We start from the raw sequence: 69,433 nt of genomic DNA, 5'->3' as shown, positions 1-69,433 counted from the left end.
GGAAAGAATGAAGTAAGGGCTGAAAATTTAAGGGGAATTGCACAAGGGAATTATTTAAATCCTCAATTAAATAGAATATGATTTAAATTTGGTAATTTCTTTAAGGGAAAAAGGCTCCCATAAAATAGGTAACAAATAATTATATTCCCACAAGGAAAAATACTAGTGTAGGGCGTGTGACATGAAGGATACAACATAAGGAAATGTTCACATCCCCAATTAATTTTGCATAGGTATTAGTATGGTATTTAATTTAATAAAAAGGGATCCCACAAAATAGGAAACAAATAAATTATCCTCCAAAATTTAGTGAAGGGGCCGAAAATTATTAGGCTTAAATAGCCAAGGAAATATTTCAACTCTCTATTTATTTTGGGTGAAGAAATAATAGGTGGCATGATTTAATTGGATTTAATTCAAAAGAAAGGAGTCAACAAAGCACCAATTAAATCAAAGAAAATAATTCATCATCCTATTTTAAATAGGAGATTTTCGAAACTCCCAAGGATAATAGGCTAGAGTTCGAATTTCATATAGTACCATTTAGGGATCATTTGGTTTGGATTTAATTTGGATAAATGTCCCAAAACAGTTAATTAAATCCAAGAAATGAAATACTATTTCAATAATTAGGAAGGGCCGAAAATTCTCATGAATTGACTCGAAAAATATAAATGCATGATCCTACTAATTATTTTCCCCACATTGGAAAATATAAAAATCAAGCACTTCATTCCACATCACTCACGATAATTATTTCACGCAATTCACTTGATCTCACAGAAACAAAAGTTTCATAAAAGAGTCACAAAAAATTTGGGATGTTACAATATTCTCGTACGAAGATGGAAATGGACCCATGAAATCCATCCCCCAGACGTCAAAGATTTCGCAGATGATTACTGGGACCTACGGCATCTCATCTCTCTTTGAAATTCCTCTAGTTTGCTGGCATCTCTCACAGTTTTGACATAATTCAAAAGAGTCCCTGTGTAATGTAGGCCAATAAAATCCACTGTCTAGGACTTTCCTCGCAGTCTTCCTTGGTCCAAAATGACCTCCACACGCCAACGCGTGGCAATGATTAAGCACGTCCCTCTGCTTCCATTCGGGGATACATCTCCTGATTACTTGGTCAGCTCTCATATTCCTCAAGTAAGGATCGTCCCAAAAATAATACTTAGCCTCACTCTTAAGCTTCATCTTCTGGAACCGGGAAATTTCTTGTGAACTAGGCACCTCTCCAGTGACCAAGTAATTTGCCAGGTCTGCGAACCATGGTTCCGCGTTCAGCTGACACTTCCCTTTCTCAGCATCTTCTGGACCTATTATCGCCATTATCATTTCCCAACTGATAGGTCTAGGAGATTCTCCTATGTAGTACAGATGTTCCTCTGGGAACCCGTCTGGTATAGCTTCCTCAGTCTCTTCCTGGAAAATCCGACTCAGATGGTCAGCCACTTTATTCTCTGTCCCCTTTTTGTCTCTCATTTCCCAATCAAATTCTTGCAAGAGTAACACCCAACGGATTACACTTGGCTTCGATTCTTTTTTCTCCAGCAAGTACTTGATAGCCACGAGGTCAGTAAAAACTATCACTCTCGACCCCAGTAAGTAGGGTCGGAATTTCTCGAATGAATACATGACTTCTAACATTTCTTTTTCCGTGGTTTCATAGTTTTTCTGGGCCTGGTTGAGTGTCTTCGATGCATAGAAGATCACGTAACTTTTTCCATCAATCCTTTGACCTAGTACCGCCTTGCATCACACATTATTTCAAACGGCAGACTCCAGTCGGGTGCCCTGATGATAGGGGCAGATACTAATTTATCTTTCAATAATTGAACAGCTTTCTTACACTCTTCGTTGAAGACGAAATCAACATCATTATGCAACAGGTGGGTGAGCGGCTGAGCAATCTTCGCGAAGTCCTTTATGAATCTTCTATAAAAACCTGCATGCCCGAGGAATCCCCTGACTTCTTTCTGATTCGTAGGGTAAGGCAATTTTGAAATCACATCGACCTTTGCTTGGTCCACCTGTATGCCCTTCTCCGAGACTACATGCCCCAAGACGATTCCCTCGGGTACCATGAAGTGATACTTTTCAAAGTTAAGGACCAAATTCTTTTCCTGGCATCTCCTTAATACTACGTCCAGGCTAGCTAAATAGGAATCAAAAGAGTTCTCATATACGGTGAAGTCATCCATGAAAATCTCGATACAATCCTCTAGTAGATCTGAGAAGATACTCATCATGCAGCGTTGAAAAGTGCCTGGCGCATTGCACAGCCCAAACGTCATCCTTCTATAAGCATACATGCCAAAGGGGCACGTAAACGTAGTCTTCTCTTGGTCTTCGGGATCTACATAGATCTGGAAGTATCCACTGTATCCTTCAAGGAAGCAAAAATATTTCTTTCCAGCCAGCCTCTCTAGCATCTGATCAATAAAAGGTAGGGGGAAATGATCCTTCCTGGTTGCTTCATTCAGCTTCCTGTAATCGATGCACATCCTCCACCCAGTAACAAGTTGAGTGGGCACTAATTCATTCTTGTCATTCTTGACTACCTGAATTCCGGACTTTTTAGGCACCATGTGAACCGGACTGACCCATTCGCTGTCTGGTATGGAGTAAATGATACCTAGGGACAGCAGCTTCAAAACTTCCTTTAGAACATCCTCCCTCATGTTTGGATTCAGCTTGCGTTGTGGGTCCTTGTAGGCCTTCGCACCTTCTTCCAACCTGATGTGGTGCATGCAAAGATCCGGACTGATTCCTACTAGGTCTGACAGAGTCCATCCTATTGCCTTCTTGTTCCTTCTAATTACCTCCAGTAGATCTCTTTCCTGTTCCTCGGTCAAGTTGTTGTTGACGATGACTGGGAAAATCTCATTTTCTTCCAGATAGGCATACTTGAGGCCTGGAGGGAGCGTTTTCAGTTCCTTCTTGGGGGTACTTGTTTCCTGGGGCAAGGGATTTTTTTTCTGTCTCATCTGTTATCATTCTCTTAGCAGACCCAGAAGAATTTTCCACGCTAGCCACATGGGCTGATCCCCTTGACCTAGCTGACTCTGGATTTTTACAAAACTCCGATATAACTTCGGCTAACTCCTCATCCGTTAATTCCCTTGTGTGCATTGCCTTACACCAGCCAGCTACCTCTCTGTCAATAGAGTGACTTAACTTTGAATTTTCAATCTGCTCCTGCATCAACTAGGTCTCAAGATATTCCGGGACCAGGGGGTTAATAACATCGATAGCATGCAAATTCTCTACATCCAAAGGTTTCTTCATTGCTTCATCTATGCTAAATGTATATTTCTCCTCATTATAGTCCAAGCATATTGTTCCATCAAAGACATTGGTAATGGTTTTAGCGGTACGCAGAAAAGGTCTTCCTAAGAGCACGCCGCTAGACTCAACAGATTCATTATCACTTATTTTAATAACATGAAAATCGGTCGGATACAGAAAATCATGCACTTTGACTATAACATTTTCTAAAACTCCCTCCGGACAAATGCATGACCTATCCGCCAATTGGATCACCACTTTTGTATCCACCATTCCTACTCCTACCAACTTTTTGTATATGGAAAGCGGTAAAACATTTATCGATGCCCCTAAATCACACATAGCATGCTCAATTCTAACATCACCAATGGAAATGGGTAAGGTGAACATACCTGGGTCAGTGCATTTCGAAGGCATCCTTTGTTTCTGAATCACTGCTGACACGTTCTCTCCAATCAGTATCTTCCCACTCGGTCTTGACTTCCCAGCGATGAACTCCTTTATGAATTTGCTGAAGACCGGCAATTTCAAAGCATGTAAGAGCGGTAGGTTTATCTCCAACTTTCCAAAGATATCCATGAAGTCCACCGGTTCATCCTTCTTCTTCTTAACCTCTCCTCGGTGTGGAAATGGTTTCAATTGTTTCCCTGCATTTGTAGATCCTCCAACTGGAAGCTCGCCGGTTTCCTCTTTTGTTAATTCATTCTCTGCTTCTGGCTCTGGGTCTAGGAAAAATGGTTCAGCTTCACTAGGTAGCAGTTTCTATAGATCATCTTCCCGAAGGTCATCTCATCTTACTGCACTGCCCCCCTTCGAGTTTCCAAGTTTGGGAACTGAGTTCTTCCCTTCTTTGTCATCCGCGGGCAGTGTCTCTTCATTCTTCCTCATCACTGGACCTTCATAGCCACGCCCAAATATTAAAGTGATTTGACTGATGTTAGCTCTGTCTGGTGGCCTTACTGAGGTAGGAATCTTTCCTTCATTCCCTCGCATCTCGCTCAAGGAAGTTGCGATCTGGGACAATTGCTATAGCAGCATATCCATTGCTGCCTTCTGCTCCAACTGAGCATCCTAAAGCTTATGCACCACGTCATTGTTGGATTGCATGTTATTCTGTATATGCTGTTGAGAACTGACTAGATCATGCACCATATCATCAAGATTCATTGGTGGTTTAGAATTGGGTTGGCCGGGATTTGGTCCTGAACCCTGGTTGGGTCCACTCCCTTGGTTCTGGCAAAAGTTTCCCTGACCCCCTGAACTGTTGTTGCACTGATTTCCCGGCCCTTGATTCCCCTGGTAAGTAGGTTGGGAATTCTGATAATTTCTTGGGTAATTCCTTTGGTGTGGCAGTACATAAGAGCTCCCCTGGTGATTTTGATTCTTGTTTCCCCAATTAGAGTGATCGCCCTGACTCCGGTTGTTCCAGTTGTTCTGCCCCCTCCTGATTTCTGTTGTGGAGGTGGTTGGGTCGGGTCATTGTCAGACCATCTAAAATTAGGATGGTTTCTCCATGGTGCATCTCTCTGTCTCCCTTGATTCCAACTCCCATCTGGATTCCAACTCCCCATCGAATTAACTTGGGCCTGGTAATCTCCTTCTTGAGGGCCATAGTATTGCTGGGGTGGAACTTCTTCTTGACCTGGAGGCTTCTCCTTCTCTTGTGAGGCTGGTGGATTAGTCTTCTCGATTGCCTTCAGTAGTGCTCTCTCCAGCCTATCTATTCTCACCTCGACTCTTTCGTCATCTTGCTCCCTGAGTGCATTTGCTGACCCTCTCCTCATAATATTCATCGGGCTGTCGTACGCCTTTTTGGCCTCTATCAACTTTCCCAAGATCTCTCTCGCTTCACTTCCTTTTTTCTTCGTAAAGTTTCCCCCGCTCGAGGAATTCATCAGATCCTTGGATTCAGGGCTTGCTCATTCATAAAACAGATAATAAATTTTTGCCTCGATCATTCTATGATTCGGGCAAGCGTTTAACAATCCCTTAAACCGCGACCAATATTGACTCAGAGATTCATCATACTCCTGCTTACACTCCACGATTTCCTTCTTAAGAGCGTTTGTCTTGTTTGAAGGGAAAAAGTAATCCATAAACTCCAACTTGAAATCTCTCCATGTACGGATGGAATCCTGAGGCAGCCTCAGCAGCCATGTGTTAGCCTCTCCCTTGAGAGAAAATGGAATTGCGCGTAGGCGATAATCTTCCTCCGTGGTGTCGTTGGGCCTTTTCTGAATACTGCACAGCTTGCTAAACTCATTTAGAAACTTGTAAGGACACTCGTTCCTACGCCCGGAGAACGTCGGTAGAATGCCTACGCCATTTGAAGCTTGGTCAGAAACTATGTGTGCTTCTGTGCTAGGTCAAGCTTCGCAAACCCAGAGAATCCGCTAGATCACAAGGTCTAGGAACTCAGAGGATCCTGGAAGTCTCGGTCGTCGGACACACAAATTCCGCGTTCAAAACCCTCAACCCGCTATACTATGAATTAGTACAGGGAAGCAGGGATCGATCCCACGAGGACAGATGCGTAAGTTGACATTTAAGAGACTCTGGAAAAGATGATTTGGCTGCTGCCACGCAATTTTGGGTTGAGGAAAGCTATTACTAGACTTAGGAATAAAATCTAACACTAGACCTAGGAAATAGAAAACAGCATGTAAACATAGAACATCATCTTAACTTCCATACCTCAAACAAACTTCCTTGACCTCGTAAACGGCTACCTAAATTAGCTAGACAAAAAGTAAACATGCAGTGGGGACCATTTCCAGAAACAGTAAAGTACAAACGAAAAGCTGCAACTAACTAACTCTGCATTTAACGAACCACAACCTGCATCTCGTTACCTGAGTCAAACACGAACACGGAGAAAACAGAGTAATAATCCAGATTCAAACAAAACATATAAATTCGGACGTCGGAAACTGACGATTAATTGGAAACCAACAGATCTACTTCTACTAGACAAAGCAAACAGAACACAGAAATGAAACATCAAATTTTATCCGATCAACCAACTCAGCTTCAGATCTACACGTCGAACGCTTAATCCACTCCGGATCCAAGCAATCCGAACCAAACTGCAACAAAAAACAACTCCATTAACTCCGCTGCAACAGATCCACGCCGATCAACGACAATCCAGTCACGATTCAACGCCGATTGAACAGATCAAGTGCGAAAAGCATCCATTCAAGTAAATAACTATAAACTCATAAACAAGCATCATCCATACTTGAAATCGACACCATCATAACGGAAAATAGAAATTGCATAGAAAGATTCAACAATACTTTAACAGTCAACAAAAGTCGAGCTTCGAACAGCAAAACTCGGTGAAATTCACAGCAGCAAACGAAATGGAAGCAGTAAATTGTTTCTGAGTCCTACGTGAGGACGGTGGTACGCAACATCAAACTAAAAATAGAACCCGAACCCCTCTCGAATCCGAAAACCAAGTGTGTAGAAGTGTGTGCGAGTGAACCGATAGCCCAAAAGTAAAAAAACTCCTTGTGAATTGCCTGCTCTCTCTTATATAGGTGCGGAGGTGATCTTCTAGAAGCCTTCACTTGAAATTTCTGTTCTGTCCTTCGGCTTAAATGTGCTCTATTTTTCGTGGAGAACCAAAAATGACAAATGTGCTCTATTTTTCGTGGACGGAGAGAGTAATAATGTATAATAAAATGTGAGTAGAATGAGTTAGTAGAATGTGATCCCTACTTACCATTTATAGTAAAAGTGAAAGTAAACAATTAATAAGAGACGAACGAAAATGGCAAAAGTGGACAATTAATAGATGACAGAGTAAGTATGATGGAATAAAATAAGAAAACATAATGATATTCCTACTTTTTTTAAATGGTTAAGTTTAGTTTAAATTTTAGTTATAAACTCTTATACTATAGATAAGAGGAAATTACAATTGATGTCAAGAGTGCACGAACTCAGCACCTCATACAATAATGTCTAAGCTCATTGCCGCTAGGACAAAGGCTCTGGACATAATGATATTCCTACTTTTATTCTAATTATTTGTTTAAAACTCTATATTTTTTTAGAAATCACCATTCCATGTTATTGATTTAGCTGATCAATTGAATCAAAGAATGCAGCTCAGAGATTCAAGAAACATATGTTTGCCTCGAACTAGCTTTTATAAATATTACAATAACCCAACAAGAAATGAAACAATAAAAGTAGTGGAAAGGGAAGAAGCTGAGGTGTTATGATTTAGATTGATGCTTGGAACCTATGGACCTTCTACAAAACCCCAAGACAACTTTCACCAAAGCAAGAATCTAATGGCTCCAAAAAACTAGCAACACAAGAACTAGAATTACATACCTTAACATTAATCTAAGCCCACCAATAGATTAAAATGCAACCACAAATAGAGGTGCCCACGGTTCTGGAACCGGTGGTTACGGTTCGGAACCGCCGGTTCCGGTTTTAGAAATTGTCGAACCGGAACCGAACCGCGAGGGTGTTTCGCGGTTACGGTTTCGGTTCCAAAACTGCCGGTTTCGGTTTCGAACCAGAGGTTTACCGGTGGTTTTTTTATGGTTTTTCACGATTCCAAACTGCTGATTTGTTGCGGTTCCAGCTTGGTTTCACGGTTTCGGTTCAAAAATATTTGAACATGAACCGAACCACGGTTCAAAAATCGACGGTTTCGGTTTGGGTAAATTCTCATTGTTTCAGTTCAGAACTGTAACCGCCAGTTACGGTTTTGGTTTTAACTGCAGATTCGGTCAACCTTGGGCAAGTCTAACCACAAGGGATTAAAATCTCCAGTGTTTAAGATGAATGCTCACAATGGAGCCTTTGGAGTGTTTACAAATGATCAATTGTGCCTTTGGAGTGTTTACAAATGATCAAAAGCTGTGCCAAAAACCCTAGACATGGTATCTATACTAGAGGATAAAAGTGTTAAATAAAAGAGCCAAAAAGAGTTAAAAAATGCAAGTCCACCAATAGATTAAAATGCAACCACAAATAGAGGTGCCCACGGTTCCGGAACCGGTGGTTACGATTCGGCACCGCCGGTTTCGGTTTTAGAAATTTTCGAACCAGAACCGAACCGCGAGGGTGTTTCGCGGTTACGGTTCCGGTTCCAAAACTGTCGGTTTCGGTTTCGAACCAGAGGTTTACCGGTAGTTTTTTTATGGTTTTTCACGGTTCCGAACTGCTGATTTGTTGCGGTTCCGGCTTGGTTTCACGGTTTTCCGGTAATTTTTCGCGGTTTCGGTTCAAAAATATTTGAACCTGAACCGAACCACGGTTCAAAAATTGACGGTTTCGGTTCGGGTAAATTCTCATTGTTTTAGTTCAGAACTGTAACCGCCAGTTACGGTTTTGGTTTTAATTGCCGATTCGGTCAACCTTGGGCAAGTCTAACCACAAGGGATTAAAATCTTCAGTGTTTAAGATGAATGCTCACAATGGAGCCTTTGGAGTGTTTACAAATGATCAATTGTGCCTTTGGAGTGTTTACAAATGATCAAAAGCTGTGCCAAAAACCCTAGACATGGTATCTATACTAGGGGATAAAAGTGTTAAATAAAAGAGCCAAAAAGAGTTAAAAAATACAAGTCCACCAATAGATTAAAATGCAACCACAAATAGAGGTGCCCACGGTTCCGGAACCGGTGGTTACGGTTCGGAACCGCCGGTTCCGGTTTTAGAAATTGTCGAACCGGAATCAAACCGCGAGGGTGTTTCGCGGTTCTGGTTCCAAAACTGTCAGTTTCGGTTTCGAACCAGAGGTTTACCGGTAGTTTTTTATGGTTTTTCACGGTTCTGAACCGCTGATTTGTTGCGGTTCCGGCTTGGTTTCACGGTTTTCCGGTAATTTTTCGCGGTTTCGGTTCGAAAATATTTGAACCTGAACCGAACCACGGTTTAAAAATCGACGGTTTCGGTTCTGGTAAATTCTCACTATTTCAGTTCAGAACTGTAACCGCCAGCTACGGTTTTGGTTTTAACTGTCGATTCGGTCAACCTTGGGCAAGTCTAACCACAAGGGATTAAAATCTTCAGTGTTTAAGATGAATGCTCACAATGGAGCCTTTGGAGTGTTTACAAATGATCAATTGTGCCTTTGGAGTGTTTACAAATGATCAAAAGCTGTGCCAAAAACCCTAGACATGGTATCTATACTAGAGGATAAAAGTGCTAAATAAAAGAGCCAAAAAGAGTTAAAAAATGCAAGTCGCACAAAATGTCCGGTCGGGCGTTTCCCCTCCCGTAGAAACACACGGTCGGGCAAACTCTCTGGAATTCATGACCAAAAACAGCCAAAACGCTCAGTCGGGAGTTTTCCCTTGCAAATCGCCCAGTCATGCGATTTCTCTAGAATCCTCCAATTACATTATCTTAGTCTTTGAAAGGGCTTCGCGTTTGTGTCTTAAAAGCCACAATCGGAGTTTGGATGAGAGATTATGGCCATTATACGAAAGTCGTGCATTGAAGAGTGGATGACTCCAAAAGAAACGTCCGAAGGGGCGTTGCTTCGCTCAGGTCAAGCATCGCTTTTGTTCCCTCCTCCCACGAGGCCTTGAGCACCGTTTTTAGCTTCCGGCCATCCCCCACTTGAGGACTCTCTTCGGAGAAACTTATTCCACGGATGAATGTGCTTAAGGTTTCTTGCATCCTCTTTGTCATTGCCCTCGTCATTGGTCGATGGATGGACAAAGAATCCACAGCAAAATGAGGTGGCAGAGAGAATGAATAGAACTTTGCTAGAAAGAGTCAAGTGCATGCTATTCTCTTCTAGATTACCTAAGAAATTATGGGTTGAGGCCATGTCCACTGTTGCAGTGCTCATCAACAAGAGCTATGGAAGTTTGAGAGATTATTCTGGTTTGAAGATTTTTTGGTGTGCTGTATATGCACATGTGAAGCAGAATAAACTAGAACCAAGATGGTAGTGTTCAATGAAGATTGTTGTGAGCAGAGATGTAGTGTTCAATGAAGAAGAGATGTCATTCAAGAAGAAACAAGTTTCTGATGAAGACAATGATGCTGGTTTGCATAATTTTGAAGTAGGGGAAAGCTCCACTAGATCAAATAGTGATGAAGATATTGAGATCATGGAGAATATGGAACAAGGTGGAGCTGAGCATCAATCATCTCAGAGCATTGAAAGACAACAACCAACAACAATAAATGAAAGACCAAGAAGAAATGTCAGATTTCCTAAAAAGTTTTCTGACTATAACCTGAGTTTCTTTGCCTTATGTGTAGCTGAAGTACTGTTATATGTAGAACCATCAACATATGAGGAAGCCCAGATGTGTAAAGAGAGTCCGAAATGGATCAAAGCAATGAGAGAAGAGATAGATTCTCTATTTAAAAATGGCACTTGGATTTTGGTGAAAGATCTAGGGACTCAGAAACTGATCAGCTGCAAGTGAATTTTCAAGAAGAAGGTGGAGGTGAGAGAAGTTGAAAGCATACGTTTCAATGCCAGATTGGTGGCTACAGGCTTCACATAAGTGGAAGGAATTGGCTACACAAGTTTTCCCCCCTATGCTCACCTCCATCAGAATTTTGTTAGCTCTAACTGCTCATTTTGATTGGGAGCTGCAAAAACTGCATTCCTACATGGAGATTTGGAGGTGACAATTTACATGGTGCAGCCTAAGGGTTTTGAGAAGCCACGGGAAGAGCAGACTTGTTGAAGATAAGCCTATATGGACTCAAGCAAAGTAGTAGACAGTGGAATATAAAATTCCATGAGCATATGAAGACTAAGAATTTTGAGAGATCTAATTTTGACAGCTGCGTATACATAAAGAAGAAAGGAGAAGTGATAGTTGCTTATCTGCTGCTCTATGTAGATGACATATTGCTAGCAGGATCAAGCAAAAATGAGATACAACTGGTAAAAGAAGATCTAAAGTTGAAGTTTGAAATGAAAGATTTGGGAGAGACCAAAGGGATTCCAGGCTTGGACTCAGAAATAGAAAGAAGAGAAGAAGTTGAAGCTAGCACAAGCTGATTATGTCAATAAGGTAGTAGAAAAATACCAGATGAAAGATGCAAAGCCTGTGTCTATTCCATTAGCAAGCCATTTTAGACTCAGTAAAGAACAGATGCCAAAGCCAGCAGAAGATAGAAAGGAGATGAGATTGATACCATATGCCAACATAGTAGACAGTGTGATGCACTTAATGATATGTACAAGGCCGGATGTTGCACATCCTATCAGTGTAGCCGGTAGATATATGGCTGACCCGAGCAAAGATCATTGGAATGCCCTAAATGTGTCATGAAATATCTAAAAGGTTCTGAGAAAGTTGGTCTATATTTTAGAGGTGGAGCTTGGTCAGAAAGTGATTAGATTCTTGAGGGCCAATTTTGGATAACAGAAAGTCTGAGAGTGGATATATCTTCACACTATTTGGCACAACGGTCAACTGGATGTTGCCCTATCCATAACCGAGGTTGAATATATTGCCTTGACAGAGCCAGCAAAGGAAGGGAAGTGGCCGCAGGGAATTCTCTAAGATTTTGGCATTCATTTGGATGGAGTGAAGATCAACTGTGACAGTAACTCAGCTATATGTTTGGCCAAACATCAGATGTTTCATGAAAGAAATAAGCATATTGATGTTAGGAGACACTTAATTCAAGATGAGATTCAAAATAAAAGGATAAATGTTGTGAAGGTTCCAATTGAGGAGAATGCTTCAGATATGCTAACAAAAGCTCTTCCGGTTTCCAAGTTTAGACATTGCTTGGAGTTGGTGGAGATTGTGGAGTGCTGAGTCAGCAACAACTTTGAGAAGGGAGTTAGATATTGATCATGTTTTGCAAGGTCAAGGTGGAGATTTGTGAAGTTAATCCCGTGCAAACCATATTTGAGTATTAAGCTACGAATTGGGAGCTGTTGGAGCACAAGGTGAAGAGCAAGAAGTGAGCTCGGTCAGTGAGTTGAAACTAGACGTTGGTAGATAGCGGTTGTAACTGATTTTCTGTTGGAGAATTAGTTAGATTCAACTTGTAGTTTCTCATATCTCGGTAATTCATTATTTGTAGAGGTAGAGAACACACAATACACATACACAAACTGAGAGTTGAGCCCTTGCTTGTGATTAGTTAAGGGTGGTTCATTTTGTATGGTGAGGAACATCTTCTTGAGAGCTAGATCAATAAACTCCGATATCTTCTTCGTGGACGTTGGCAAATTCTGCCGAACCACGTAATTGTTCGTGTGCATTTTACATTCCTTGTCATGTGCGTGTGAAAGAGCAGTGGTTGGATTAGGTTCGTTGGTGTAATCAACTGATCAGGAAGATACTCCTAACCTAGTCTTGTCGTTGGCTCGACGACCTAAAACCCTGGTATCAATAATTTCCTCAACCCACTTTTACTGGCTAGTATAGTGGATGTAAGGGTCGAATCCCACAAAGATGAATGGATGCAAGTTGTAATTGTGGTGATTATCTGGGAAGGTTTGGTTTGCTACTTACCTAACGAGTAACCTTAAACGACCTATACTCTACTGACCAGTGAACGAATTAATCTTTGCATGGGACTGAGTACGTAAAATGTCTGGGATAAAGTGGTTCTGGTACATGTGAAAGGTAGAGGTTACTATAAATGGCTAAACATAATAACAGAAAATATTTGGAGGGTTCAGGACTGCACTGTCAGGTCTGTAGGGTATGCAGAAAAGTAAAGGACAAAAAGTAAAAAGGAACTAAAAATAAAAGTGGTCCACAAAAGCAGAAAATGACGTTATCTTCATCACCAAGCTACTCAGAAATGCAACAAATTCACGAACTCCATTAACAACTTCACAGAAATTATGCTACTGATTCGAAATCGAAATTAAAACTTAAATTAAAATATTAAAATCGTTAATCCTAATTTACGCTAACTACGAAACATACAAGGTGACAGAATTGACTCGACTAAGACATTTTGCATTTTTCTCCAGATTTTATCACTTGACACTTAAGAAATTTCACAAATAAACTAGATCTAACTTAATCACAAGAAATCATGCATCGAACGTACAAAATTTACTCTATACTACTAGATCTAACAAATCCAAGCAAGAACGAAAACATTGCGGCTGAGAGATAAACGAAAAGCAAATCAAACTTCATAAAGATCAAATCCAGACGAAACACTTCAGAATCCAAAAGATAACTGGAAATAGCAAGGGTTCAAAACGAAACAACAACTAAAATTTAACTAAGAAAGCGATTAAATATTGTTTTACCCCTCGGGCGATGAAACGGTATTTCGGCTACAGAGATGATGAACTGGAACGGCGGTGAACTCTCTTCGGCAGTCGCCGGAGTCTTCAAGTGATTATGACTTGTGGCGAGGAACGAGAAGTGTATGAGCTAGTCTCCACTGCTGCTGGAACTAGAATTATCCGAGAGAAAATGAGTTGTTGAACGAGTGCTACTTCTCTCTCCAAGTGACCTTCTATTTATAGGGTGGCTTGCCCTAAAAATTAGGGTTGTCTCTCCCTGTACGTTGTCGCTTTTGCCCCCATTAAATGGTAGGTCGTTTCCTAGCAATCCTTCCTTCTCCATCTCGAGCCTTTTGGCATGCATCCTGGTCAGTATTGCACCCTTCTGGCGTCCTTTCTCACTTAAATCTCCCGGTCCTTTCCCTACTGGCTTGTATCATTTTTCCTGCACACTTAAGCAACTTTCTTACAAATAATGCATGTTAAGCTCACATACTGACCAGTAACCAAGGCCTAGAATACGACTTATCAGCGTGCAATCGGTGATTCAAACCCAACATTTTGCCCAACTTAAAATTGCATAAATATGATATTCTTGTTGTGTCACATCTTAGTACACTCCTTTTACCACATGACACGAGATGTAGCTCTTCCGGTGGCATTTTCATTTCCTCACACTTGGTCGGCTGCATATTTTACTTTTGAACTGCCCAATACGCCTTTGCTCCAACTCAACTGGACAATGACATGTCTACCTGAAAATTAACTAGTACGAGAACATTCCTAGGGGTGGGAAATTATACCGAAATACCGTAATACCGGACTTACCGTACCGGAAAAATACCGAAAATACCGATTTTTCGGTATACCGCAGTTTCCGGTACGGTATAATACTGTACCGCAGTGTTTCGGTACGGTAACGGTATCAATTTTTCTATACCGCGGTATACCGAAACTTCGGTATATACCGAATCCACGGTATACCGGTATACCGTGGTATACCGAATATTCGGTATATACCGAAGATTCGGTATACCGATAGATTATTATATATATATATATATATTAATATTAAATATGTTGTAATATATATATTACATTTATATATATATATATATATATATATATTATATTAAAAAAATTTAATACATCAATTAATACAATAAAATTAAACATTCAAATGATAATTTATTCAAACAAATTCAAAATTAACCTGAATTATTTTTTTATCAACTCATCCTATTAAATATAATAAACACAATAGCACATAACACCGAAAGAAGATTGGAAATACGATATCGGGAATATGTTTCAACAGAGCACATTTGAAAGAATTTGTATTAACTCACACCATTTAGTATATGATTCTTTGTGTAATGTCATATTCCAAATATACAAAGTAATTAAAAATTTTGTTTTATTCTTCGTCCCACTTCATAAAATGTCAATTAAAAATATGTGCAGCTGAAAATGAATCAAATAGTTTAATTAGTGTTTAATTCATTGTATGTTATCTTATTTTATATACTACTTAAATTGAAGGATGAATAAATAGGATACTGATCAGTCATTCTTAATTGTTAAAGAGAAATATTTGTCCAATTTAAATTACTAACTAGTGTCACGCCCGTGCGATGCACGGGTCATTTTAATTTCTTCATATTTATTTCATTTTGCGAAATAAAAGTTGTAAAATGATAAACAAAAGAATATTCGACATACTCTTACTTTGGATTATACTTTTTCAATCACATTAACCCCGCATAGACACAAGAGTGTGTTTAAATGCTACTTTTTCTTAAAAATGTCAATACGATCACATTAAAATTTCAACACATATTTGTGTTGACATTTTAATAAATTGTCTTGACATTTAAATATCAGACTTAAAATTAAAAAGCATTTTAAATCTGTGAAAATATGAATTAACCGTTGAGTTATAACTGTTGGAGCAAGTTTACGTTGCAATAACTTAATATTGCATTGGTGAGACACTTTCTAGTTGAGATTCATTTCATTGCAATATAGCGACCCTATACACTAAAAACCCAAACCTTGAAACCTAAATCCTAAACCCTTAACTTTAAAATATACTCATCATAACCAACAAATGAGCCAAATTTTGATATATGTTGAATTTTAGTATTTTCACATTAAAAAAAAATATTATTTGCTAGTATTTTAAAAATTTATTCAAATCAAAGGAAGACCGTGCCTTGTTAATATTTTTGAGAATTTGTATGCATGTTTATAATGATAGATTGAAATTAAAGTCTAGGGGGAAAAATTGAATCTTTATTTCATTACACTTGTAAATCTATTTGGAGATTTTATTTATAAGACCAATTATTACTACTATTGGTCTAAATAGCCAAAAATAATCAATAAGTACCTTCATTTTATCATTAACCACGATTATGGGATAAAATTCTGAATATATGTAATCAAAATAATCCATAAATATATATTAAAAGATACTTAAAGATCAACATCATCGGCAACAACAAATATAATATGATACTTGATAATATGCTAACCAAAATATAAAATTGAATAGAGTGATGGACGAATTACCGATAGCAAAAAATAATGAACAATCGAGAAACCAATTATTAAATGAACAAATCAAGAAACCAATTATTTTTCGGTATACCGTTACCGTTACCATACCGTTATGGTAACGGTATCAAAAAATATCATACCGAATTTCCGGTATACCGAAAATTCGGTACGGTATTGGTATTGAATTTTGCCATACCGTACTTTCCGGTACGGTATGCGGTATGGCACGGTCGGTACGGTATACCGTACCGACCCACCCCTAAACATTCCTATGGGTGTCTTCTATGTAGTCATATTATCCATAGTATGTCTTATAGCTTTGAGCTCCACTCTCTTCATGACGTGTTCACCATCTTCTCCAGAATTTGCTTGATTTCTTATTGAAGATCTCCGCTTGCCCATTTGAATGCAGATGGTAAGACGTGGATAGACGGTGATGGACTTCATACATCTTCATCAAACTTTTCATCGTCATGTTATGTAAATGCGGTCCTATATGTTGACAATTTCCCTAGGTACACTGTAATGTGAGACTTGAGAAACGCTGTTACCATTGATGCATCGTTGGTTCTTGCTGTTCTGGCTTCTACCCTCTAGTAAACGTAGTCTATTGCTACGAGGATTTAGAATTTTCTTTCGAAATTTGGGAATGGGGGCATGAAGTCCATTCCCCAAATGTTGAATGCTGGATGTCCGAGGCATGCCATGTTTACTCGATATTATGCATGTGAATTGACTGACACCTTTCGTAGCTTTTGCTATGTAAGCACAAACAAAATTTTGATATGTATATTTAACCAAAATTAACCTTCAAAAAAGGCATCGTAAATTGTCGTGAATATTTTTAAAAGGGGCTGAATTACTGTAAATCTCTAATCATCCAAAAATCAATCTTTATTTAATTTGATCAAATTAACGCCCAGTTAAGCAATGCAAACACCCAAGAGGTTTGTTGGCTCTGCTGGGAACTGAGAAAAAGTTAATGAAGGGTTTATTCCAAATGGGAGAAAGTAGATGGATGGGGAAGACGATGGCCATCTCCACAATATCTCTTCTACTCATCTCCTTTGCAGCTTCTCAATCTCAGGTAATCTTTTTCTCTTTCAAGATCCAAACACCATATCATCATCCTCCCAGAAGGGGTGAAAATAGAGAGGAATCTTCGACTTTCTATGTGTTTCGAAATCATTCACAAAATTAAGGAATTCAATATTTCTTCATACACATACTTTTTCTTGATTCATGCGTGTATCTTCTTATTTCTTATAGAATTCATTTTCTTTGACTTCATAATCAGGGCCGGTTGGTTTCTTGGATTTTTATGCTTGCTGTGATTTCACTTTGTAGAAAATGCTGAACAGAGAAGCCAATTATCTCGACCATCATGTTGATTCACTTTACCAGGGAGTCATGTAATGTTTACCAAAGCTTATAGTTAGATAGGAATACAGATTTTGAGGTGTGGAATTTAAGCTGCTACCCAAAAATTAAATTTTGTGCTATTATATATAGTAAAAGGTCTGCACACTGTAAGCTTCCTTCTACTTTTTCGTTCATCTTCATTGTCATCTTTGTGTGCTTATCATTCTTGCTTTATCAAGTGTGTTAGTTGACGTAATCGGGTAATAAGTTCATGTCTTGACAAGTTATTTCACATTTCAGCAGCTTAATTAGAATGTATGATTCATTGAGCAACTTCATATTATATCAATTGAGTTCGCGGTCAAGTCATGTTAAGTTGCAAATGATAGAACCATGAAGGTGTTCACAATAGTTTCTCTTTCCGTATAAAGAGTACTTAATTTCACACTTGAGAATTTAACACATTGCAGTTTTACTTTTTGCCACAGGATGTCAACAGTGGTACTTCAAGGTAAATTACCAGTCATTTCTGTTAGATTTGTGGATATTATCTATTAGGTAAATCGTATAGCTGCAAAATTTCATGACTAATTACAACCTAGAACTGTGTAAATAGGTAGAATATGGATCTGTTTGAAGAATGAAGAGTGGTTGTTAAGTATGGAACAATTATTGTTGCCTCGTAAAATGCTCGTATATAATAGAGGTTGATTGTCTTAGAAAATTCCTGATTCACTGGCAGTTACAAACTTTAGCTCTCCCAGGTTTTTAGTTCACATGCCTCCTCAAATTCCTTCAGCTAACGGTCTGATTTCATCTCCATATACTTTTTTTGTTTTGCTTTGAAAAGTACAAACTACAAAGAATGCCCCAAAGTCACGAACAATAACTACATCTAGATCTCCAATCTCTAGGAGAGTTAGCCAATAAACATCTTTAAGGATCATACCCTGTCTACCATTAGTCTTTGTTTTGAAGAACTATAGTAGCCGTGTGGTGTTGGGTTATGATTGAAAAACTTTTTTTTGGTAATGTGGCTATCTAATATTTCTATACTTTCATCAACATACACTTGGCCATTAAGGTCCACTTGCAGTCAGTGGTGTTCTATCCTCAAGAATTTTAACATCTCACCTCCTCAAAGAAAGTGTTACCTGGTGGGGTTGGCTCAGAGCCTCAAGAACGCCAGTCATCGTTGTAATTGCTCTGAATGCAGAGATGATTTTTTTGTTAAAAAAGTTATAATTGTGATGTTTGCTATGAGTCTTGACACCCTGTCAATGCAAGCTAGAATCGTTAAAGAGGTTGTGTAATGGTGTTATCTAATCACTTATAAGTTTCTTTTCGAACCATTTTTGTATCATACTATCTATACTTCTAGTGCTGTGTTTTTTGCCTCCGATTTCCTGGTATAAATGATGGATGAGGTTGGGTTTTGATTTCAGTAATGTGAAGGTTATAGTTGTATTGATTATCTTTGAATATGATGGAGGCCTTGAGGTTTCGTTGGAGGCTGGAAAATGTCCTAGGAGTGGTCTTAGTTTCATGATAGAGGTTGTCAGTGCTCAATGGAAAAATGGCAAGTGATAATAAATATTGACAATTGTATCAAGAGACTTGATGTTTGCGGTCAATGTTGAAGGGTGTTTGGATCCTAACTTGCAGTAAGATTTCACTTCCTTCGCTAGAAACTTAAACAATAACATAATTTTCATAATAATACTCAGACCCGACAATCAAGCAAATTGTGTAGAACTGTAGATTAGAATAGGACAATGGGAAGGTATGCGCAAGACCATTGAAAAGTTCAACTCTAAAAGGAATCCAGTGGTTGAGCCTTGGGATATGATGGATATAGATTACAGTCTGAATGAATTAAGAGACGAAATAGATCAATTAGGAGTAGCATTCCCTCCAAATTACTCATTTTCCGTAGTTACCATGCAAGTAAAAAAATATTATGATTGCTTGAATGTGGTTGTCATATTGGTCGTAATCTCAACTATGTTGTTTTAATGCTTAGAAATCTTAAAGAAGGACGCCAAGAAGTTCATTGCTCAAGAGAGAGGAGTCGAGCAGCCTGGAAGATCATAGAGGAGGTATTAAGAAGTGCAAAGCATATTGGCTCGTCCCACAAAAAAAAAAGTCATCTTCCATTTTTGGTAAGTGACTTTATTCTTCACTAATAATACTATAATCAATTTGTATTTCTACATTGGGCTTACGTTACCAATTTGGCATTAAAACTCAGTGTTTCATTTTTTGGGGGGTAAAATTGTTCTATTTTTATGAGATGGATAGAGTTTTCAAATTATATTCAATTTGGAATTGGGGAACTATTCTAAAAAAAATACACCACTAAAAGTTGATCGAAAATCTTGGAAAATTTCAGCTCTTGTTTCCTTGTGTTGGTATGTGTTATAGCACCAACTTTCAACACTTGCTTGATTTTATTGTTTAGTTGTTGCTTGATTGATTTGTATGCATTTGCTTGGATTAGGAGATGAAGTTAAACAATCTTTGTTAGTAATTCCTAATCTATATTTTAAATATGTTCTTGTAAAACAATCCTAGTTAGCCCGCTTGAGCTTAACGCCTTTTTGTTCTCGATAAGCTTAATTATGATGTACAAGGGGAAAGGATGTTGTTTTATGTTCAAAAGAACTTAAAAGGACTGTGATTTGAAGGGTTAAACACTTAAAATACAAGACATAATGAGAATGAATAAAGAGTGGGATAAACAAGAACGGAAGAATTACTGAGAATGAAGTGGGGTATTGTTTTTACTTTATGATAAATTATTAACCAATTAGCCTAAAATTCTCTACCGCCTAAAGAGCCTACATTATATCCCGAAATATAAGACCTTTTTTTTTATCTAAGTTTGCAACCATATTTGAGTAGAGGAGATGTGTGATTTTGAGTAAGCTTAATGTTAAACACTTACATGTTGCTTAGATTCGAGTGAAAACAAATCATCTTCATACACTTAAGAGAGAGAAAGAAGAAAAATTACACTTATTTACTTGTCAGGGCATGACAACAAAATGATATACACAAGATAGTAATTCGAAGTGATGTTTAATCATCTATGCATATTGCTATGTCATTAGAACATCGAGTTTAATTGTTTTTATTCATAAAAAGATTATGGCAATCAAACATCTATGCACGAGTTCATCTTCATTATTTTCTTCTTATTATTATATGAGGACACACAAGAGTTAAGGTTTGAAAGATTTTATAAACACGTATTTGTATAAACTATATTGATTGTCTGAAGTGGTGTTTCATTTCTCTTCTCCAAGCAATAAATAAATCAAGGTCAGCCTCTGAATCTCTGTAGCTAGTCATGAGCCATTGTGCATCATCGCTTACAAATACATCTTCCATCAAGCCATCTATATATATTTAAATATCAAACACAAACAAAAGCCTGGTGTTGCTTTGCACTAGTGTTTTTTCACTCGAGGTATTTCACCATGTACGGACCTTCAAGCTCGTACCCCAATTTTCTATAGTAATGCCTCGTTCCTACACCTGAAATTGTTGGAAATAGAATTTGGGTGTCCCAAGGATGTTGGGAAGAGAATTATGGAGTCCTAATCTGTTGGAAAGAGGAGATAGCATTTATAATGTAGAATTCCAAGTAGTCTAGTCCCTGGATGCATTGATATTTTTTGCCCTATAAATACCATTGTACATTGTATCCTCAAAACACAATTCAGTGCATAAACTTCTCTTTCAAACTCAATATTCAAATATTCAACATGGTATCACGAGCAATGTTTCGATCCTAGTTTTTTTTTTCAATCCAAAATCAGAAAATACCTTTTTTTTATTCTCGAACTCAAAATTTTTCTTCATCATCGTTCGGTACCTTTCCAGCCCTCCAGCCAAGATCCAACAATATACAGCTCTTTTTTTTCCAATCTCAAACCTGCAAACCAAAATCAAGTGAGATCCAATTCAAATGGCCAAATCAATTGAATCAGTTTCAATAGGATTCAAACTCGATGGGAAAAACTTCCCTATTTGGTCCAAACTCATGCTCGTTGTCGTCGGCAGCTGAGAGAAACTGGACCATCTTGAGGGGGACGCCATTCCTCCCAAGTCCGACGATCCAAAATTCAAAGAATGGCAAGCCGCCGACTACACGGTGTTCTCATGGCTGATCCAAAACATGGAGCCCCGGCTCGTCATGCAGTTTGCCCAACATCAGACGGCCAAGGCCATGTGGAAGAGCTTGGTCACAACCTTCGGTGTGAGGGCCGATCGAGTCCAAATCTATGATCTCGAAATGACAACAATCAAGACGATTCAAGGAGATAACACACTCGAGTTCTACAGGGGAGAACTCCAAAAGCACTGGATCAATTTTGATGCGAGAAAACCATGTCCTTACACCTATTGTGACAAAGGAATCGAAATTTACATGAAAGAGACGAATATTCAAAGGTTACATCAGTTTCTCGGTGGCCTCAACGACAAATACGACAGCCTCCGGAGAGAAATCCTCAAGCTTGGGGATGATACAACAGCCGAAGAAGCTTTGGGCATCGTCAAACAAGAAGAAGGGCTTACCGCGGTTTTGAAACCATCGGTCACACTTACCGTCGAATCAGGGGAAGCCGGAATCGGGGCCGGCTTTGGAGCTCGATTCTGACAGCCACCACCACCTACTCAGAACAGACCACCAGCCCCACCACACGTTCGCAATCAGCAGCCACCACAGCCACATGGTTACCCCCAAAATCGTTCATCAAAAATCGACAAATCAAAGCTTTATTGCACACATTGTGGTATGAACAAACACACAATGGAGACGTGCTTCAAGCGGATTGGGTATCAATAGTGGTGGGAGGACGGCCACAGATTGAATCGGGATGAAACGGCCAAAGGAAAATCGGCAGTGGGGCGAGAGGAGATTCTTGGAGTTGCCGCCATGGCAGGCAGCCAAAAGGTTGCCTACGCCGTCGACGACACTAAAATGACGACCGGACCGCCTATCGGAGGAGGGTGGTGGCCAGCGGCAGAGAGCGAAGGCGAAGCGGCGGCGGCGGCGGAGATAGCGAAGGCACGATGCGGGAGTGCAAATGAAGGTACAGGGTTTGGGATTTTAATTCCAAACCCTCAACTTTCCCCTTTATTACCCACTGCACCCCAAATTTTTCCCCCAACCCCCACAGAATATATAAAATTCCAAACCCCCCCCCATTCACTTAATATCTATCATGCTGGCCCACAAACTCTCCAAAGTTCCGAAACAGACCCCAAAAATATATTGAATTATGTTTTAGGCAATTACACTTGTTCTAACGATCCATCTATGGCTCGACTATGTCATGTGCAGTCTACGGGGGGTAAGAAAGATAGACGATGGATTTTTTATTGTGGTGCTACTGACACAATGACATATGACTTGACAGATTTATGTAACTTCACCACATCACAACGAAAATATGTTGAAACTGCTAGCGGGGAACTGGCTCGAGTAGAGGGGGCTGGCACTATTCGAATTTCTCCATCTCTAACTTTATCACATTGTCTCTATGTCCCGTCTCTATGCCAGAAATTGATGTTTGTCATCCATGTAACAAAGGAACTTGATTGCACCCTTCTGATGCATCCTACATTTTGTGTTCTACAGGGTACTCGGACGGGGGCGATTATTGAGCGTGGCACTGAGAGCCATGGGTTATACTACGTGGATGACTTAGCTCAACCGGGCAGAGTATTGTTGACTCAAGGAACTTCAGAACGGGAAACAATGTTATGGCATAGGCGGTTCGGGCATTCATCTCCGGGTTATTTGAAAGTTTTATTTCCTAGTCTTATTTCGACTTCGACATTTAATTGCGAGACTTGTGTTTTGGCTAAGAGTCACAGATAATCTTTTCATTCTACTGATACTAGAGTTGAATCTATGTTCTCATTAATCCATTCTGATGTGTGGGGTCCGTCTCCTGTTACTGGGGGACATGGGTTTCGTTATTTTGTCTTGTTCATTGATGATTGCCCTAGAATGACATGGGTCTATTTTTTAAAAATAAGTCTGATGTCTTTTCTAAGTTTGTCGATTTCTACGCCATGATTCTTATCCAATTCCAAACAAAGATCCAAATTCTTTGGTCAAACAACGGTGGGGAATTTGTGAACTCAAAAATGAAAGTTTTTTGTGCTGAAAAGGGTTTATTGCATCAAACATCTTGTGCCTATACACCTTAACAAAATGGGGTAGCTGAACGGAAAAATAGAGTTGTGCTGGAAATGACTAGGGCTCTTCTCCTTGATTCAAAAGTTCCGAAATATTTTTGGTTAGAAGCTGTAGCTACTTCCATTTATATTCTCAATCGCCTTCCTACCCGCATCCTTAACATGAGGTCTCCTCTTCAAGCCTTATCTTCTTTAACTACGGTTCCATCTGCTCTATCTCTGACACCCCGTGTTTTTGGATGTTCAGTGTTCGTACATATTCCAAGACATGACCGTACCAAACTATCTCTGTGTGCCCTTAAATGTATGTTTATAGGTTATGGCATAAACCAGAAAGGATATCGATGTTACGACCCCAACAGCCGACAAGTCATTACCACAATGAACTGTCAATTCTTAGAAGATGAATTCTTTTATGATTCCCTACTTACAAGTCAGGGGGGTGAAAATACGATTGACTTCCTAAGTTGGTCACCTATGCCATACACAACGAATCCCACTGAGAATCCAACTGAGCCAGCCAATCCTGCCCTTGAGCATGCCTTGGAAGCTATACAACCCATGGAGCCCGGTGACCCGCCAATAACCCGTCCGACACCTGTGGTAATCAATACTGCAATAGAAATTCCTGTTATTACTAACAACTCTCCTGATTGCTTCCCAGTAGATGGAGATACTGGACAATACATTCTACCATGACGGATTAATCGTGATATCCCACCTAGAAGATATTCGCCAGAAATGGGAGGAAAAGCAAGATATTCAGTAGGGAATATAGCCAGGGCAAACTTGACAAAAATGGCTAGGGCTTTTGAAGAAGCAAAAAATGGCTAGGGCTTTTGAAGAAGCACTATATGACGAAGAAGAAATTCCCCAGTCAGTCGAAGAAGCCATGAAGAGTAAAAAATGGAGAAAAGCGATGCAAATAGAATTGAAAGCACTGGCAAGGAACCATACTTGGGAAAAATGTCTGCTCCCTGAAGGGAAACGTGCAGTGGGGTGCAAATGGGTATTCACAATCAAACGAAGACCAGATGGATCCATTGATAGGTACAAAGCTCGCCTTGTTTCCAAGGGATACACTCAGACCTATGGAATAGATTATTCAGAGACTTTTTCCCCGGTAGCCAAAATGGATACAGTTCGAGTATTGCTCTCCGTTGCAGCAAACAAAGATTAGCCTCTACATCAATTCGACGTTACAAATGCCTTTCTACATGGAGAGTTGAAGAAAGAAGTCTATATGGAGAGCCCCCCTGGTTTCGAAGGAGATTTCAAAAAAGGAGAAGTATGTCGACTGAAGAAGACACTGTACGGACTGAAACAATCTCCAAGAGCATGGTTCGGTAGATTCAGTGAGGCGATGAAGAAATATGATTATCAACAGAGCAACGCAGATCACACATTATTCCTGAAAAGGAAAGGGGATAAGATTACTTGTCTATTAATTTATGTTGACGATATGATCATAACAGGAAATGATGAAGAAGAGATTGGTCAACTCAAGAAAAACCTGGCGACCGAATTTGAGATGAAGGATCTAGGAGCGCTAAAATACTTTCTTGGAGTTGAAGTATTAAGATCAAGGAAAAGGATCTTCATCAACCAGAGGAAATATATCCTTGATTTATTGGCTGAAATAGGAATGATGGATTGTAAACCAGCAGAAACACCTATCATCGTCAACCATGGATTACAAATCGAAGAAGGTACCCAAATGACAGATCGAGAAAGGTACCAAAGGCTTGTTGGGAAGTTAATCTATTTATCTTATACTAGACCTGATATTACATACGCAGTTAGTATAGTAAGTCAGTTTATGCACCAACCTCAACACAAGCATCTTGAAGCAGCACTAAGGATTGTGAGGTATTTGAAAGGAACATTTGATCACGGGATTATGTTCAAAAAGAATGATCATTTAGAAATCCATGGGTACACAGATGCAAACTGGGCAGGGAATCCCGTTGATAGAAGATCAACTTCTGGCTACTTTACATTTGTAGGTGGAAACTTGGTCACCTGGAAGAGTAAGAAACAGACAGTTGTGGCACTCTCAAGTGCAGAAGCAGAATTCAGAGGAATTAGGAATGGATTGACAGAAGTATTGTGGCTAAGAAGACTAATGGAAGAATTAGCATTGTCACCACAGAAAACATGTCAGCTCTTCTGGATAACAAAGCTGTCATCAGTATATCAGAAAATCCAGTTCAAAATGATCGAACAAAACACGTTGAAGTAGACAAACACTTCATCAAGGAAAAAATTGAGGCAGGAATTGTGGAATTTCCATTTGTTCGATCAAAAGATCAACTAGCAGACATATTGACAAAGGCAGTTGGTGCAAGATATTTCTTAGTTGCACTTGGCAAGTTAAGTATCGGAAATCTCGTTGCTTAACTTGAGGGGGAGTGTTGAAAATAGAATTTGGGTGTCCCAAGGATGTTGGGAAGAGAATTATGGAGTCTCAATCTGTTGGAAAGAGGAGATAGCATTTATAATGTAGAATTCCAAATAGTCTAGTCCCTAGATGCATTGATATCTTTTGCCCTATAAATACCATTATACATTGTATCCTCAAAACACAATTCAGTGAATAAACTTCTCTTTCAAACTCAATATTCAAATATTCAACAGAAATCACAGCTATCTTTGTCGATCTGTGCTCCCTCGTAGCAATTCCTTCTGCCTCCTCCATTAATAGTGTGCCATAACCTTGATGTTGCAGTTTATCAGCATCTCGTCCATGAACAGGAACGGCAGTCCCATAAACATGCAATTCACGGACAATCGAACACTTCCCCATAAGCTCTGGGCAAGTCGCATTCTTTCCACATTTCCGCAAACGCAGTAACCCAACAAGTATATCCTGTATTAACAATACACAACAGCATGTAAGTGCATCGGCAAAATAAGCTAGAGGGAAAATTTCTTGGCGAGTAAAGTTCATAACTGAAGCAGCTAGGACCGATATGTTTCCCTAGTTAAATTGACAGCACGAATGGCTACTCCAGTCTTATTTTTTATGCAGATCAGTCAAGGTTCTCGTACATATTGCAAATAATCATGTTTCTCATGGAAAACAAATAACTTTGTGTCAGGCATATATATGAGTTGAAGATGAGAGCTAAGGTTCTTTGATATTCCTTAAACTAAAAAAGCTGAAAAGATGATATTCCTTACAACAAAAACTACCATATTGTAATACATAACTACATGAAGAAATAGGCATCCCCCTATCCCATTGTCATCCACACAGGTACTTGAATAGAACAGAAAACTTAAAAATTAATACACCTCCTTCCCAAGTAGTTGAGTCATTTCTTTTCTGCATGTGTTTTAGGAAAATAACTATTATAGTTAAAGTAAGATAGAGTATTCTCTCTTACTTTACTCTCTCTTCACTTTAACTATTTAACTATTTTCCTAAAACACGTGCAAAAAATAAATGAATCAACTACCGTGGGACGGAGGGAGTACTACATATGGAATATTTAACAAAATAAAATCTTTTACTGTTTCTTTAAACTTTTAAAGGATGCAGTTGCGGTCAACTTAATAGTTTTTTACTCACACAAAGGGAGTAACATTTACATGGTGAAGAGCCAAAAGCCAAAAAAGATCTTGTTGGCGTATGGCGGTCAGCCGAAAACCGGCCTAAGGGATATGGCGGTTAATAAATAAATAGTACTCCCTCCGTCCCATTCAAGATGCCCACATTCTTGAGTGGCACGGGATTTTAGGAAGTATTATTAGGTGGAATAAAGTAGAGAGGAAAAAAATAGTTGAATATTTTAATGAGAGATGAGAGAGGAGGTTATTTCCAAAATTGGAAAATGATCATCTTAATTGGGACAAACAAAAAAAAGGAAAGGTGGCCATCTTGAATGGGACGGAGGGAGTATAATATATAAAATGCAAAAATCATAATATCTCAAATTTAAAACATAAAGCCATGATATGATTAAATTTATGTCTTTGCTCAATGACGAAAATGTAAAGTCTTGTCTAAATTCAAAGAGCCTTCTTCCAGAGCCATAATCACTCCTTAGCCTAAAAAGTAAAAAGTTTCCACTTTGTAGAACGGCATAGAAAAACACCTTGAAACCAGCATCCTTTGCCAAAGAAAAGCAATCTTCCACAGCTGCTACGGTGTGACCCCTATTGGTGTCACGAGCAACATCCTCATATGTGCTTTGTACTCCGATTTCCAGTCTTGTACAACCATATGATAGCATCTGTCTCAAATGTGGTCCCAGGCAATAGTCTGGCCGCCTTAAATATTAAATAGAAATAAGCAGCAGTCAATTACAGGAACGAGAGAAGCTCACTTGATCCAAAACAAGAAGGGATACTAGGCAAAAAGGGAGAGAAGAAGGGATAGAATCTTGTTTGTCATTTGTGGTAATGTGAGCACTTCTAAAGTGCCAAAATCAAGGGTGAGAACTGAGACGATCCATTTAGTGAAGCTTGTTTTTGTTTCGTCAGTAGAATACAGACATTAAATTTTCAATGGCTCAGAAGTAAAACCAACATCTTCCCTCAGCAAATGTGTCTCCATAAGGAAAAAAATGCTAGAAACTGGTGTGCTCTTTAGGGAAAATCTACAAACCAATTTAACCAAGGTCGCATCTAAGATTCTAAAAAAGATAATCCCATTTGTGACTTGCGTCTCAATTGTCATCCCAATACACTTTATTGCACTGTGCTCGGAGTAAGATACTGCTTCTTCAACATTAGCAGAAGTGTGCCCCGATAAAGCATCATGGAGATTCCTAGTAAAATAATCACGGTACTCTGCAGGCAGTGACATAAAAGTACCACCCATCAAGATGAACTCGACCTGTATGATTAACACATCAGAACATTTTAATTCTAGGAATTTTTCCCAATGTGGATTAAACCAGTGTAGGAATAAGCCTCCACAGAAAAAGCAAACCTTGTCAACACTGTGACCCAATCTCTTAAGCTGGTCGATCCTGCTTCTTGCCTGGACATAAGGGCTGTATCTAAATCACCGGGAAATAATAAAAAATTATTCAAATTTCTGATGTACATCCTACTATATTCAGGAACTGAAAACCATGATTTTAGAAAGTAATAAAATAACTGATAAAGTTCCAAATTAAATACACATGAATGGAGCAAAGATTTAAGTATCTTCTTAGGCCATTATTTCCTATTATGGTAAGGACTAAAATCCAAGTTCTATATGAAAATAGAATCACAAAGTTGTAAGATAAAATGCCAAATTGAAAAAAGAGGAGTAAACATAAGGGAAGTATCACTTAAGATCAATGATACAGATTCCGTATACAGTCATACTAAATCAATCCTTCAGTAACTTTATTCCTTGTAGAGGATTTATCTACAAAATGAAAATCCCAATAGTTTACAAATGGAATCTGTAATGCAAAAACAAGAATCATAGCACTTTATAACAACATCCCAGTGTAGAACCCAGTTAGATATGCCCATGTTTTAAACAACGAACGATTAAATAAAGATAAAGGATTGTAGAATAATCTGGAATTATAAACATCTTAGACATCACAATCTTGTTTCTTAGTGTATCAAACGACTTGAAAATCTGCCAATTCTACAAAAACATCCTGCTCTTTACTCTTTATTCTTTAAGAGCCAATCCTAGTAGTTTTCCTATTGGGATATTAGGGATTGCTTTTTTTAGCTTAGTCATCTAAATGGTAAAATCCAGGCAACTAATAAAATGTGAAGCTAGATGAAGCTAGAGGGCTACATCATGAACCCCACTTTTCATCAAACTAAACTATTAGGGAAAATTGTACTTATTGCGGTGAAAAAGAGCAATAATTAGAGATGGAAGAATGATTCAAGACCAATTAATTGGTAGTATCTAGCAAGTAGACAAGTAGTCTGAACACCATCAAATGCCTTGAAGTTTGAACCAACCGGAACCAATTTTAAGATAGTTCTACAGAAACTCGAACCTTCTATATGCACCCTTGTCAAATAATCAGCAATTGAATCATTAGTTCATGACCATTGACCAATATGAGGAGTTCAGAGCCTACGACCAAGGACCTTATCAGCGTTGTCAGGAGTGCGGGGCGCACCAGGGCTTACTAGTAGCATGTCCTAAAATGCATAACATCATTACACCCATTCTTTTACATAGAAGCCAGCTGGTTCAGATTAGCTTGAGAGTATTGGGATAATAACATCTTACTGCGATATTTCACTCCTCCAAGTATGAAGTAGGTGCAAAAGTAAAACAAGCTAAATCTCAACATGTCCGACGCAAATGGAAGATATTCATACTGATCTCTTGGCAAGGCTTCCACTTAAAATCTTTCAAAACTAGAGGAAAGTATTCATTTTTGTCACAGAAAAGAAAATGATTCAGTTAAATCGCAACCCCAACTTATCAGGTCGCAGAACTCGAATCTATTTTAAATTGAAATTACTCTAATTCACGACATACTTTGGTTAATCAACCATTTGAGCTTGCCTGTAAATACACAATCCAATGCATTTCCAATCAGCCAAAGTAAACGTCTTCTAAATCAACATTGCAAGTGAAAAAGAAGATAATTTACCTAGCCCTTATAGCTCTCATGCTAGTAGGCTCATATCCCGTGTAACTCTGCGTGCTGTATTCGAAATCTGAATCAGGGCCGCCGGGACAATACACGCATATATTCCCCGTGGTTGCAATATGCGGGCAGCGGTGAGGCTTCGACATTACGGCCACGGCAATCCCAGACGCCGTGCGAACTGGCTTAGCCCTGAGTTTGGGCAGCAGCGCCTCCTTCTCGGATTCCGGCAACGCTGCTATCATCTCGACGAGCTTCGGGGCCTTCGAGAGCCCGTATTTCCTGCACGCCGATGATTTCACAGCGTTTAGGTCGACGTCTTGCCCCTTTGCGCGACAGATCAACCATTGTGGATACTATTTCCGCGATTGCTTTGACGCGCGCTTCTTCTTCGGATAGTCCGTGGCCGATGACTCCTCCGCGGCCGGGCCGCGGGAGCTTCCGGCCTTCAGCCATGGCTTCTGCCGCCGTCATTTGTTCTGCTTCAAGCGGTGAATTAATCAATCGAGGGTTTAAATAATGTTAAACCATTTAATTAATATTTAAAAGAGAAATACTTAAGCCTGAATGGTAATTGCACTTCTCATACAAAATATTTTACACTTGTAAGTTAAGTTTATATAATTAGTACAAAAAATTATGTCCACTTTTCATTTTAAATCTGGCCGAAGCGGACGAATATCAGCGCCTCCGGAGAGTACAGTAGCAGTGCTGGTTCCGCGGAACTCCCCCCGCCGAGGCAGAGTTCCCCACACCCACATCGTCGGCCCGCCGCCGTCGCACGGTTGGGCAAAAGTCCGCGGCGGGGATGTCGAGGGGAAGCACCAGCAGATCCGCCGAGGCTCAATCGGCAGCACCCCCAAAACGATCCCGAGAACCCCTCATTCGCCCGCATCGCCGCACATGAAACCTTGTTACGTGCAATGGTTGAATGGCGCCAAGCGACCGACCCCCATTACAAGCCGAAGCTTAAGCCCCTCCTCGACAGTATGCGCCGCGATTTGGGGTTCTATAGGATGTCGGACGATGACGGCGAGGGGGGCGGCGGCGACGACGACGACGAGGGAGGTGGCGGCGCCGACGGCGAGAGGACTGGCGACGAGGAATCCGAGGAGTGAGAAACCGATTTTTATTTTTATAATAATGTACTTTTTTAGTAATTATGTATTTTTTTTAATGAAGTATGGTTTTTTTTAAATAAAGTGGATGTATTTTCTCCGTATTCGCGTCGAAATTTTAATTCCGAAAATTGTCTAATTTGTGAATTTGTGAATTTTTTTTAATGTGAGAATTCCGCAGGGAATTCCGCTACTGTGCAGTGAGAATTCCGTATGACTTGGCAGGGCAGTGGGAAGTCCGTATGACGTGGCAGGAGGTGTTTTTGGGAATTACGCCGGGAATTCCGCTCCATTGCTGATGCTCTAATACAAAAAGTTGATATAACACTAACTCAGTTAATTATATGCTTATGTGGCATATGACTCATCAACTAAATAAAAAAAATAAAAATTCTAGATAAAAACTCCTCAACTCTCATAAGCAACTCTTGACATTCTTCAAAGACTAGTGAACCAAGAGCAGCAATACCTCCACTTCTCAAGGTAAAACTTCTCTCTCTTTATTTCATTTTTTTGTCAATTTTATGTTCTTTAATTTGTTGTTATTTCTCGTAAAAAAATTGTATTTGTGTACTTGAACTACTACATTTTTTATGTTAGATGATAGTGTTGGTTGTTAAAGTATATGAGCAGAAATTTGTGCATAGGAACATAAAAGATTATAGGAACATAGAAACTTGTACTTAAAATATGCTTTGCCTTTCTGTAATATGCTTATTATTGTATGCACTCCATATGGACGACGTGATACAGCCTTCGACTTTGAGTTACATTGAGTTCAACAGATCTTGAAATTCTTTAAAAAATAGTCAGATTTAAGTATGGTTATTATTGGCTTGAAAAATGTAAGAGTTTGAATAGGAGCATATATATGTTAATCATAATGCTTACATTTTTATGTTTTTTTAATTATTTATAGGTATAAGATGGATGGAGATTTGGGTTCAGATTCTGATATTGATATCAATCTTGATGAGTTAGATGGTATTTTAACATTTGAAGACAATGATTTCGACTTAATAGATGATATTAATATTGATTAATTGAATGATGGTGTGGATACCATTCCTTTTAATGTTAATGTTTGGGAGGATGAAAGGAATGGAGAAGGCAGAGATGCGATGATTAATGAATCTGAGTTTGATGAGAATATGGATAAAGAATATGAGATTTGGGCAGAAGGTGAAGGGAGTAAGTCTGATGGGATGACAAGTATTCATTCTAGTGATGAGGAAGCAAGATCAAGATGGCATGTATTCAATGCTTAGAGGGATATGAAAGACCCAAAGTTCAAGCATGAGATGTTATTTACAAACAAGGAGGTGTTGAAGCAAGCTATTAGACAATATGCCATTGTTCACAAGAGTATAATGTAAAGGTTGTGAGGGATGAAAAAGATAGGATTAATGCTAATTGTTTAAACTGTGAAGGACGGATGATCGGAGCATCTACAAATAAGAAAGAGAAGGCAATTCAGATAAAGAAGTTCAAGGACAATCACAAATGTGCTTTAGAGATTCTGCAAAGATATGTTACTTACAAATGGTTGAGTGAAACTTACAAAGAACACCTACGAGCAGACCCAAAATTCTCTTCTAAGTCATTGGCCCATCAACTTTAGGTGGACTTTAAAGCAAAGACAGCAGGTCAAAGCTTTGGAGAGCAAGAAGGCATGCTTTAGGAAAAGTGATGAAATCTGAGGTTGAGCAGTATGGTAAACTCAGGGATTATGCAGAAGGGTTGAAAAAATTTAACCCCAACAGTAGTGTCTTTATAGGAACTGACCATCTAATTTTTCAGAACATGTATGTATGCATCGATGCATGTAAGAGAGGCTTCTTAGCTGGTTGTAGGCCTTTAGTAGGATTAGATGGTTGTTTCCTTAAAGGTGGATACAAAGCTCAACTCCTTGTAGTCGTGGGAATTGATCCAAATGATTGCATATTTCCCATTGCATATGGAGTTGTAGATGTTGAAAGCAAAGAATCGTGGACCTGGTTTGTGAGGAATTTGTCCATCGACTTAAATATTGAGAATTCAGGCTCTTGGACATTTATGAGCGATAAAGAAAAGGTGCTTTCTAGTTGCTTTGTTTTAGGGATTGATTGTTTCTCTATACTAACTTAATGTATTGTGATTCAGGGACTGATTGCTGCTCTTGATGAACTTATGCCAAGTGCGGAGAAAAGATTTTGTATAAGACATCTCTGGAAGAATTTGTGTAAAACAACAACTATAAAAGGTGGTCCGGAACTAAAGGATTTGCTATGGAATGTAGCAAAGGCAACCTATCCTGCAGGAGAATGGCACTCATGAAGAAAGAAGATATCAAGGCATGGGAGTGGCTAGAAAATAAGCCTCCTGAGAATTGGTCCAAATCACACTTTAGGGATTTTTCCAAGTGTGACATTTTCTTAAATAACCACAGTGAAAGTTTCAACAGCTATATTTTGGAAGCTAGAGATCAACCAATTCTTACAATGTTAGAAGTGATTAGAATGAAGTTAGTGAAAAGAATGTGTTTCAAGGGGAAGGTGGCTCATAAGTACACTGGGGCTATTTGTCCTAAGATCATCAAGAAGCTTGAGAAGTATAAGGAATTGTCATCTAATTGTTGGGCAACTGAAGCTGGTGCTAGAAAATATAGCGTTGATGTATGGGAGAAAATATATGTGGTTGATCTAGATGCTCGGACTTGTAGTTGTCGCCAATGGCAGCTTTCCGAAATTCCTTGCCAACACACCATTCCTTGCATCTTACAAGAAAGAAAGAATCCAGAGGAATTTGTGCATGAATATTACAGCTTAGATAAGGCTGCATATGGACATGTCATAAATCCTCTTAGAGATATAGACGACTATGAACCAACATGTTATCTCCCGGTGCAACCACCTCCTGGGAAAGTGATGAGAGGAAGAAAACAACAGCGTAGGAGAAAAACAATAGATGAGCAGGTTTGTAAGGTAGCAAAAGATGTAACGAAAATTTTAGGCAATACAGGACAAATAAAGGGAAATTGTTCTAAGTGTGGAGGACAAGGCCACAATATAAGGACATGTGGCAGGGAAGCTTCTCAAGCTTCTTAGGGAAATGTTAGAGAAGATCAAAGTGAAGTATGTGTAAGCATGGTAATGAGAAGAAGCAAGCTGGCAGTGAGAAGGAAGAGTGCTAAAGAGCATCAAGATATACCAAGTCAGCCTTCTAATGTTGAGAATTGAGATGATCTTGGTCTCCATGTTTTGAATGTTAATTTTATGGCTACTTTTATCCTTTTTTTAATGACTTTTTTGGAGTAATTGTAGTGCTCTTCATAAAGAGAAGCCATTTCAAGCAGCAGACCAAGCTCATATGGGGAAGCCATTGATGGCTGCGCTGGCAGATTGGTCTCAAGTGGTGGTCGTGTATCGACACAAAGTGTCGATCACAAACCATCAGCTTTTTCTCGTGGAGGTAAAGGCAGTCGCGATGATCCCTTATAGAGCTTTGAGTTTATCTTTATCAAAAAGTAAGATGAATGAATGGTCATTTAAAGGCAATGCAAAGTTGGCAAATGGCAACCTCTCTATTATGCCTTTGTTCCTTCCTATTTTGGTGTATTTTGATGAGTCACTTATAATTAACGGAGTTAGTGTTATAGTAACGGTTTGTATTAAAATGAAACGTTTTTATACTAATTATATAAACTTGAAACTTTTTTATTAAATTGAATAAACTTGAAATTTTTTTATTAAATTGAAACAAAAGGTAAAATATTTTGTATGAAACAAAATTTTTTATGTAATTTTTTTATTGTACTTTTTAATTTTTGTACTTTTTTAAAATTAATGTACTTTTTTTAAAATTATTGTACTTTTTAAAATTTTAATAATATTATTCAATTTTCCCGTATTTGTCACGTAAATTAAATTTCTTATGTTGCTACGATTGTAAATTAAATTATATAATTGTTATTAGTGATGTGGATAGGCTATGGGAAGGCTATGTGAGGGCTATTGGATGTCCAGTTGCATGTCCAGATGATGTGGCAGGAGAATTTTAGTGCTGATGATGTGGCAGTGGGAAGGTTATGTGAGAGCTATTGGATGTCCTCCATCGTTGGAGATGCTCAAAAGAAAACTCTCCATCTCTCTGACCGAAAGAAGCAAGGAAAAGGTCGGCAATGGAAGGTGAAGGAGTTCAGCAGCCACAGCTTGTGCTCGCCAACAATCTCTTCCTGCTCACTCAGAACGACGTCGATGACATTGAAAAAGTGCGCCTCCGTGATGAGGTCTTCAAATTCATCGTTGCCAACGGTAATTGGGCCATTTCTCTGCAAATTCATTCTTCAATTAACAGTTGTTAGTTTGATCGCGGAGCTTCATTGTGGAGGAATTTGTTTTGGTAGATATGGCTCCATTGTATGAAACCCTAGTTGCCAGCAAGGTTTTGGATTTGGATCAGAAGGCACTTGACTCGATGCACTCCAAGATCGATGATGAATTGAAGAAGATAGAAGAGAAGTCAGTTTTGCTTTTCATGGACTAATATTGTGTTGCAACTGCGTTATGTGATCTCTGTGACTTATGGGTTCAGTGATTAAAAAATGTCAGCTACTCGATAATGTGAAGTCTATGTCTATGAATTCAAACTTTTTGTTCTGCTGCTTTCCTTAACAATTTCCATATGTGCCTTTCTATTGTATCATTCTTGCTGCAGTGTCCAATGTTTGAAAGTTCTTTCTTCTTGTTAATTCAACTGTTGCTTTTGCATTTGGTGTTGGACTCTAATAAATTTTTATAGTGCAACTTTTTGGACTGAAAATCGAGCTATGATTCATTTTGAGAGCTTATTGAGGATTGTCATAAGGGCATTAGCAATGGGGCGCCACGTCAGCAGTTTTATCCTCCTATCTCCCCACCTGCAGTGGGGCGCTCTAAGGCGCGCCCTATAGCGCGTCACGTCATACTTTTTTTAATATTTACAAAATCCATACGAATTTTAAAAAAATAATACATTAAAATTCGAATTTCATAAACTTCATTTCATTTAATAAAAATTAATACATTACAATGCGAATTAAAAAAACGCAAACTCAGCGACGGCGGTTACGAGCCCACACTTCTTCTTTCAATCATGTCACTCATGAGCTGTGCATGCTCCTGTTGGTTGCGCATTGAGGCCTGTCTAGATAGAACCTCTTCGAAGCCTAACGGTAACCCTCTATCGGGTGTGTCGGTCGATGTGCCGGAAGAGCTAGATGCACGGTCGTCTTCATTCCAGTCGGTGATGCTTCCGCCTTCACTCTCGACTATCATGTTGTGCATGATTATGCACGCATATATGACATCGGCGATGACTTCCTTGTACCAGAAACGAGCCGGCCCTTTCACAATTGCCCACCGTGATTGGAGCACCCCAAATGCCCGCTCGACATTCTTCCACGCCGCCTCCTGCTTTTGCGCAAATAAAACCCTCTTCTCACCAATTGGGCAGCTGACCGTCTTTAGGAAAACTGGCCACCGTGGGTAGATGCCATCGGCCAAGTAGTACCCCATATGGTATTGGCGTCTGTTGGCAGTGAACTCAATGGCCGGGCCGTTGCCGTTACATTGGTCGGTGAAGAGGGTGGACGAGTTGAGGACGTTGATGTCGTTGTTCGACCCGGCTACGCCGAAGTAAGCATGCCAGATCCAGAGCCGATGGTCAGCGACGGCTTCGAGGATCATCGTCGGGTGGCTGCCCTTGTATCCACTTGTGAATTGGCCTCTCCACGCCGTCGGACAATTCTTCCATTCCCAGTGCATACAGTCGATGCTCCCGAGCATCCCGGGAAACCCGTGCGCCCTCTCGTGCATCTGCATCAGACCCTGGCAATCAGTGGTTGTCGGCTTGCGCAAATATGTGTCGCCATAGGCCTCTACTATCCCCCGACAAAAGCTCTTCAGACACTCGCGGCCTGTAGTCTCCCCACAGTGGAGGGACTCGTCAAAAAGGTCCGCCGTGGTGCCGTATGCCAACTGACGAATAGCAGTTGTGCACTTTTGCAATGGTGTAAGGCCGGGTTTCCCGATGCCGTCCTCCCGAAACGTGAAGTATTCATCACGTGAAGACAATGTACGAACAATGCTGAGTAAAAGGTACCTCGACATTCTAAACCGGCGGCGAAAAACAGTCGGGCCCCATCGCGGTTGATCGGCAAAATAGTCTTCAACCAGACGTCTGTGAGCTTCCTGGTGGTCGCGTCGGACATACGACCTATGTCGAATAGGCCAATGGACTTGCTCAGCCGCCGCGGCCGCCGCCTCCTTCTCGCGCTGCATTTGCGCATAGCATGCCGCCATGGCCTCTTCAACGGCTGCATCTAATGCTTCGTCAAGCAAACCACCGGATTCAGACGAACTAGAACTATTGGTGTCGTCGCCGAGATTCATTTTGGTTGGATGTAGAGAGAGAATATGTAAAGAGATAGTCGATATGTTCGTATGCACAATTGAATGAGAAACGAGATTTAAATAGAAAATCAAAACTGCGTGCCATCGTCCGAGTCGATCGTCCGCGACCTCCACAATGGGGCGGACCATGGCGCGGACGATGACCATCGTCCGTGGCCATCGTCCGCGACAGCCGCAATGGGGCGGACGATGGCGCGGACGATGGCCATCGTCCCCGCTATCCTCCGCGCCCTATGGCACGCACCCACAATGGGTGCGGACGATACATGGCGCGGACGATGCGCGCCATCGGGCGTGCCATCGTCCGCCCATTGCGGATGCTCTAAGCCTGATGTATTGTATATAATGTTACTGAATGGTCGTCTTTTTGAGTTGCAACTTATGCTGGTAGTGCTAGCGCGGGTTTATAAAATTAGTCTTCGGAGTTAGTTTCTGAATATAATTGATATCTTCGTGTAACATAGCTCCTTAAAAATCTCCATATAATGTTGTGATAAGTTATCCTCATCAGTCATGCGCTATAGATGCTCTAAATTCTGGTTTGTGAACAGTAAGTAGAGAAGGGTCTTGATGATTGCAAGGCATATATATAGAGATGTATTTCTAAATCCTCACAATGGTTTTTTAATGTAATTATTTCACATTTCCATTTTGTTTGGCTTCTAAGTACATTTTACTTTAGTTTTTCCAAAACTTTGCTATCCTCATTTTATCATTTGTTCACCTTTTAAATTCATTGATATGTAGAAATATGATTGGATATCTTCTAGACCATCTAGAGTTCAACATATTGTGTGGGCTATTTCCTAAACTTTTTATCACTGTGAATTCATGTAGGATTGCTGATGCGGAAGAGAACTTGGGTGAAAGTGAAGTTAGGGAAGCTCATTTGGCCAAATCATTGTTTTATATTCGAATTGGTGACATGGTGTTAAGAGCACAATTCTCTTAACAAAGAAATCCTGCGATTACACTCGCAACACACCAATCCGGCGCCCCGAACGTTGGGGTCGGCGGCTCAATTCGTGGCTGGCGCGGAGAACTTCCTCCGTCGGCAGTCTTCAAGGTTTGATAAGGAGTATTGCACAAGTAATGTGGGAATATTATTTCTTCATTCAATCAATAAAAAGATAACAACCTAGCCCTATTTATAATACTAGAATACTAGCTTAGGGAACAAGAACACAAGATATGAAAATATACTATGAATCAAAAGATATGGGGAATAAAAAGATAACTAAATATTTGGGGAATCCTAAGATATAGGAGGATCGTAACAACTCCCCCACGGTTAAAATCCACCTTGTCCTCAAGGTGGGAACCATGGAACCACGGGCACAGTCGACGATAGCAAAAGCATTGAAACGTCACCTCCTGGATCAAATGCGATTAGGAACATGATCACCATCATTTCACTTATGACTCCCACCAACATTTCTACGCCGTCCCTTTCCTCTCTCGCCTTCGTCTTCACAAAATCATCCTCGATGGCTGGGACTTGGAGGAGGCTCCGGATCATGCACCGGCTCCTGACGCCGGCATCATTCCTACGCCCCCCAAACTGCTTGTCCTCCATGAATCGCTGCACAAGGACTCTTACCAGCTGGAACTCCGCAGCAGTGAGGTTGTAGGAACGCCTCTCATCACCATCTACTCTATCATCTTCATAATCATCATCAGAGTCCAAACACTTATGCTGTGAACAATTATCAACACATGATGAAGATGAATCAGTCACTCCCACCACATCCCAAAGCAAGTCCGAATTATCACTCATCTTCACAGAATGGCATTCCCTCTTTGTGAACTCATCATCATCAAAAGTAGCCTTATCATGATTATTATCATCTACTAGAGATGATTTTGAATCATCAGCCTCTTCAAGAAAACTACCCATCCAGTTCGAGGAATCATTTTTTTCCTGATGAGCATCTGATTCTTGATCCAGGCTTGAAGAATGGCAGCCGGGAATCAATTCGATTTCATAGCAAAATTCTTCATCCACCATCTTTTCTTCAAACCCCATGATTTCAGGGCGCCAAGGTTGTGTGCTCGGGCGTGGGCTGCGCTGCTGCCGGAAGTGATCGGTTTGTCGCCTGGGTGTATCCCAACGACTAGGCAGACACTGTGGTGGCTGATCATAATCCGAGTATCCTTGCGATGCACGGTGAGGCGGTGGTTCCCAACAAGAGGGCTGCCATGACCGTGGTGGGTCGTAGGGCTGGAAGCTCGGTATTGGTCGGTTACCGGGAGGATCCCAACCGGAGGGGCGGTTGATGGGGGGGTCCCACGATGTAGGCTGTCGGTACCCCCGAAAACCCCTATCAAACTCCGTTGTGACGCGAGCTGTTGGTCTATCCCAGCTCGTGCGAGGCCACGAAGCAGTGTGCGCGCGATATGGAATCGTGCCAGAGCCAGGCTGTGCGAGCTCTGCCTCTCGCCTGTTTAAATCACGACCCGTGCCCCTACGCCGGCGGACATCCCCACAACGGACACGCTTGCCGTGATTGAAAACTGGGGGGCCGTCCTCGTCGGTCGGCCAGACGTCTCCCTCGGAACGATACCCATCGACGTCCCCGTCGTCCGAAAAATAGGGTTGATCCGGTTTGGGAAGGCGTGTGGCCTTCAACCTATCAACCCTTCTATCCCTCGCATCCAATTTAAATTCCAATTGATCAAATCTTGCCATAATTTTGTCGAGCGCTGACAAAGTAGGTACGAGCGCCCCCGATCCATTGCGCAGCGCGCTGCTTGACTCCGGGTCGTCTCGTCGTATCCGCTGCCATCCGTCACCGAGGTAGCCACTCGCCGTGAAGCGTCGGGGCTGATCGGCCATGGTTGAGCTCTGGATGAAAGCACCAGTTGTTAAGAGCACAATTCTCTTAACAAAGAAATCCTGCGATTACACTCGCAACACACCAATCCGGCGCCCCGAACGTTGGGGTCGGCGGCTCAATTCGTGGCTGGCGCGGAGAACTTCCTCCGTCGGCAGTCTTCAAGGTTTGATAAGGAGTATTGCACAAGTAATGTGGGAATATTATTTCTTCATTCAATCAATAAAAAGATAACAACCTAGCCCTATTTATAATACTAGAATACTAGCTTAGGGAACAAGAAAACAAGATATGAAAATATACTATGAATCAAAAGATATGGGGAATAAAAAGATAACTAAATATTTGGGGAATCCTAAGATATAGGAGGATCGTAACACATGGTAATGCAAAAAAACCTTTGATTTCAACTTCTTTTTCCCCCATATGAAATCTTTCTACATTCTTTAATATCCAGGAAAAGGCACTGGAACAACTTAAAATAACAGAGGGTAAGACTGTTGCAGTTGGACAAAAGATGGATTTGGTATTCTACACACTTCAAATTGGTTTCTTTCACATGGACTTTGATCTTATCTCCAAAAGCATTGACAAAGCTAAGAAGTAAACAACGGTTTCTGTTGCTGTGGATAAATTTTCCAAACCTTTTTTTTTGTGCGCAGAGGTTGAGCACTGATTTTGACTTTTAACATTACAGATTGTTTGAGGAGGGTGGTGATTGGGAGAGGAAGAACCGTTTGAAGGTGTATGAGGGTTTATATTGCATGTCCACTCGGAACTTCAAGAAAGCAGCTGATCTTTTCCTTGATTCTATTTCGACTTTTACAACTTATGAGCTCTTCCCCTACGACACCTTCATATTTTATACTGGTCTTACGAGCATCATATCATTGGATAGAGTTTCACTAAAACAGAAGGTTTGCTATTTTTCTTAAACTTGGTATTGTTTTCACTCGATCACAAACTTGCCTTGGTTTGCCTCACCTTTTGCTGATGTGCAACCTAGTACCTTTCGTATGAATGCGCTGATCAATGTATAGCCGTAAGTAGAAGAAAATATAAATCAATTAAATTGGAAAAGACTGTAACTCCTCATACTGAACTGGAAAAAAAACAGTACTCCACGGATGCATCAATTTACTTGGACTCGATCAAGTTTTAAAATTCCAGGTTCTATTCTCCATAATATACTTATGAATGGTAAAAAAATTACTAGTAAGAGTTGAATGCATCAATAAAATTTCATTTTTATTTGTCGAACATTTGGTTGGACTATGCTATTTAAATGAGGATCAATGGATCATGTTGTTGCAATCTTAACTGTGATATTGCTTTCATTGACAATAATGATACCTGGTCTACCACACTCCCTGCAAAATTGGACGGATAATTATATTGATACTTTATTAGTTAGATTTATTTTGTGGTTGGAAGAATAATATATGCTATAAAATTTATACTCCCTCCGTCCCATATAGTTTGTCCCATTTTTTCATTTCAGTCCGTCCCACGTAGTTTGTCTCATTTCACTTTTTACCATTTTTTGTAGTGGACCTCATATTCTACTAACTCATTCCTACTCACATTTTATTATAAAACTAATATATAAAAGTAGGATCCACATTCCACTAATTTTTTCAACTCACTTTTCATTACATTTCTTAAAACTCGTGCCCGGTCGAAGTGAGACAAACTATCTAGGATGGAGAGAGTAATTTAGTTTGATAGTATATATTTTTGGTTCTACACTCATTTTTAAAATGATGTTTATCAGTGGGTCATTATGATTAGCTGCAAATTCTGGCTATTTTTCATCTGCGATTTCATTTAATATTTTTGGTTATGTGCCTTAAATATGGAGACACATCTTGGTGGTGTACCTTCTGTGAATGCATTATTGAATGGCAACACCATTTATGTAAAATTGTAAATGTAGCCTGGAGAGTGTCACTCAAAGTGGCTGTAATGTGAAGGACTAATTAGCTTTTGGATGTTATTCATAATTGAATTATTAAATTTGTTGTCCAAAAAGCTCTCCTAAGTCCTATCTCAATAAAATTCTCATGCCTCCATGTTAAGGACCTAAATTCCTAACGATCCGATAAAACGGACAATAACGAGATAAAGATAATCCGGCGCCCGTGAGGGTCGGCGGAGATAAAGATCTGGGCGGCTGTGCGCGGGTTCCAACCCGTCGGGCAACGGCTACAGATCAGATATACGTTCCGGCTGTGCGCGGAGACCTTCCGTCGGGCAGCAGGTAGCGTAAGGAATTAGGGATTCAAAGAATCACACGTGGACTTGATACAAAAAAGATATGCTAAATCCCTATAATATCTAAACAAAAAAATAAAAGAAGATATGCTAAATCCCTATGATATCTAAACAAAATAATTATAATAGAAGAGAGTTAGGATCGTATCAACTCCCCCACGGTTGAAATCCACCTTGTCCTCAAGGTAGGAACCATAAAACCACGAAGAGAGTTGAAAGTAGAAGCTCTGGCGAGGTATCTCCTCCTGGATCAAACGCCCACCGAATAGTTGTGCGTCTCCCTTCATCATTTCCACCCAAAATCACCAATAGAGAACCGTGTTGGGTATAAGATATGGTGGACACCCCCGCCATATTGTTGTCGTGACAATTCAACGCAAAAATGAAAAGTTTTGCCATACCTCCATGAATGCTCAAACACGGCGTGTCATTTCCCGGAGGAATCAACCTTGCATCGGCGGCGAGCGACGGTAATCGAGGATTCATACTTGTAACATTACTGACATTCAAATCCACATAGACACAAACAAGTGCTTGCGAACCGGAGTGAGCATCACCTGTCTTACCCAATTCTTCTGCTTTTAATTTAAGCTCATCCTCAAACAACCTTCGCTTCTCTTCCATTTCCTCTTGACTGTCCTGTTTTTTCATATCCAATCCAGCCTCGATGCCATCAACAAGGCTCTAATTCTCCATGCTCTCTCTCTTGTTCGGCTTCTCACTCAACACACTGAAATCTTTTTCTTTCTGCTCTAAACTAGATCGAAGGGCTTCGGTTTTATTTCCTTTCTCCAGCAAAGTCGCTACATCATCTTTCATCTCCAATTCCTTATGTGTTGGAACACTAATATCATCAATCTTCTCGTCATATGCCCCGACAAGCACTTGCAGCGACGTATTGTTGGTCTTGATGATCTCTTCCAGGGACTCGTCATTTGGTACAACAAGATTAGCACTCCCATTGTGAGCAACGTTGTCGGGAACATCCTCAGCTAGATTATCGTCATCAATATTCTCCTCAAACAATGCATTCACGCAGGCGAGAAGGGCGGCTTGCTCCAATCTACAACTACGTAACTTCTCGTTGAAATCACTTACGGCAGCTAGTTGGGCCGGGCAAGGCGAACGAACCTTGAGACTGGGGGCAACAACAGGCAACGTCGTTGTGCGGTGACCCAACGATCGGTCGCGCGGTGGTGGCTGGTACATAGACTGTGTGTGCAACTCTTCCGGTGAATCCCAACAGGTAGGCGAGTGCGTAGGTTGGTCAGAAGTTTGACTGGTCACCAGCGTGGGCTGACTGTATAGGTCCCGCGGTGGCTGTTCGGTGGAGTAGCGGGGCCGGTGGGAGGGGGGCTGGACTCGCAGCGCTCTCACCTCCTCCTGAGGGTGAGGTCGATCCATGCACGTCTCCGAGCGTCGGGGCTGGTCAAAAGGCAGGTAGCCGCGGTCCTGCTGTTGCGCCGGTGGACAGCGGCGATTGGTTCGATGTCTGGGCGGATTCCAGCAACTCGGTGGACGCGGCGGTGGCTGATCATAATCCGAGTATCCCTGCGATGCCCGGTGAGGCGGTGGTTCCCAACAAGAGGGCTGCCGCGTCGGTGGAGGGTCATAGGGATCGAAATCCTGGAGTTGGTATCTCGGTCGTGGGCGACGATCAGGTGGATCCAAGTGGTGTGAGACGTAGGGTGATTCTGGATCAGGCCACGACGGTGAACAGAGTACTTCCACCTTGCTGCTCGGAGGGTCCCAACAGGTTACACTGCGAGGTTGGGCCAGCTGGTAGGGACGGAATGGCTGTGTGGCCTGAGAGACGTCGTATTGACGACGGCGATAGCCGACGTAGTCGTATGACATGTCGACGGACTGAAGCGTGGCTGTAGTGGATGATGAGCGTCTGACTTTGACGCGGCACGCGGGAATCTTTCCCGTCGGGCGTTGCAGAAGTAGAGTTGTCCGGCGGCTAGAGCTCGGCGGACAGGCGGGACTCGGCAACCAAAGCAGTTGTTGTGCGCGGAATGTTTTCCGTCGGGCAGCGGTGTAGCTTCGGTTCGAGATGGTGGGAGGGTGAGATCACGATGAAAGCACCAGTTGTTAAGGACCTAAATCCCTAACGATCCGATAAAACGGACAATAACGAGATAAAGATAATCCGGCGCCCGTGAGGGTCGGCGGAGATAAAGATCTGGGCGGCTGTGCGCGGGTTCCAACCCGTCGGGCAACGGCTACAGATCAGATATACGTTCCGGCTGTGAGCGGAGACCTGCCGTCGGGCAGCAGGTAGCGTAAGGAATTAGGGATTCAAAGAATCACACGTGGACTTGGCCAAAATAATATTGTATTTCATTGAATGAATATTATGGAAGACTCCACACATATTTATAATATGTGTGGATACAAAAAAGATATGCTAAATCCCTATAATATCTAAACAAAATAATAAAAGAAGATATGCTAAATCCCTATGATATCTAAACAAAATAATTATAATAGAAGAGAGTTAGGATCGTATCACTCCCCCACCCCCTTCCCCAACCACCATGTTATTAATCGATCAACTTCTTTTGTGGTTGGATATGGGGCAGGTGGTGGATGCACCAGAGATCCTGACCGTCATTGGCAAAATCCCATACTTATCAGACTTTCTGAACTCTTTATATGATTGCCAGTATAAATCATTCTTTACCGCATTTGGTAAGTACCCCCTTCAAGCAAGCAGGGTCCTTGTTCTTGTAGCAACTGCTTATTGTGCTTTGAGCCTTTGAATCAAGCATTGCTTTGATCAGAGGGGGTATACGATCTCTTGTACATGTTTAGCTCTGCTAATTATAGTTGGCATGTTTTGGTTAATCAGCTGGCTTAACCAAGCACATTAAGTTGGACCGCTATTTGCACCCGCACTTCCGATACTACATGAGGGAGATGAGAAGTGTTGTGTACTCACAGTTCTTGGAATCCTACAAGAGTGTAACCATTGAAGCTATGGCAAAATCATTTGGCGTGACAGTGGATTTCATAGACGTGTAAGCGCTTAAAATCCTGCATCATGTGAATGAGCAACTTTCTAGGTTTGAGCAATATGGTAATGTGTTTGTATTTTGTAGGGAGCTGTCTCGGTTCATTGCAGCGGGGAAGCTACATTGCAAGATAGAGAAAGTCGCAGGCGTATTAGAAACCAATCGGCCCGATGCAAAGAATGCTCTCTACCATCAAGCAAGGGGATTTCCTCCTGAACCGCATCCAGAAGCTCTCACGTGTTATTGATCTTTGAACTTGAGCTTATGATTATAATTCCTGTTCACAACTCAAACTAGTCAAATTTCAAAATGCATGTAGCCCTCTCCCATTTGATTAATGTTGTTTTTCAACGTCATTCCGTAATGATTTTGATCCTGGAAATTTATTTACTACCACCAATTATGCTGTAGTTTCAACTATTCGTAGATTTCTTTTTAATTTTCTTTTAATTTCTTATTTCAATTATTCATTGTGAAATCTAATCAAAATACACAATTAATTACCAATATAATTATAAGAAAACGTAACTTATTAAAAATTACTACTCTTGTCTCAACTAAGTTGACTTGCATTCCTTGTTAGGATGTCCTAACTAAGTTGAGTCATTTCCCTTTTTGACAAAAAAACATCTAATCACTTTTACTTTATTCTATCACTTAATTTACCATCTCTTTATATTTCTCACTTTATTATCCCCTTCCTACTTTTCAATACAATTTCTTAATCTTTGTACCCAAAAGTTATGTCTCAACCTAGTTGGGATAGATGAGAGAGTACATAGTTAAAATCTTTAAAAAAACAGAAATTACATAATTAAATTGCTAAAAAAATTTAACACACTTAAACAAGAGAGCAAATTCCTAATTGAGTACCTTCATCGTCTTCCACTGTGATGGGTCATGTTGCTTGTGTCGGTATGGCTTTCTGCAGATAGCCAAATAAAATGCCTTTACTTGTCTCACACATGTTTGGGTAGCGGGCCGCACTACTCGAAATGTCACCTCGTCCTTGGCATTTTCATTTCGTCGTCTTCATTCCAATCGGATGCCATCATGACACGAGTACACCCCTTCTCGGTGTGCTTTGCACATTTCAGGGTTCGGGCTCTAGCTTGAACTCGACTCTATGACACCAGCCCGATGTTACGAACCTTTTCTCATGTTAACACATTCTCCCCCGTCCCAACTAAGTTAGAGTCATAGATGTCCCAATTATGTTGAGTCATTTCATTTTTCTGACAAAAAAAAAACTCTATATCTTTATTTCATCACATACTACTCTCTCTTTAGTTTTCATACTTTGTTATTCTCTTTTACTTTTCGACACAATTTCTTAATCTCCGTGCCCAACAGTTTTGACTCAACTAAGTTGGGAATTTTCGACACAATTTCTTAATCTCTGTACCCAACAGTTTTGACTCAACTAAGTTGGGACGGAGGGAGTAATATATCTAAAAGCTGGGAGCTGAGTTTATCATCATTTCCATATATTAGAAGGTGATTCCAAGAAAGAACTACAAAAAAAATTACAAGTTTGACATAGATACAAATACTGGTATCAGAACGAAGATACGCAATATAAATTCTACTAGCATAAATTTCTTGGTGAAGAGGACACATAATAAAAGAACCTAAGCTCCACTAAAGAATTCATGAGAAATATTAATGTATATGTATTTCCTACAAATTATCCATTGTCCAATAGCAAGTTTCCTTTAGTTGATTCTGATACAGGAAGAGAAGACTCCAGAATCCATGATGAAGATGCATTACAAATTGAATTATATCAAGAAACAATAACCACAGCCCTTTTACAATAATCTGATTTCAACGCTCAACCAAAATCAGGAGCTCAAGGAGTCAATATTTCCCTTCTCCCAGTTATATCTTCAGCGGATGGCTGCCTGTGAATCGCTAGATGAAGGTGAAACACTAGAAGAAGATGAATAACCACTTTCTGTATCCATCAACTCTGTATCACTTGGACTTCGAGTATGTGTTGTACCCTTGTGTTTGAGAAGAAATGAAGAATAGACATATTTGTTTTAGCTGCCTCATTTGAGAAGGCTGTAGATTGATCACTAGAACTAGACATTGGAAGAGATTCTGTTGAGGAACAACCAGCACCAGCACTCACAGCCTCCTCCGGTGAATCGATGGCCATGATACAAACTGCATCGTTCCTTGAATTATCCTCAGGGTCGCAAATTGGATTGCAACGAGAGCCTTGTTTAAGTTTGAGAAGAGTTGATTCTACAGCAATTGGAGCACAAAATGAGAAAGTTTGATTCTGCTACACTATTTGCACCAAGTAGAGCTACCGGCTTATGAAAATAATGTCACAATAGTGATTCAACTCAAATAATGTATTAATGTTCAGAAAAGATTGAACTGCAATGACCATCATTCACTGTTTCTCTTAAGATGTCGACTTCCATACATATAGCATCTCAGTTGTGCTCAGACAATCAATGCAAGCGTACATTGCTATGCCATAAATAGGGTTACAGCCCTATCCTGTAGTTCACTCATCTTCTACTCCACATTTTAAAAACATGGAACCAACTACGTAAGTTCTTGAAAACTAAAGAATCGGTTGGATACAATGAAATTGACATACTCCTATCAAGGAAATAGATCTAGTTAACATACACATTACACACAAGCACACATTTAGAATCTTGCTACATCAGCTTATAAATTGTGAGGGTTGACAATTGCAGGTCTAAAGGATATATATATTGGCTAAGCTGTATAAGATCTCAATTCAGGCTTTTCTATTCTAAAGTGAAGCTGCAAAAACTACAAAATCCAATTTTGGAAGAATTAAAACATCACAAAGAATGTTATGTAACGAAACAGCAGCAAACGAGCAGCCCAAAAAGAGAGTAGCCAAGTAAACCCCACTCCCGTAAACCTAATTCAACATTTAGACTCCGTTAGGTAACATGGAATTGGGCTTGCGGAATTGGAATTGGAACATTCAACAAAATCCAATATTTGGTACCACAAGAAATTTGGATTTGGAATTGAATTACAAGTCTAATTCCTCCCGATTCCACAATTTGGCTTCCATATCAAAAGTAGATAATTGGAATTCCAAAACTATTTTTATCGAATATATTGCAGAAGTGAGACATGTATCACAGCCAATATCCAAGAAAAAAGAGAAGGGGTTATAAAAAAATTGATAATGTTTAAACCCCAGCTCCTGTAAACCTAATTCAACATTTACAATTAATTCCCAACAACAATTGGTAAAGAAAACCCTTTAAACAATACAATTAAAAAGAAAAGGAAAAATATGGCATCAGTGTGAGCATCTGCGCATGGTAAATTAATGAATTTCAACGAAGATCTGAACACAAATTATACAAAAATCATAAATGGAAGATGAACGGTAAACAAAAAAGAAAGAATTGGTGGTACCGTAGATGGAGAGAGAATCGTGCTTGATGATTTTGATAGAGGATCTTTGGGATTCGAGGGGTTCCAAGGAGCTGATCGGCGCCGGTCTCACCCTACCAAACATCTCTCTGCCACTATGCTTTTGATGAAAGCTTTTTTCGCGAGAGAGAGAGGGATTGAAATTGCGACTCTTTCAACAGTGAATTTGCTAACTTTGTTTTGTTTTTTTCATTTTGAATCTCAAAGCCGCCAATTATTTGCGCGCCAATACTTATTATCGAAACAACTTGATCTAGTTGAGCGCGGTTTATACATGTGTGATGTGTTTTATACGTTGAAATAAAATTTTGACATTTTCAAAAATATTGCTTACTTAATTACATCGGATTTTGGTTTGTATACAATTATTACGTACTTTCTTTCTCCCTAATAATTTATCACCATTTGACCGAACATGAATTATAAGAAATGTAATAAAAAGTTGATTAAAAAATTTAGTAGCATGTGAGTCCTACTTTTATATATTAATTTTATAAAGTAATAAAATGTGTGTGAAAATGAGTTAGTGGAATGTATGGTTCATTACTAAAACTATTAAAAGTGAAAGGTGACAAATTTTTAAGAACGGATAAAAATGAAAATAAGAGACAAATTTTCAGGGATGGAAGGAGTAGAATCTAAACATGATTTTTAAAAACTGAAATAAATGTTGCCAAAGAAAATAATTTTGCCCTAATTAAGACAATTTCTAATAGTACACTAAAACAAAAATGTAGGCATTTAGCTCCAATGACACTCCAACACCAATTTCATTATAGGTTTTTGAGTAGGGAGTAGTACTTATATTTAAGTTTACACTACAATAAATTCAAATCACTTTTTCAAATTTGTGAGTAAAAAAAGATAGCGAATAGAGAATATTCTTTTAGCATAAGAGCATTAGCAATAGGAACCGCCCGGCCACCTGTGAGACCGCCGTGCGGGACGGCGGTTGCTCTACTTCTAATGACATGCTATAATTTGTTAGAACTGTATTTTTTTAAAGGGGTGCAACACGAGGACTTCCCAAGGGTCACCCATCCTAGTAATACTCTCGCCAAAGCATGCTTATCTTCATAATTCTAATGAGATCCCGTGCATTAGTACCAGTATAATTGGTTAGAACGGTATGCGAGTTGTGAGATGCGTGTTATGTTCTTTATTTGGTTTGGCCTTGCATGATTAAACATATTTTTATATGTCAAATGAGCTTACTATTTTTATTAGTAGTTGATTATTGCGTTTGTTGTCGAGTTTTATAGCTCGAATCTTGATTTTTAATCAATTACATACCAATCGGTTAAGTTAACGAATTTGTTCGATATAAGTTGAGAAAATTGATGAAAACAAGCCAAAGCGGACAAGCACACCAAAGAGACGTTTAAGCATCAGCTACAATATAAGACTTGGAAGCAAAGACAAGTATTTGTTTTGTGTTCAAATAAATGCACAGGACCCATGCGTCTCTGAATCGTGCTACATGGATTCCCCGATGAGCTTATTGAATTCCTCATCAACCTCCTTCTCCAGCTCTATCTCTTCAGCCATGTGCTTGCGCTTCAGTTCGGATCTTCGCTCTTCATGGGCTTTCATCAGTTTGTCCCTCTTGCTGACAAACTCATCCATCTCTTTGTCCTGCACCTGAATGAATCTGGAAATCTCTTCACCCCTAAAACTAAATTATCAAGATTCATCAAATGTTTTCTTGAATGGCTATTAGCCAATATACTAATGCAGAACTTGAACAATCAAAGACAGAAATGGTAGGATGTAAGACATCATAAATACTCATGAGACAAACTGAATCAGAAAACACAAATTATTAAGGCAGCAAAATCAAAAGGGATGCAACATTACCTGCGTAATCGCTCTTCAGCAGAAGAAACATTTGCCCCGGACTGAGTTACTTTTTCACCTTCATAAAGCTGTTTGAAGTGTACCCATAAAGTTCAGGGTAGAACGGAACCTTGTTTTTATGCCATGCAGTTCGAAATGCTCGCTCAAGCGTACAGCCTAGCCTCTACATGCTTGGTCCATACAAATGACGTGCCTTAATTGCAGGATATACCCATGCCAGTCCACTGTAAAATGAAGTTTACAATAGAGAAGGATTAAGTAAATTTGCATAAATACTAATAGAAATACAAACTTCTATAACAATTTCATACTTTGTCATTATCCTCCTTGTCATGCTTGGTATTCAAAGTTACCACCATGGGAGGCCAAATTATGTCTTTGTCAGCTCTTCCCAAATACCTCACCAGCTGGCACTGCTGATGCTCCCCTTCTTTTAAGTTCCTCATCTAAGATTTCAGCAAGCTCTGTGTGGAGGTTCACCCTTTTCGATACTTTTAGTTTTAGCATGTGTAATTAGAGGTTGCAAGCCACGATATCCAGGCCCATTTTGGCATGCCAGTGCCTTTCATGTTCATTAATCTGATCGACAGTTAAATTATCCAGACACTGAAAAAGCTCCTTAAACCACTTGTTCTTCTTTCTAGTCTCATGCCTTTTCTGGCTTTCATCAAAATCAAAATCATCACTCATCATCTGAGTATCAATCTCATCAAACTCTTCATCATCATCAACTTCATCACTCTTAAAAGCCAGATTATTAGCTGCTTGAGCACTTTGTTTCTGAACCACACCATCATCCGAGGGCAGAGAAGAAGCCGCTCTAGTGTTCCATCCCCATCCGTTCTTTAAAGGAGGGGGGATTGCTGGATGTGACGCAACATAGTCATTATGGTTACGGTTAAGTTCCTTAGTACACCCTCTGCCATAATTGTTCTTCGATTTCTTTCCATATTCTTGCCATCCGTCATCTTCTGTAGGATTCACATTCATATCCGAAACACCACGCGATAATTGATCGATGCTGGAGTTAGATACATCTGCTGTGCTTTTACCCTTGAGGGATGGATCAGAAGGGTACCCAACCCCTCTCCTCGAGCTAATCTCTAAATTCATCATGGACACAATGATCAATAATAGGATGTTAGCATCACTTTCCAGAAGATGCCACAAAAGGAGGGCAATATTTAAGACAATGAAAGTATGAAGTACCCATTTGATCTCTAAGATATAACCAAGAAACATGCTTGTGGTGACAAAAAAAATATTGCAAAATTGATCATACATCAACACCATAGAAGAGGATCTCAGTTGGACTTCCTGATTCTAGACCAATAAGCATCATCACATTATTCTGGAAGTCTTTTCTTCACTTAGTTCTGCTTATATTATACACTTACACAGGCATTAGAAAAATCAAAGCATCACAAAATAGCAGCCATCAGCCAATTGGTACAAACAGTTTCATTAGTGTTTCAAGTTAATACATTTCCTATACCCATGTTATATACTTACAATAAACAAGAATCAATGAATTCATTAAAACAAAAATGAAACGTTGTGTATGATTTATGTAAACTTAAAACTTTTTGTACTAATTTGAAATATTTTTTGTATGTATCCCATCAACCATGACAAGACCAAAGTGAAACCTCTCACAGAAGATGCTAAAATCACTATTTGATGCGACCTTTAATATAAAATGAATTTGAATTTAATATAAATGGTTGGAAATTCTCTGAAAGATTTAGAATTAGACCAATTAGAGTTCCAAACTAAAATTTATCTCTACTTCTAATGATATGCTATAATTTGTTAGAGTTGTATGCGAGTCGTGAAATGCATGCATGTTATGTTCTTTATTTGGTTTGACCTTGCATGATTAAACATATTTTAATATGTCGACTGAGCTTACTACTTTATTAGTGGTTGATTATTGCGTTTATTGTCGAGTTTTATAGCTCGAATCTTGATTTGTAATCAATTGCATACCAATCGGTTAAGTTAACGATTTTGTTCGATATATGTTGAGAAAATTGATGAAAACAAGCCAAAGCGGACAAGCACACCAAAGGGACGTAACCATCCGGGTAGGTATAACCTTGAAACCACTCGGTCGGGTAGCGGATACAGAGTGAGATGGACCAAATAAGTCACCCGCTGGATAGGGCAGGTTCCTAGTGTTCCAGACCATAAAATGTGCGTTGCAAGACCAATAAAATGGAAGTTCAAAAAAAAAATATTTGATAAATATTGAAAAAGAATATGGCATATCGCATTGGGCACACACACAATCTTTAAATGTTGAATGAAGTTGATACATGATACTTGTAGCTGGGAAGAATGATACTTGTAACTGGGAAGAATGATACTTGTAGTTGGGAGGAATGATACTTATAGCTGGGAGGAATGATGTATCATTAATAATACATGATAAATGTAATGCTAATAAAGCTCACGCAAGCATGCACACGAGTGTGTAGTTGAGAGTTAGTTGAGCTGAAATTAAGTTAGTTAGAGGCGGTTAGAGCTGTTAACTGTCGATTAGTTACACATTCAGCTATATAAGCTGATCTCTTCCTCATTTGTATTCATTCAATTCAAATATTAATGCAAAACTCTTCTCCTCTCAATCTATCTTCCCTCTCGCCGAGTTCTATTTGTAAAGGTGCGATTCCGGTAGCCGTTCTCAGCTCCGGCAGCCCCAATTCTGCACCAAGTGGTATCAGTCGTAACGATCCTTCGCCTAGCATGGTGGAAACTCGCTCCGGCGACATGCGTCGCGTGGAGGAGATGCTAGCGGCCACCTTGGCTGACTTCTCCGCAAAAGTCTCTGAATCGGATAGCGCAAGAGATACAGAGATGAAGGAGCTGCGCGAAGCAATCCTCGCTCTGCAGCTTCAACATACTGAGATTCTCAATCGATTTGTGCTGAATCCGACTGCTGCTACTGGAAATCAATTTGTTGGAGGTATTCCTCACAATCAATTTGGAGGAAATGGACCTCAACGCCAACCGTACTTCGCTACTCGCCAATCGAAGGTCGGATTCCCTATCTTCTCCGGCGAGGATCTGGCCGGCTGGATCCTTAGATGCGATCATTTCTTCACCGTCGATCTAACGCCGGAGGAATCTAAGGTGCGTTTAGCTGTGATCAATTTTGAGGGCCGAGCACTGCAGTGGTTCCAGAATTGGTCGAGATATCAGGATCATGCTATGGCTACTCCTTGGCCTCTATTTCTGCAAGCACTTGAAGGAAGATTTGGCGATCAACTCCTTGGCGACCCTATGACCGAGCTGCTCGCTCTAAAACAAACAGGTTCCTTCTCTGAATACCATGACCGCTTTGAATTACTCTTAGGTCGTGTGTCTATCTCTGAATCTTATGCTGTGAGTCACTTCATCAATGGCTTGAAACCTTATGTGCAAAAAGCTGTGAGAATGTTTATGCCTCAAACACTTGTGCATGCTTATGCTTTAGCTCGTTTGCAAGACATGTCTACACCGGTTAAGGAAGGAATTAATCAGCCTAGTAGACGATTTAACACTTTTGAGGCTAGACCTTCACAAGCACACAATTCTGCTCCCTTGCTCCCTACTCCTATCACTCCTGCTTTTAAATCTAAACGACTACTCACTGAAGAAGAAATGGCAGATAAGAGAGCTCGAGGTGTGTGTTATGGTTGTGATGAGAAATTTGAAAGAGGCCATAGGTGTGCTAGGAAACAGCTTTATTTGCTTGAGATAGATGATGGTATGCATGCTGTTGATTGTGAATCTGAAAAAATTACTGAGGAATTAGGTGAAGATGAGAATCCTTTAATCTCAATTCATGCTGTTGGCCGCCTGGCATGGTCAATTCACTTTCGCCCACTTGATCCGTTGCCACCATTTTTTGGTCATTTTATCCCTTCTGAGTTGCGCTCACTTGATCAAGGCGTACCTACTGCTTGATCAACTTGACAATCTGCACACTAAAAACTCACTTTTCTGATTTGATATTTCCTCATACAGCTTGTCATGTCAGCACGCCATTTTGTCTCCTTGATCGGTTTGGCGTCCTTTTTTGCACTTTTGCTCCATTTCTGCTCAATCTGAATCTGCTCGGTCAGTTTGTACTATCTACTTGATCCAGCAGATACCTGCACACTTAAGCTCACAATTTGTGCATTATCTCTTCCAAAAGCATATAATATCACTCAAAATCAATGCATGAAACGAGCATTATCAAATATTCAACTATATTTTTCTCTCTACTTATTTAACATAACAACTCCTTCTACAATTCCGTGCCACTCAAGAATGTGGACATCTTGAGTAGGACGGAGGGAGTATTAGAGTATCCACATCCGTGCTCTTGCCAACGAGGACGGATGTGGGTCCGAACCCACTTTTTCTGTCTGCTCTTAGGCAAGAGCACAACACCCACATCCGTGCTCTTCCGCAAGGACAAGCTCAAGGGTCTCACCATTCTATTATTCAATTTAAATAAAAACATTTCTACAAAATTAAAATGCATTAAAAATATCCGAAATAATATTACAAATTACAAAAAAATTAAAAATTACTCCCTCCGTCCCCCAATTTGAGTCACTCTTTGACTCGGCACGAGTTTTAAGGAAAAGTTTGAATGTGTGGTGTAATAAATGGAGTTAGGTAGTGAAATGTGGGGCCCCTTTGACTTTTGGTGTAATGAAGGGTAATTTTGATGTTCAAAAATGGTAAGTGGGAAGAGTGACTCTTATTGGGGGACGGCCCAAAATGGAAAAGAGTGACTCAAATTGGGGGACGGAGGGAGTACATAATTAAAATCATAAAAATTAAAAAGTACATAATTAAAATCCTAAAATTTAAAAAGTACATAATTAAAATCCTAAAAACTAAAAATTACATAATTAAATTCATAAGTGACCGAATTTCGTCCAAATGGATGATGAATGTGTGTATTTATAGATGATTTTGGGATTAATTTTTTATAAAAAATTTCAAAAAATTTTCAAAAAAATGGTAATAAAATAGCTATATTTTTGGGAATCCGAAAATATTTTTTTAAAATTTTGATATTATTTTTTATTTTTAAAAAAAGAAAAAAAAAGAAAATGCCAACGACCAATAGAAACTAGCCACGTCGCCCTGCTAAGAGCATGTTCGTGCCAGCGGCAAGTGCGCAGCGGCGGACAGGGGTGTCCTTGCCAGCAGGAAGGATGGACGGACGGCGGTTTTCAACCGATGTGGATGCTCTTAGTTACAGTGTGAGTGTGAATGAGTTAGTTGAACATTGGGTCAACTATTAAAAATAGTAAAAAGAGAAATGTGATAAATAAAGTGAAATGTGATATATTTTATGGGATAAACAGAAATGAAAAAAATGTGACAAACTTTCTGGAACGATCACATATAAAAATTTGAAGGACTCTTAATTGAATGTTGGCACTAAAGTATGTGTGATGTTTTGTTGGGAGTTCGTTCATGAGCACGTGTCATTTCTAATCTTTTGAATTTGTGATCACGACGAGAGCTTGGTTAAGCTAAATAGACGAGACTATCGACGAGTAGGTTTTCTTGGGAGCATATTCTACTATGTTTGATTAGTACTTTATTTTTCTGGGTAGAAAGGTGAATATCCTGAAAAACAGAGGTACGGACACAATTCCTCAAACTTAAAGGGCACTCGTAACGCGTCTCGTTGCGGGCTCGACGAGACCGTATCGAGATAGCGTTGCGGGCTCCGTCTCGTCCCCAGCCTGTCCCCATCCTGTCCCTTGTCTCGCCGCGGAGGGAAGTCTCGCGATACAGCTCGCCACGCGCGTTGGCGACGTGGCGAGCTCGGGTTTGTCCGTGACGCCCACTCGCCGGCCCGCGAGTGGGCGTCGTTTTTATCCGAAAAAAATATTTTTTTATTTTTTTTAAATTCAGGAAAAATTCAAAAAAAATCCAAAAAATATACTAGCCGTTGATAGCCGTTTTTTGCAAATTTTTATTTTTTTAAGCCCTCAATCACTTCTATAAATATCAAATCATTCCCACAAATTAATCCACCATAAAAAAAACTCTCTATTCTCACTCAAACACTCTACATTCTTCATCTCAAAACATGATTCTTCTCCCAAATTTAATTCATTCATGGATCCATTTGAGCAAATGCGTCGAATAAAAAAATCAAACACCCTGAATTTTCAAGTATCGTTGGAATCCACAGACTAAAAGTTCGTCGGAGCTCTCTCCCAAATTCGAAATAAAATCCTTCACCTCCCCAAGTCTATCGCTGCGAAATTTTGTTGCCTCGAGCTTTGATCCCACGGAATAAGACGTCGCAACTGATGATATCTTCTTCTGCTTCTTTGAGTTTTGAGATTTTAAATTTAGAGAGAGTGAGCGGAAGATTTTAAATTATGTATTTTTTTATTTTTTTAGGATTTTATTAATGTGGTTTTTATTTTTTTTTGAATTTTAAGTTTTAATTTTTATTTTATTTAATGAAGTGTGTTTTTATTAATTGAATTTGTTGGAAATAAAAATAAAAAATGAAATTGAATGAATAGTTAAAGGATGAGATGATTGAGAGATGGAGGGATGCAGGTGTTATCTCTTAGTTAAGAGATGGGGTGAAAAGTACAGTGGGGCCCATGAATAGTGAAGAGATGAGACGGTTAAGAGACGAATAAGTGAAAGCGTTGCGGATGGCCTAACTAGTATGCCTGATTGGTTTCAACTTTCTTTTTCGTTTTCCACGGTAAAAAAAATTACTCCCTCCATCCATGATTAAATGTTCATATTTGATCGGCTCCGATTTTTAGAAATTGTTTGACTATGTGAAGAAAAATTGGATAATAACAGTTATTCTGGATGGTAGGTTGTACGTTTATGGAGCGTGATTATTTGCTAACTAATTAGCAATTACAAATTAAGACCAAATTTTAACCATTAAATTAGGAGATCTAGTGTTTGAAATAATGTCACATTAATTATATTTTTAATTAAAAAATTATTAAATAAACTTAAAGGGTATTAATGTCAATTCTCTCCCATCAAAATCATCTCAAAACTTTAAATTTACGTAACTCTCTCAATTTAAATTATTTTTTCGTAAAAAATATATCAAATTAAAGATAGTTTTATAAGGATTCCAACGAAATCTCAATTGTATATGTTCCGACAATGTTCGGGTGATGAAATTTGATAAATTATAGATTAGCAGGTTTCGTCAACAAATGCAAAAAAAATTCACAATATAGTGTATGCAAAATCTCAACATAGTATAGGTAAAATATCAATAAACTGTGTTGACATTTTCTTGTACTTGTGTTGATTTTTTCATATCATATTGTTGATATTTGTTATACACTATGTTGATATAAAAAAAAAACACCCACGAAAATTATCATATAATAACATAATGACGATATTACCCTTTTGTTGATATTTTGTCTACTATTTATTGAAATTTGTGAGCTTTAATCTTATCCACTCATTTCAAAATCAAAGGGTGTAGATTTAGTCTTAGTTTTGGATTATGGTATTATAATCATTAGAAGATACCCCTACTTTTATATATTAGATTTATAATAAAATATAAGTGGAATGAGTTAATGGAACGTGAGATTCATTTACAAAATATAAAGTAAAATGAGATATTTATCAGTGAATTGTGAGGGTAGATGAAAAGGGTGAATAAATGGGTTAAACTATCTGGGTGATCTGGTTTATATATGTTGGTCTTGGCTGTCAACACAAGAAAATGGTAAGCAAAGCAGATGATTTAAAATTAGCTTCTATGAAAGCATTAGTAAGTCATAGTTAAAGCGATAATTTTATTGTTGCATTTGTTGTCTTGCAACAATATTCCCTCCTTACAGCATGAAATCACAAAGTCCAGCAACAAACAAAACAAATTAACCAACTGTTTTTTTCGAAACACAATGATTACATCGTCTATACCAATGTTTGGTCCTACTCCTCCTCGCACTCGCCGCCCTCCCCAACTATATACATTCACTATACTCCCCACCTCCCTTTCCAAAAAGATGGAGGTGTCGATGCGCCCCAACCGAATTAGAAGCGGTTACGAGCCATCCGACACGGAAAACGAGAACGAGCATGAACACGAATACGAACACAACAACAATGGCATCGCGTACGACCATATACGCAGCAGAAGCCCTCTGCCTACCTCCACTCCGAGCCCTGCTCCGAGAAGGCACAGCAAGTCCCCTTACCGACCGCGCACCAACTCTGATCTCCCGCGCAGAACCTACTCTGATCTCCGCATGTCCGTCTCCCAACGCAGACATACCAACGGGAACGACTGCCCCTTCTCGCAATCCGAGCGCAGGACTAATAATCTCCACCGCAACGAGAGCCCATTCTCATCATCAGAGAGAAGAAGATACTCTTCTCCTTTAAAGGACGACGCGAGCCTGGGGCGGAAGGAGCGGTCTAGTGGCTACAGCAGAAGGGCCGCATCCGCCCCCCGGTCGAGGCTGAGGCCGAGAAGCAAAGAGATGAACATGGAAGAGCAGAAGCTGCCTTCTGTTGGAGAGATCAATGAAATGGTCGCCAACGCTAACATGAGGTCCAATGGAGGAGATGTTAACTTAGACAGCATGGACTCCATCTTCTTTTCCCGCGCAGCGAATCAGCCGTCTGCTCTGCCTAAGCCGCCCGGTAGAAGCTCTGCCTCTTCCAGTAATCAGAATTCTAACTGGAGCTCTCTTATGAGCAGGCAGAGTAGTAACATAAGTGACACGAGCGGGCGGACGAGTGGCAGCACTGCCAGATTCGTCGCCAGCAGAAGGAAGAATCAGTCGGAAACGACATGGTTCTTGTGCATCAAGAAGGGCTCTTGCAAGACCTCTATCAAGTCACCCGTGAAGGAGAGGCCATTCGATGAGGCTTCTTTTATTAGCAAGGCTGTCGTGGTCGAGAGCTTGAGGCCGCTCTGGGCTGATAAGCATCAGCCTCTTTCCTTGACCAGATTCGCTTGCCACAAGAATGAAGCTCAGCTTCTTCTCCAGCTCGTGAGTAGTTTCATTCATTCGTGTATGGATTATAATCAAATGAACATAAATTTAAAGTCTGCGTGCGTCACTGATTGCCTTTTTGCTGATTGTGTTACCAGGCGAACGGTGAAATATTTCCACATATTTTGCTCAAAGGGCCGCCCGGTACTGGTAAGAAGGCTCTCACGTTGGCTCTTCTCCGCGAGCTCTATGGTGATCCTGTTTGGAATGTAAGGCTTCTTTTATTTAATCATGACATAACTGTAATGGAAAATTTGGATGCCTAATTAGCTAAAGCTGTGTTTTCTTTGATTTGCAGATATCTCATGACTTGAGATACTTTCACATTTTGGTAAGTGTATGAAGATAAGTAAGCTTTGTTGATATGTAAATCAAACAAAATGTCAAATTATTGGGGTGTATGAACAGGAATCAAGGCCGATCCAAGTAGTCGTCCCTGTAAGTTCGAGTCCCCACCACGTGGAACTCAATGTCTACACAGAGTCCAAAGCCGCATATGCACTGACAGCTCTAGTGAAGCAAATCAGCAGCGAGTATGCCGTCATCCCTGAAATCAGTGTAGCTCCTAACAAGGCACATTACAAAGGTCTATGTCTATTCATCGAAAAATTGCTACCATTTCATCAAAGTATTAACAGTTTTTATTTGCAGTATTGGTTCTATATGATGTTGATAAGGCTGCAGAGAACATACAACATCTCATAAAATGGATCATGGACTGTTACTCGGATTGTTGCAAGCTTATCCTTTGCTGCGAGGACGACACACACGTCCTCGACTCTGTCAAGAGCCGCTGCAAACACATCAATATTGAACCCTCCACAACTCATCAAGTAAATATATAAATTTGTACTGTATTTATCAATAACTTCTTCCTATTTCAACAAAATTTTAAAGCTTTAGTATATTTGACATAGGTAATGGAGGTCCTCATCCAGATCGCCAAGAAGGAAGGTTTTGAAGTATCGACGAGTTTTGCTTCAAAGATTGCAAACAAATCAAAGCAAAATTTGAGGAGAGCAATCATGGCACTTGAAGCTTGCAAATTGCACAAGTAAGACAATGACTAAAATAAATATGATGATATTATGATTTTCAATGCAAATGAAAATTAATATTTCAATTTTCAGCTATCCTTTTGCAGACGACCAACACATACCCGTTGCATGGGAAGAGGCCGTGGTGGAACTTGCTGCCCACATTTTGGCAGATCCTTCTCCAAAGAGGTAGGTAGCCAACTCTTCCATTTTATAGAAAAACTTAAACATTTTTTCTACTCATGTATTAATATCTACATATCTTCTTACTTAACTTGTTTAGGTTATTGACTGTGAGAGCAAAGATTCAAAAAATTCTGGCAGATTTTGTCCATCCAAAACTAGTACTCCTGGTAATTTATCGATCAGAACATATATATATTACTTGAAAACTTATGTCTAACTTACCTTTTGTTTCCCAGAAACTCGTTGAACAACTCCTTCGAGGAGTCGATGCCAGTTTGAAAAGGGAAATATACTATTGGTATGCATACTATGTAAGTCTAATCCTGAATTCACCTCTCTTGTTTGATTTTTAGACGAACAAAAACATAGACATAGACATAGACATAGATAGGAAAGGAAAAGGAAAAGGAAAAAGAAACAATGTATTATGATTACTTGTGCAGGATAAGAAACTCCCTAGTGGAGCAAGTGCTTTACTCAAGTTAGAAGGTAATTATGTTTCCAATATTTATGCCTATGATAATACTAACATGTAATTAATCAATGTTTGATTTTGGTGTTGCAGAATTTGTGGCAAAGTTTATGAGCATATATAGGAAGAGTTCCAACAATCTGCGTTAGTTAATCTGAACTGCATGGAGAAGATACACTGCATTCAGCCATGGGGAAGAGTTCTCTATTTCTAAGAAGAGATATATACAAATGTGAAGAGCAGAGCAGAGGACCATTTTTTTTCGATTAACATGATTTTATCGGTCCCTGCTGATATGCCTTTGTATAGATCCTTTATTTCAGATAAGGCATGATCGATCGATACATTGGTATCTCAGATACAGATAGATTATCACGAAATACTACGATTGACCTCATACATTTAGTGTTTGTACAAATAAGAGCACGGAACACATTTTTCATGATTTTTTTTTTCAGAAATTGTAATTTTATGAGTTTAAGTGCATCCACTCTAATAATACACTAAACTCCATCTATATCAATAATGTATGCTTTGATCTTATCGAAGATAATAGAAGTTTTGTATTGTATATATCACTACTTTAATATGCAAAGACTAATTCAAACTATTGTATGTGTATATACTAACACTGTTAGTATATACAGTCTAACACAATGTCAAATCTAAGGTTTAAAAACCAATGACATTTTATTTGAACAAAGCAATTTAGTTGTCCTGATGAAACAAGACAAAGCATGTCTTAGCAAAACGGACGGATAATCCGAAGATGATTCATCAATCTCCCTTATCTCTACAGATTGATTTGAGATCATTTTCATTATTATAGAGTTAAAGGAAGATTACTTGAGGATTTGTTTTCTTATTTATTTATATGTTGATTTACTTTCCTAGAATAGAGTTCGTAGGGGTCCTATAGATAGCTCATCTTTATTAGAAGAGCTAGATAACTTGAAAAATAAAGTATTTTAGGACGGTATTAACCGTAGGCCTCTTCGGAGGATTATCTTGGCCTCTTTCGAAACTTGTTCTTCTTTTAATATTAAATTCTAGCTCCTGTTTTACTTTTGTCTTTCCCTCCATATCAAAATCACACATGAAGAACAAGGTACTTGCCATTTTATTAATATTCTTCGTTTCGATGGAGATCTGGTCACCCATTCGGAACTATTTGCTTGAGTTGCTTGACAACATCAGAATTCTTCTTGAGAGAGAAGTGGAACTGACCAGAGGGAAAACACGACCCGACCATGACCCTAGTTCTTGTTTGAAGTTGAGACTTAGGATGGTAACTTGTGGAGGAGATGTTGGAACCAACTGTTCAAGCAACATGTATTAAGAGCATCCACTGGACATTTCAATAGCTTGCACTAGGACATCCCAAAAACATTTTCTGCTACGTCACTAGGATATTCCACTACACTGTCACATCACTAGGACATTCCACTGCACAATAATAACCTAGCACTAGAACTAGCCGACGCCCTAGTCAATAAAACAAATAGAAAAATACGATTAATTCATTTTAATTGTTGGTGTTTATCAAATATAAAAAAAATCAATGAGTTGTAAATATTGAGTATAAATAAAAAAAGTAAAAAAATAAATAAAAACATCGGGACGTCCTATCTCTTGTGCGCGCAATAGTTGACAAGAGCACGGACGTCCGATTTCGGGCGCGGACAAGAGCTCGTTCTATTCGGGACATCCTACCTGTCGTCTGCTATTGCGGCGAACACCCCCACGGACATCCCGCTAGTCTTACCTGGCGTCCTACCTAACATACGCTATTGCGGATGCGAAAAGTAGTGGTGGTGCCAGTAGGGAGATGAGATCGGCGGTGATGTGGAACCAAGTGTAGGAGGAAGGGGAGAGAGGGGCGTCGGAGTCGCCGAAGCCTCGCAGATCGGGAGTGACGGCGAGGAAGTCGATCTGACGGTGCCAGGAGAACCACGTCTCTGGGAAGCCGTGGAGGAGTAGCACCAACGGTCCAGATCCTTTCTCAGCTACGTGCATCCATATACCGTTGCCTTTTACTGTTTGATGATTCACATCGCATCCCATCACCATCGTTTTCCGTCGCCGCTTGCTGCTAATCTCGCTCTGCTTCATATCTCAATCAATTAGTCTTGTGTTTGGATTTCATACATTAGTCAACAAAAACGGTGGTGCGTATTAGTAGTATTTAATCTTATCGGATCCCGATTTTTTATAACATCGTGAAATTACATAAACTGATTACGTAAATATGAAACTGCTACCAAAAAGAAATAATTTAATTATCTAAAATACTAAAATGATTGAATAGATGAATATTATGGAAAAACTTATGTACTCCATATTATCTCTTTTCAAATTAAGATGAATAGATGATGATGTCAAAATTGGACAAAAGTTAGAAAATTAAAACTCATATGGAGAATGTTATTAGAGTTATATATGAGATGATGAAATGCCTTCAAAACAGGTGGTGCTACTTTAACTTCTGTTGCTATACTAGTAATTTAAATTGTTAATTGGAATAATATCAAACTATAAACAACAGTCAACGGAAGAATGACAATTAGCATGGACAAAGAAAATTGCATCCCTAAATAGATAAATTTTTTATGACTGATCAAACAGGAGAAAATGTAAAGTAATTGTAAACTGGCTTGGTGTCATAAGGATCGAGTAATTGCTCTTTTTTAAAACAAAATTAACTTTAGAAATAAAGAGATATACAAATGCCATATATATATAGTTTAAACAAACAAAAGTATTATAATCATTTTTTAAAACTTTTTCACTTCTTCCAATTATCACAAGAATCAAAAGATATTTCCACTTCCCCAAAGTATCACAAACTTTATTACCCTCATTTTGATAAATTTATAATGAAAGAAGTTTGTAGCAACGAAAGTCCATTGGCGGACACACGGCCAAGGGAGGAAGGGTTTAAGCCCTCCCCCAGTATTTTTTTTAATATTTTGTACTTTAAAAAAAATTAGAAATTTTTGAAAAATGTCTTTAGTCCTTACTAAACTACTGTACGTGAAGTCTAAAATGTAAAAAACTGAATAAGGAGAGGCTAAAATTTGAAATTGCAGAAGAAAGTTTAGAAAAAAATGGTTGTCGTTGCTATTTAAGGAAGAAGATGAGATAACAATAAATAATTAATTTAATATAATAATAATTAAATTGGCGAATGTCAAGTCTCCTGCCTATAGGCTACACCTATATCACCTGTTCTACTTCTGTTAGTAATTTTAGTGTATTAAACATAGTTTAATTATTTTACTTTAATTTAAGTTCAAATGTTTATAGCTTTACACGATGCCCTTATTAATTCAGCTTTATTAGTAATATTTCCTTCTTGTTATATTTTAAAAGAGTTGATCACAAAATTCTAGTAATATTATTATTGGGTAGAGAATTTTCTATAAAGTGGTACTCCTTTAGTCCACAATTAATTGGCATAAATTTCTTTTTCACTCCTCCAGTCTCCACAATTAATTAGCGTAAATTTTCTTTTTCACCCTTCCACAATTAATTGTCTCATTTACTCCGTCCGTCCCATAAAAATATACATTCTTTTTCTTTTTAGTCCATCCCACAATACTTTTTAGTCCATAAAAATATACATTTTTTTCTTTTTCTTTTTCTTTTTAGTCCATAAAAATATACATTTTTTTCTCTCTAATGAGGTGTGACTCATTCTCTTATAACAATACTTTAATTGATTTTCTTTATATCTCTCTCTTATTTTACCAATTGTACATTAAAACTCGTGCCCAACTAAAAATACATATTTTTGTGGGACGAAAGAAGTACTTTTATTACTGTTGATAATGACTATCATGTTCCACTAGCCCATTCCATTAAAATTTTATTATAATAGAACTCACATTTCACTAACTGTATCCACCTATTTTTCACTATATTTCTTAAAATCTGAGTAGAGTAAAACATGCCAATTAGTCGTGTACGGAGGGAGTTCTATACTTAAATTTTACACGTCACACTATGCCAATTTCACTTTAAAACTCGTGCCGCTGCAGAAATCTCTATTTTAAAAGACGAAGGGAGTGTATGTTAACTACAAAAAATTTACTGTACAGCCCCTACCACGAAATATTTCTCCGTCCGCCGCCGTTACGAAACTAGTGTTAATAAATGTTGCAAGCAGAAATGATAGCTGTTTGATCAATATCTTGGAGATTCAGAATATAATATTATGCCCTTTGCATTTGCCGTAGTTGGTCTATAAGTAAAAGGGCTAACACAGCATATTAACATAAATTATCATCCATTGATTTTGAAAATCCACCTAAGCATAGTAATATTAATAGCATAGGATAAGATAAGAGGTGGTGTGCTAAAGAAGACCCTGCACCAATGACTGAGCTGCAAGAGCTTTAATTCCAGCCCTGATATCCATAGCCATCTTTGTGCATTCCTTGGCCTTTGCCTCATTGCCTTCCTTCTCCCTCTTTGCTGCTGCTATCTTCTTTTGAATCAATGCAACATGTCTCTCATTCATTTCTATCACCTCCTCAATTCTCTCATTAGCCTCCCTGCACTTTGCTGCTTTTTCCTTCACCAACAAGTATTTCTCCGCATCCCTGTTTGCCTCGTAAATCCTCTCCACCTTCTCGAGAAGCCATCTCACGTTGAACTTCTGATTCTCATAATGGTAGAGCTCATCCAGCATTTCGTTGATCTCAGCGTGCGTGATTTCAGCCAACTTCCTCTGCTCGAGCCTTTGGTATACATTGCACAGGCGCTCGAGGAAGAGGGAGACGATGATGGAAGGAGACTTGACTCTGCTCTCAGCAGTGATATCACCATACTTGTCAAATATAGCTCCAACTAAAGCAGCAATCTCCGGCTTTACTTTGTGACCCCGGATGCACAGAGCAGACTCAACTTCATCTTCGTCATCATCATCTTTAGGCCTTTTAGCAAACTCTGTCAAGTTAAGGCTGTGCGAGGCGCTTACGCAGTGGTTGTTGGTTGAAGGACCATCATAGGTTTTGCACTTCTCTAGCATATGCTCGCCGTGTGGCACCACCACCACCCCCGGGGGCTGAAATTGGCCATCCACGCCGCTTTGAGGAGGGACGACATTCTTCTCAGAAACCTCAATTTTGTCTGCATCATCTTCGGGCCCTGTAGCAGTCTTCCACGGAAGCTGAAAATGGCAATCTCCGACGAGTTGAGAAGAATTGACATTGCTCTCAGAACTGATATCAGCAATCTCTGCCTTCACTTCCTCTGCATTCTCTTCGTGGGCTGTAGAATACTCTGTGGAGTTCAAGCACGAAATGCTCGAGGGAGCATCGTGCGTTTTGCTCTTCTGGAGGACTGCTAACATATCCGGTAGAGGCTGAAAATGGCCATCTAAGCCTTGCTGAGGCACTTCAACTTGTGAAGTGTTTGTGGCGCAGAGGCCATTCGTATCCGTTGTGTGCTGACTGAGAGGATCAGGTGAGACCGGTGACTCAGGTTGCCTGAGAACTCGTAACGCTGGTCTCAAGACGAGGCTTGGGGTGATGCTTCGCGGAGATATAGGGAAAAACACTGGAGCGGTCGACGACCGTCTCGTTGGGCACCTAGAACGCAAAGGATTGTCCTACACAGATAGAGGAAGTGGAAATTTATGTAAACAAGAACATAATAAAGGTATTTAGAGTAGCAAAATTATGCAGAATATCAAGCATTAGTTCACTTTTCTCTGGAGTTGGTTAGTTTTTGCTTGAGCTTAACAAGAATATTTAGTAGATCTGTGAAAAAGAGCTTATTTCTTTCTCAAATAACATGGATCCAGGAAAGCAAACGAATTTCTTCACATTTATGGTTATTATCTTCAAACTCACAAAATAAGCACAATATTAAACTAAATATGGATAACATGTACAATTTTTTTTTACATCTTTCAATTATGAGAAGTTTTAACCACCGGACATGGTGAACCGGCAAAAAAAAGGAGTGTGCTTTTTTCGAACCTGAGTGGGATGGGTTTGTTGGGCTGGTGCTTTTCTCTTTCTTCCTGGTCTTGCTCCTTTCATCTTATTTTGTGGTTGAGGAAAATGGAGGTAAGAGTGGGGTTTGTGTTTTGGTCTGGTGAATGGGGATTGTGAGATGAAATGTAGTAGTTGCTTCTTTTATTTGCTCCAATAACAAATGATCATTTTACTCCTCTATTTTTGGCAATGCTGGTTTCAGTAAGTAAACCAGGTGTCGTCTTACTATTGCATGCATTCCAATGCAAAAGGTGTGTAATTTCACTGATTTGATTCCTAGAATCACAACTAATCCCGAGCCATCAACTCTCTTGTCCTTTATCAGCATCCCATTATATGACTTTTATATAGTGTTATTAAATATTACTTATAGCTTTTTAACATCTACTTAAATGGCAATGAAGAAATATAGGAGTAAGAGTATCAACTTTGAAGAGTGAATTTTAATCTGTGGATCAAGCATTCCACATATTTGTAGTCTTGTTATATGTGAAGAACGAACCTACGGTTGTGATGATCGAAATGCAAATTAATGAAATGACAACATGCAAGGAAGAACACAAGCGAATTACGTGGTTCGGCGTAAGCCTACATCCACGGGCAGAATCTGGTGTGTTTCTTTATTGATCACTCGAGAAATTACAAACATGAGAGCACTCAAAACTCTCAAGAATTTACAAGATGGAAAACCCTCAACTCGCCCGAAAACTTCTTGCTTCGAGAGCTAAAAACGCACAGCTGAAAGATAACACTTCCTCTCTTGAATTCTCTCTCTATCACTTTTGATTTCTGTTGTTGTTAGTTCCGGAATGAATCGCAACTCCCTTAAGAAGTATCGATCAAGAAAACCGCCGAACAGCTTCCTTTGCCGAACAGCTTCCAATTGCCGAATAGCTTCCAATTGCTGAACAGCTTCCTTTTGCCGAACAGCTTCCAATTGCCGAACAGCTTCCAATTGCTGAACAGCTTCCTTTTGCCGAACAGCTTCCTTTGGCCGAACAGCTCCTTTTGCCGAACACGGTTATAACCGTTTCCAACGGCTAGTTCCTGTTTTGGTTCCCAACGGCTATTTCCTGACTTGATTCTTCCACCAGCTCAATCCGATCTTGATGAGCTCAAACACTAACAAATCCTCCACCTTTGAGCAATCTAAGATCCATCACCACCAGTTCCACCTTCCTTCCCATACTTACAAATTTCGGACCACCCCAACCAAATCCAAGCAATGTCGGAACTTGGATCTTGGTAGGGCTTTAGTAAGTGCATCAGCCGCATTGTGCTCGGTGCTGACCTTCTCAATCTTCACCGCACCCTTCTCAACCTCATCTCGAATGAAATGCAGCCTCACGTCTATATGTTTGCTGCGTTCATGATATGTCTGATGTTTCGAGAGACAAATCGCGCTATTGCTGTCGCACTTGATCACAACATTCTCTTGCTTCACCCCAAAATCACCAACTATACCCCTAAGCCAGAAGCTTTCCTTTACTGCCTCAGCAAGAGCTAT

At 39.6% G+C, this 69,433-nt stretch overlaps 7 protein-coding genes, 1 long non-coding RNA gene and 3 pseudogenes across 12 annotated transcripts; 5 read left to right on the top strand and 6 right to left on the bottom strand.

Moving 5' to 3' along the window:
- Positions 1-16,976: 16,976 nt before the first annotated feature.
- On the top strand, positions 16,977-23,379 carry LOC121762375. Of its 5 annotated transcripts, none has more exons than XR_006042197.1 (5): positions 16,977-17,165; positions 17,426-17,490; positions 17,929-17,951; positions 19,464-19,602; positions 23,091-23,379. XR_006042197.1 is itself a non-coding variant. In XM_042158241.1 (5 exons), the coding sequence occupies exons 2-5, from the start codon at positions 17,834-17,836 to the stop codon at positions 23,331-23,333; spliced, it is 411 nt and encodes a 136-aa protein (XP_042014175.1). In that variant the 5' UTR covers positions 16,977-17,165; positions 17,376-17,833; the 3' UTR covers positions 23,334-23,379. The 5 variants fall into 5 exon arrangements, 3 of the variants coding, with proteins under 3 accessions (XP_042014175.1, XP_042014174.1, XP_042014176.1); XR_006042198.1 differs by having other exon boundaries at positions 17,376-17,490; XM_042158241.1 differs by having other exon boundaries at positions 17,376-17,839.
- Positions 20,714-22,543, bottom strand: LOC121762377. The gene is made up of 2 exons (XR_006042199.1): positions 21,272-22,543; positions 20,714-21,047 (listed from the first exon to the last, which is right to left on the bottom strand). It is a non-coding gene; the product is annotated as an uncharacterized LOC121762377 (long non-coding RNA).
- Positions 23,380-26,123: 2,744 nt separating the features above from the next.
- Positions 26,124-27,894, bottom strand: LOC121760649 (elongator complex protein 3-like). Its single transcript, XM_042156288.1, has 2 exons — positions 27,757-27,894; positions 26,124-26,525 (listed from the first exon to the last, which is right to left on the bottom strand). Exons 1-2 carry the CDS (start codon positions 27,892-27,894, stop codon positions 26,124-26,126), a joined length of 540 nt encoding a protein of 179 aa, XP_042012222.1.
- On the bottom strand, positions 27,546-30,727 carry LOC121762374 (annotated as a pseudogene).
- A 2,179-nt stretch (positions 30,728-32,906) lies between these two features.
- LOC121760648 lies at positions 32,907-33,665 on the top strand. Its single transcript, XM_042156287.1, has 2 exons — positions 32,907-33,422; positions 33,492-33,665. The coding sequence occupies exons 1-2, from the start codon at positions 33,039-33,041 to the stop codon at positions 33,663-33,665; spliced, it is 558 nt and encodes a 185-aa protein (XP_042012221.1). The 5' UTR covers positions 32,907-33,038.
- LOC121760647 lies at positions 33,662-34,435 on the top strand. The gene has a single exon (XM_042156286.1). The coding sequence runs from the start codon at positions 33,662-33,664 to the stop codon at positions 34,433-34,435; it is 774 nt and encodes a 257-aa protein (XP_042012220.1).
- Positions 34,436-45,395: 10,960 nt separating this feature from the next.
- On the top strand, positions 45,396-46,231 carry LOC121760278 (annotated as a pseudogene).
- Positions 46,232-47,553: 1,322 nt separating this feature from the next.
- On the bottom strand, positions 47,554-49,535 carry LOC121761396. Its single transcript, XM_042157046.1, has 2 exons — positions 49,335-49,535; positions 47,554-48,158 (listed from the first exon to the last, which is right to left on the bottom strand). The coding sequence occupies exons 1-2, from the start codon at positions 49,435-49,437 to the stop codon at positions 47,872-47,874; spliced, it is 390 nt and encodes a 129-aa protein (XP_042012980.1). The 5' UTR covers positions 49,438-49,535; the 3' UTR covers positions 47,554-47,871.
- Positions 49,536-50,687: 1,152 nt separating this feature from the next.
- LOC121761791 lies at positions 50,688-52,199 on the bottom strand (annotated as a pseudogene).
- A 6,801-nt stretch (positions 52,200-59,000) lies between these two features.
- Positions 59,001-62,419, top strand: LOC121761379. The gene is made up of 11 exons (XM_042157037.1): positions 59,001-60,223; positions 60,325-60,435; positions 60,525-60,557; positions 60,635-60,812; positions 60,878-61,059; positions 61,144-61,280; positions 61,357-61,452; positions 61,547-61,616; positions 61,686-61,760; positions 61,893-61,938; positions 62,015-62,419. Exons 1-11 carry the CDS (start codon positions 59,126-59,128, stop codon positions 62,068-62,070), a joined length of 2,082 nt encoding a protein of 693 aa, XP_042012971.1. The 5' UTR covers positions 59,001-59,125; the 3' UTR covers positions 62,071-62,419.
- A 3,709-nt stretch (positions 62,420-66,128) lies between these two features.
- LOC121761256 lies at positions 66,129-68,026 on the bottom strand. Its single transcript, XM_042156887.1, has 2 exons — positions 67,909-68,026; positions 66,129-67,535 (listed from the first exon to the last, which is right to left on the bottom strand). The coding sequence occupies exons 1-2, from the start codon at positions 67,969-67,971 to the stop codon at positions 66,279-66,281; spliced, it is 1,320 nt and encodes a 439-aa protein (XP_042012821.1). The 5' UTR covers positions 67,972-68,026; the 3' UTR covers positions 66,129-66,278.
- Positions 68,027-69,433: the final 1,407 nt, after the last annotated feature.

This window comes from Salvia splendens, chromosome 13, assembly GCF_004379255.2.
Source record: "Salvia splendens isolate huo1 chromosome 13, SspV2, whole genome shotgun sequence".
NCBI lineage: Eukaryota > Viridiplantae > Streptophyta > Magnoliopsida > Lamiales > Lamiaceae > Salvia > Salvia splendens.
The sequence above is the reverse complement of the archived record's forward strand: the minus strand, read 5'-3'. Positions and strand labels throughout refer to the sequence as shown.

Coding starts and splice junctions, on each gene's coding strand:
- LOC121762375 (XM_042158240.1), top strand. CDS start 17,061: ATGAAGGGTTTATTCCAAATGGGAGAAAGTAGATGGATGGGGAAGACG. Junction 17,166..17,928: donor TTGCAGCTTCTCAATCTCAG/GTAATCTTTTTC, acceptor TTTTTGCCACAG/GATGTCAACAGTGGTACTTC. Junction 19,603..23,090: donor AAAGTCATCTTCCATTTTTG/GTAAGTGACTTT, acceptor TGTGTTCTACAG/GGTACTCGGACGGGGGCGAT.
- LOC121760649 (XM_042156288.1), bottom strand. CDS start 27,894: ATGCTATCATATGGTTGTACAAGACTGGAAATCGGAGTACAAAGCACA. Junction 26,526..27,756: donor CAAAGGATGCTGGTTTCAAG/GTGTTTTTCTAT, acceptor TTGTTAATACAG/GATATACTTGTTGGGTTACT.
- LOC121760648 (XM_042156287.1), top strand. CDS start 33,039: ATGAAATCTGAGGTTGAGCAGTATGGTAAACTCAGGGATTATGCAGAA. Junction 33,423..33,491: donor TTATGAGCGATAAAGAAAAG/GTGCTTTCTAGT, acceptor ATTGTGATTCAG/GGACTGATTGCTGCTCTTGA.
- LOC121760647 (XM_042156286.1), top strand. CDS start 33,662: ATGAAGAAAGAAGATATCAAGGCATGGGAGTGGCTAGAAAATAAGCCT.
- LOC121761396 (XM_042157046.1), bottom strand. CDS start 49,437: ATGTTTGGTAGGGTGAGACCGGCGCCGATCAGCTCCTTGGAACCCCTC. Junction 48,159..49,334: donor CGATTCTCTCTCCATCTACG/GTACCACCAATT, acceptor CAATTGCTGTAG/AATCAACTCTTCTCAAACTT.
- LOC121761379 (XM_042157037.1), top strand. CDS start 59,126: ATGATTACATCGTCTATACCAATGTTTGGTCCTACTCCTCCTCGCACT. Junction 60,436..60,524: donor ATGGTGATCCTGTTTGGAAT/GTAAGGCTTCTT, acceptor TTTGATTTGCAG/ATATCTCATGACTTGAGATA. Junction 61,453..61,546: donor GCAGATCCTTCTCCAAAGAG/GTAGGTAGCCAA, acceptor TAACTTGTTTAG/GTTATTGACTGTGAGAGCAA.
- LOC121761256 (XM_042156887.1), bottom strand. CDS start 67,971: ATGAAAGGAGCAAGACCAGGAAGAAAGAGAAAAGCACCAGCCCAACAA. Junction 67,536..67,908: donor AACAAACCCATCCCACTCAG/GTTCGAAAAAAG, acceptor CTATCTGTGTAG/GACAATCCTTTGCGTTCTAG.